The sequence below is a fragment of the Silurus aristotelis genome (assembly GCF_946808225.1).
Source record: "Silurus aristotelis genome assembly, chromosome: 2".
NCBI lineage: Eukaryota > Metazoa > Chordata > Actinopteri > Siluriformes > Siluridae > Silurus > Silurus aristotelis.
Genome location: NC_139575.1, coordinates 12,583,785 through 12,644,732, shown reverse-complemented (window position 1 = coordinate 12,644,732; position 60,948 = coordinate 12,583,785). Strand labels below are relative to the sequence as shown.

General features: G+C 37.3%; 5 protein-coding genes across 6 annotated transcripts in view; 1 reads left to right on the top strand and 4 right to left on the bottom strand.

Moving 5' to 3' along the window:
* Positions 1–1,145: 1,145 nt before the first annotated feature.
* tomm70a (translocase of outer mitochondrial membrane 70 homolog A) lies at positions 1,146–18,952 on the bottom strand. Its single transcript, XM_083569433.1, has 12 exons — positions 18,607–18,952; positions 11,998–12,171; positions 11,765–11,891; positions 11,489–11,598; positions 11,013–11,161; positions 8,935–9,142; positions 8,730–8,864; positions 6,078–6,185; positions 5,629–5,745; positions 5,433–5,530; positions 2,677–2,799; positions 1,146–2,471 (listed from the first exon to the last, which is right to left on the bottom strand). Exons 1-12 carry the CDS (start codon positions 18,835–18,837, stop codon positions 2,318–2,320), a joined length of 1,734 nt encoding a protein of 577 aa, XP_083425559.1. The 5' UTR covers positions 18,838–18,952; the 3' UTR covers positions 1,146–2,317.
* Positions 18,953–19,662: 710 nt separating this feature from the next.
* cUnh1orf146 (chromosome Un C1orf146 homolog) lies at positions 19,663–24,951 on the top strand. Its single transcript, XM_083570153.1, has 5 exons — positions 19,663–19,806; positions 19,963–20,056; positions 23,496–23,664; positions 23,826–23,904; positions 24,447–24,951. The coding sequence occupies exons 1-5, from the start codon at positions 19,744–19,746 to the stop codon at positions 24,546–24,548; spliced, it is 507 nt and encodes a 168-aa protein (XP_083426279.1). The 5' UTR covers positions 19,663–19,743; the 3' UTR covers positions 24,549–24,951.
* Positions 24,951–35,762, bottom strand: glmnb (glomulin, FKBP associated protein b). 2 transcript variants are annotated; one of them, XM_083569419.1, is made up of 18 exons: positions 35,548–35,762; positions 33,970–34,095; positions 32,554–32,664; positions 30,723–30,831; positions 30,111–30,363; positions 29,855–29,957; positions 29,608–29,786; positions 29,209–29,262; positions 29,065–29,095; positions 28,835–28,924; positions 28,124–28,165; positions 27,930–28,003; positions 27,745–27,829; positions 27,145–27,254; positions 25,628–25,685; positions 25,394–25,529; positions 25,156–25,229; positions 24,951–25,046 (listed from the first exon to the last, which is right to left on the bottom strand). In XM_083569419.1, exons 1-18 carry the CDS (start codon positions 35,584–35,586, stop codon positions 24,963–24,965), a joined length of 1,758 nt encoding a protein of 585 aa, XP_083425545.1. In that variant the 5' UTR covers positions 35,587–35,762; the 3' UTR covers positions 24,951–24,962. The 2 variants fall into 2 exon arrangements, with proteins under 2 accessions (XP_083425545.1, XP_083425546.1); XM_083569420.1 differs by having other exon boundaries at positions 27,930–27,976.
* A 12,432-nt stretch (positions 35,763–48,194) lies between these two features.
* On the bottom strand, positions 48,195–54,545 carry gfi1ab (growth factor independent 1A transcription repressor b). Its single transcript, XM_083569841.1, has 7 exons — positions 54,413–54,545; positions 51,659–51,796; positions 51,083–51,256; positions 49,901–50,271; positions 49,594–49,731; positions 49,328–49,493; positions 48,195–48,948 (listed from the first exon to the last, which is right to left on the bottom strand). Exons 2-7 carry the CDS (start codon positions 51,768–51,770, stop codon positions 48,770–48,772), a joined length of 1,140 nt encoding a protein of 379 aa, XP_083425967.1. The 5' UTR covers positions 51,771–51,796; positions 54,413–54,545; the 3' UTR covers positions 48,195–48,769.
* A 3,462-nt stretch (positions 54,546–58,007) lies between these two features.
* Positions 58,008–60,948, bottom strand: part of evi5b (ecotropic viral integration site 5b) — a 54,914-nt gene continuing 51,973 nt past the window's right edge. Inside the window, exon 18 of the mRNA XM_083561846.1 lies at positions 58,008–60,186. Coding sequence (XP_083417972.1) covers positions 59,914–60,186 — 273 coding nt within the window. The 3' untranslated portion in view covers positions 58,008–59,913. The remainder of the gene's footprint in view (positions 60,187–60,948) is intronic.

The window sequence follows — 60,948 nt, the reverse complement described above, 5'->3', positions numbered from 1 at the left end:
CACAGATAATCCTCCTACATTTGTAAGATTTCAAGAAACCAAAGAACAACAGGAGCAAAGCCACATGAAACATTTCATTGAACAGAATGCAAATCAGATAGAAAAAAAGTTTCATATTAAAACAACAAATACTAAAGATGCTTCCGTTAAAATCATTCCAACATCTTGCATTAGAAACACAACCCAAGATTTCAATATTTCTTTATTTTTTTATTACATTTGAATTACACAGATCACCAACATTTCCATTCCTTTTAACATCTGTTTCCAGGTGATAAATGTGACCTCAAAGGGACACAGCTTGTGTATAGCAAAACGTTTGTTTTTTTTATCATGTGATGGGAGCAGCACCCTATTGCAATGTATTCATTTAAAGCAGATAAAACCGGAGTCACTCAAATAAATTGCAAACATGCAGCAGTTTGGAATGATTTCTTTTTTTAACCCCCAACTTTTGACTTCTTTTCAATTAGGCTCATAACAGAGCAAGCAAACTTAACAGCGTTGGCAGAGCAGAAAAAGAACTACATGCAGCGGTATCTTTCATCTTACCTCTTAAATGCAGATATGAACTTACAAACTAGACATCCATATTAATTTCCCATTCCATGAAAATGCCATTCAAAGAACAGAAATTTGGCTACCACCATGCAGCATTTAAACCCTCTCCCCACACCTCAGTAATTCCAGCAACATTTTGCTATGTACAGCAGAGATGATGATTATGAGGGTTATTTTTGTTTTTGGCAAAATATGGAATATCAGGCCCTTGATATTTAACGATCTAATATTACAAATCGATTAACAGCAACGACTTCTGACCAATTGAACAGCTTCAAAGGTAAACTAGTTTAGAGAATAAAACATAGTTGCTTGTTTCTCTGTACCTCAACAATGCAACACATCACTGTAACTGTAAAATGTAATAAGATGGTAAATGAGATGCAATAAAATGCAAATCTCAAAGTGTGTATAATTCTTAAATGCAAATTTTACAGGTCTAAGGAAATTCTACCAAAGCCCTTCATTTGCTGCTACATGTAATTTAAACACATCGTATCTCACCCAGAGTTCGGAAATCGGCACATCAAAAAGGGTTTGGGGTTTTTTACGAAGAAATCACCACACAAGTCACCAGACACTGATTATTTGCTGTCAACAGTGAAAAAACTATTCAAGTTGACCAGAGGGCAGGAATTTATTTTGAAGTAAAAAATTAACTGGATGTACTGTTGAAAAAAAAAAAACAAGTGGGGAATGTACATTGTTTTCTTTGACACTGTTACATCTCGATAAATTGACAATTTTTTCAATTCAGAATTTTAGTGCACAGGCTAGGCTAGATACTATTCATTTGAATGTAAATATAATTTTTTTTTTTCTTTTCCCCTTCCTTCTAAAATGAAACTATGTATGCATCATATTTACTCAAACAAGCTGATCTTTCCTAACACTCATTCCAAAAACCTAACTGGCTGGACGGCATTATTACTGCAAGAGAGCCTTTATGTTATTTATTTATAAAGAAATTACAATCATGCTGTACAGAATATAAAAGAAAAAGGTCAATCCCCTACTTTAAAAGAAAGAAAGAAAAGAAATCAGGATGGATATGGGAAATAAAAGAAACTGCATATGGCCAAATTCTTTCCCAAAATAGATCAACGAGTCAATAACAGACTTGTTACACGTGGATTAGAGAACTTTACTGAAACACTGCATCCTGTACTTCTCATAAAACAATGATGTGTATTTAATGACTAAACTGTCAAGAACATCTGAACAAATGTATCACAACATCAAGCAAAAAGAAAACAATTTTTTCAACAGTGTGCACACAGATGACCATTGAAAATGTGTGATTCAATTAAAAAAAAAAAGAAGATGAAAAGCATTAAGCCTTTAGGGGAATTTGTCTGAAATTACTAACAATATATAGATTTTTTTTAGCATAGATTGATATCACAATACTTCAAATTATTTAGGGATTTCAAAAGGGCACATAAGGAGTGGCACTAAGTGAAGTGTGTGCATGCCTTATGAATGGTGGAATTCGTTTTCACCACAAGTGCCAGGCAGTTGAGAACTGATTTCTCTTTCTCACCGTTTCATTTCTCCCTTCACTCGGCTCACTCCTCGCTTGGATTTTCTTTCTACCCTAATCCGAATGAGGTAAACGTAATCTCATATTTCCAGAGCAGACTTCGCATTCTCTCTCGTGATGATAGATTAACACCTTACACAAAAAAATGAAATAAATGTTCATGGATATAAGATACTCAGGCTCAGCAGTAGATGTGGGATTGGTGGTGGAGGGTTACAATGTCGGGGGCTTGAGCCCGTACTTCTTGGCCACCTCGGTCTGTGCATAGGCAGCGTCACAAAGTGAGTACAGATGGGCCATCTCCATCTCAGACTTGGCGAGGTTAATGGCCTTGTTGAACATATCTATGGCCTTATCCAGGTTTCCTCTGTGAAGAAACAATGACAATTTTAATATATTTCTTAATTTATGTCTAAATATTTCAAGATTGTAGGATATTACAGTCTCTTGGCAACAATATGAAACCATATACATTTGCAAATGTGACATTTACTCTCAGACAAAACTTAAGAGTTTTTAGCACTGAAACTAACAAAAGGTTTTATAAGTTACTTCAATCTTTAAAGACAAACCTCTGAACTTCTATGGTTCCCATCGTTTCATAGGCAAAGTCGCATTTGTTGTCAATCTCGATGGCTTTGCTAATCAGTTCCAACCCCGTGTCCAAGTCCTGTTTCCACTGGAGTTGCAGCAGCCTGATCACACACACACACACACACAATTCAATGTTTAATACCTACCCCAATTTCCAACCTAACAACCATTAATACCACAGACACAAAGACATGTTTTCCTTTATCAAGAACTGAGAACCTGCTCACTCAAAACTCCTAATGTCAATTATTTAATGAAAGGTCTTTACATCTGTTCATTTATTCAAAACAACCAGATACTTTTTCATGCATAGAAACAGTCGTTTAGAAATTGAAGTGCCATATTTTTTCCTGACCATGCATTTGGTTAAATCATATACAGTAAAACCATGATGTACGAGCAACTAATTGTACGAGCAAACGAAGATACGAGCAACCTTGCTCGCAAAATTTTACCCTGTTTCACAAGCAAATTTCGAAGGCACGAGCAAACCCACGCTGCCGGTTCCTCGTTTTCGTCCGAGGGTAGCATCAGTCGCTTAGTTGATGACGTGTCGCTCGGTTTGTTTAGTGCAGGAAAAACTTAACTTTTTTAAGTGTTCTATTTTTATTTCACTAGAAATCTTAAAAAATTTCTAAAAACGAAAGTAAATAGAATTACAATGGAAACCAAGAAGGTTACGAACGTGGTGCACGTCTTACACTCGCAATCAACCACTACCACATGAGTAAGTGTTAAATTATGTTTACCGTACGGTAGTTTGCGGTGTATTTGTTTGTTAAAATAGGCTACAAATACTTTTTAGTGCAGAAATAAGCGAATCGAATGAGGATTAAAATCGCTTTTACATTCATTCTTATGGGGAAAATCAGTTCAAACCTACGAGCAATTTTCAAGAACAAATTATGCTCGTCCAACGGGGTTTTACTGTACAGTATATCATAAAAGTGAGTACACCCCTCACATTTCAGCAACCATTTTATTTAACTTGCCCAAGGGACAATACTATAGAAATAAAACTTGGATATATATTAGAGTAGTAAATGTGCAGTTTGTATAGCAGTACAGATTTACTGTCCTCTGAAAATAACTTAATATACAGCCATTTTTGTCTAAATAATTAGCAACAAAAGTGGGTACACCGTAAGTGAACATATCAAAAACTGTCCAAAGTGTCAATATTTTGTGAGCACCATTGTTATCCTGCACTGCCTTAATCCTTCTGGGCATGGAATTCAGAGCTGCACAGGTTGTTGCTGGGATTCTCTTCCACTCCTTTATAATGACATCACAGAGCTGATGGATGTTAAACACATGGCGCTTGACCTTCTGCTTGAGAATTTCCCACAGGTGCTCAATAGGGTTCAGGTCTGGAGACCACTCCATCACCTTCACCTCCAGCTTCCTCAGCAAGGCAGTTGTCATTTTAGCTTGTGTTCCATTATCAGGTTGGAAAAATGCCATTCGGCCCAGTTTCTGAACAGAGGGCATCATGTTCTGCTTCAGAATGTCACGGTACATGTTGTAATTCATGTTTCCCCTCAATGAACCGCTGTTCCCCAGTACCAGCAGCACTCATGCAGCCCCAGACCATGATGCTACCACCACCATTCTTGACTGTAGGCAAGACATACTCTTTACCAGGGCATCACCACACATGTGGACATCATCTAAGCCGAACATCTTAATCTCATCAGACCACAGTACATGGTTCCAGTAATTCATGCCCTTGGACAGGTTGTCTTTAGTAAACTGTTTGCGAGCCAGCTTCAGAACAGTCTTCCTTTTGAGACGTGATTGTGAGGGGTGTACTCACTTTTGTGAGATACTGTATAACAAATTTTTTTTCTAGCTTCTTTAACACTAAAGCTGTCATTGTAAGGCCCTCACTATAACTGTCAGGTAAAAAATCTGTACAGTCGATTGTGGGAGAGCACGAGAGAGAGAGAGAGAGAGAGAGAGAGAGAGAGAGAGAGAGAGAGAGAGAGAGAGAGAGAGAGAGAGAGAGAGAGAGAGAGAGAGAGAGAGAGAGAGAGAGAGAAGAGAGAGAGAGAGAGAGAGAGAGAGAGAAAGAGAGAGAGAGAGAGAGAGAACAGAATTAAACAGAACTAAATTGATGAACATCAGGCTTTTCAACAGTCTTTTCTTTTCAAAAAAGTAAAAACTGATAACTTTGCTCCTAGAATAAAAAAAAATATGGCCATGCCAATAAGCAGTTATACCTCAAACGGTCAGTGTCCGGTAACGTTAAATTTATTATAATAAGCAAATCCTGAGAATTAGTGGTGTGGAAAATAAGCTGTTAGAAATTACATCAATGTTTGTAGAAACTACATAAAAAAAAGTAAAAAAAATAACTAAGTAATTAATCAGTTGATTATTAAAGCTCAATACTAATGTGCATAATCACTTCAGAATGGAGCACAGGTCAGAGTTGTAAATGAGATGTAAATATTGTCAGTATGTGGCCAGTCAGATTGTTTTATGTGGCCTTGGTCTTGAAACAAAACCCCCCAAAGGGGCCAACTGCTGTTTTTTTCCTCCCTATAATATTAATATACTATATAGCTTCTAGAAATTAATTAATACAAATTAAAAAAAGTATATCTATGATAATCATACATCATTCATATGTAGTGCAGTAATATGAGGTGGAAAACACAGTTGTATTCAAGAGGAAAATGAATGAAATGCTCCTGCATGCAGTAATTACGTCATGTGGCTGGACACTAACCCTTTATGGACATAAGTTGTGGCATTATCAGGCTCCAGTTCAATACATTTGTCGTACATCTCGTCTGCCTTCCCAAACTGCTGCTGGTCAGTCAGTGCCTACCCAGACAGAGAGAAAGAAAATATAAAAATTAAGTACGACTGTGGTTTGTCAAAGCAGAACAGTAAAACAGTGTGTAGAACAGTAAAGTTCATACCTGTGCATAAAGGGCATAACCTTCTGCACATTTTGGGAACCTTCTGATGACATCCTCGAAGCCGCTCATGGCTGACTGCACTTGAGACGCGTTGTTTCCAGTGTAAGCCTGTCTGTACTATAGCACAGAAATACAAGGGATCAGGTCGTGTACCATCAAATTCAAAGCTCTTTTTTTTTTTTTTTTTTTTTTTTTAAGTTCTTTGCACTTCTTTGTACTACCCTTCTAAAATTCATACACTTGACATCATACATTGTTTAGCTACATAATTTATAATAGATAATTTAGCAGGGACATTTAGACTATATTACCATACACCTTACATTTTGAAACCAGTGATTGTATAATTGAGTCATAATGGTTTGTCTTTCAGAGCAAATACAATACACAAGCTGTACAGATCTGGTCACAGAGTTGATTGCTCATGAGCGCCCCCTGCTGCTACTCACCAGAGCAAAGCACTTCTGTGCCTGTGCCAATGCAGAGTCAGGCCTGAGCAGAATACACTCATCAAAATCTTCCACTGCTTCCCTAACCTTGTCCAGCAGGATCTTCAGCTGAGAAAAGACAGGAGAATCACAAACATGAATAGGGAAAATGTAATTTTCTGAAGTATAATTAACCTAATTTAATAGGCATTATTCAGAATAAAAGGTATGCAAGTTGGGCAACTTCATGATAAACCTTGTACAACTAAAAAGTGTTAGTAAAAGACAGGGTAAGCTGCTGTTACAACGCAAACAAAGCACTGCTCCAGTACAATGCAAAAGTATTAGAGCTCAGAGTTCTTCAAAAGGTACACAACCAAGTAAGAAATGTATATACAGTGTGTGTGTGTATACATACACACATACATACATATACACACTCACCGGCCACTTTATTAGGTACACCTTACTAGTACCGGGTTGGACCCCCTTTTGCCTTCAGAACTGCCTTAATCCTTTGTGGCATAGATATAACAAGGTACTGGAAACATTCCTCAGAGATTTTGGTCCACATTGCTGCAGATTTGTCGGCTGCACATCCATGATGCGAATCTCCCGTTCCACCACATACCAAAGGTGCTCTATAAGATTGAGATCTGGTGACTGTGGAGGCCATTTGAGTACAGTGAACTCATTGTCATGTTAAAGAAACCAGTCCGAGATGATTCGCGCTTTATGACATGGCACGTTATCCTGCTGGAAGTAGCCATCAGAAGATGGGTACACTGTGGTCATAAAGGGATGGACATGGTCAGCAACAATACTCAGGTAGGCTGTGGCGTTGACACGATGCTCAATTGGTACTAATGGGCCCAAAGTGTGCCAAGAAAATATCCCCTCACACCAATTAACCACCACCACCAGCCTGAATCATTGATACAAGCCAGGATGGATCCATGCTTTCATGTTGTTGACGCCAAATTCTGACCCCACCATCCGAATGTCGCAGCAGAAACCGAGACTCATCAGACCAGGCAACGTTTTTTCAATCTTCTATTGTCAAATTTTGGTGAGCCTGTGCGAATTGTAGCCTCAGTTTCCTGTTCTTAGCTGTCAGGAGTGGCACCCGGTGTGGTCTTCTGCTGCTGTAGCCCAACCGCCTCAAGGTTCAGAGATGCTCTTCTGCATACCTCAGTTGTAACGTGTGGTTATTTGAGTTACTGTTGCCTTACAATCAGCTCGAACCAGTCTGGCCATTCTCCGCTGACCTCTGGCATCAACAAGGCATTTGCGCCCACAGAACTGCATTTGCGCCCACAGAACTGCCGTCTGTAAACCCTAAAGATGGTTGTGTGTGAAAATCCCAGTAGATCAGCAGTTTCTGAATTACTCAGACCAGCCCGTCTGGCACCAACAACCATGCCACGTTCAAAGACACTTCAATTACCTTTCTTCCCCATTCTGATGCTCGGTTTGAACTGCAGCAGATCATCTTGGCCATGTCTACATGCCTAAATGCATTGAGTTGCTGCCATGTGATTGGCTGATTAGAAATTTGCGTTAACGTGCAGTTGGACAGGTGTGATAAAGTGGCCGGTGAGAGTGTATATGTTTATATATACAGTACAGACCAAAAGTTTGGACACACCTTCTCATTCAAAGAGTTTTCTTTATTTTCATGACTATGAAAATTGTAGAGTCACACTGAAGGCATCAAGGGCTATTTGACCAAGAAGGAGAGTGATGGGGTGCTGCGCCAGATGACCTGGCCTCCACAGTCACCGGACCTGAACCCAATCGAGATGGTTTAGTGAGGGGTGAGCTGGACCGCAGAGTGAAGGCAAAAGGGCCAACAAGTGCCAAGCATCTCTCGGGGAACTCCTTCAAGATTGTTGGAAGACCATTTCAGGTGACTACCTCTTGAAGCTCATCAAGAGAATGCCAAGAGTGTGCAAAGCAGTAATCAAAGCAAAAGGTGGCTACTTTGAAGAACCTAGAATATGAAATTTTTCAGTTGTTTCACACTTTTTTGTTATGTATATAATTCCATATATAATTCCACATGTGTTAATTCATAGTTTTGATGCCTTCAGTGTGAATCTACGATTTTCATAGAAAAGTCTTTGAATGAGAAGGTGTGTCCAGATAGATGGATGGATGGATGGATGGATGGATGGATGGATGGATGGATGGATGGATGGATGGATGGATGGATGGATGGATGGATGGATGGATGGATGGATGGATGGATGGATGGATGGATGGATGGATGGTTCATGGGGTATTTATATAAAAAAAAAAATTTCTGCTCCAAACTAATGACTTTCCTCTTCTTTTTTTTTTCCACTACCAGCAGGAGACATACTTGGGTGCTTGGAAGACATGCTTTTATCACTAAAATTGCTATTTAAAACAGAAAAAAAAAAACACACTGAGACAATTTTACTCTGTCGACCAAAAGCGAACGTGGGGCATCTCACAGGGTGATAGATACGCTTATCCCAGCTGCGCATTCCATGTATCGTACAATTTTTTATATTTTAAAAAAATTGTCATATCCCTATCGTCATCGTGAAATCGAAAAATCTTAAGTCGAACCATATATACTTATATACACATACACACACTGGGCGACTACGTGTATAAAGAAATAATGGTATATTAGAAGTGTACCTGTCCCCTGTGGTGATAGACATCGGAATTCCGAGGATCTATTGTAGCTGCCATGTCGAAGTCCTCAGAGGAGAGCTTCGGCTGCTGCTGCTGCATGTACATGCTGCCCCGTTTAATCAGAGCGTTTGCTCGCAACTGCAAAAAGATCACATTTAAGGAAAAAATACATCAAATCAATGTAAACGCTCTAAAGTGCATGCAGTACCTTAACATTAGCATCCTGCATGTTGATGACTTGGTCCAGGTCGGGCTGGGCGGCTGTGGCGTTGCCAATGAGCAGGTAGAACGTAGCTCTTAGCAGCAGAGCTTCAGCGGTGTGTCTGCCATTAGATTCAATCTCCTTAGTGCACTCACTAATGATTTTGTCGTAGTTTTCCTCTTCCATGTACTGCTTAGCCTTCAGATATCCCGAGCTACAGAAACAGAAGATATTCAATACCATGTTTAGTACTAATTGGCAAATTCTTTGCAAAAAATGCATTATTAGGTGTGCTTTGACCCAATATTGATATTGATTTAAAATTTTGGCTTATTATCAAATCTGATGAGAAATTTCCAGTATCTGGAAAAACTAAAGGTGGCAAGACCCATACCTGAATGAACTTTCACCTAAATTAACCTAATTATAAATAGGTGTGGTTCTGCTTATTTGGAATGAAAACCTGCACACACACACCAGCCACCTCTAGAATTTGATTTTCCCATTTTAATCTACTTATAGTAAATGGTATAGGGTGTTGATTAACATGACAGAGATCATGATTGCATAAGAACAAAAATGTGTGCCCTAAATCCTGCTACATTATAACTGGGATGCTTTGAGTAATCTGGCAACAGATCCCCGCAAAGTCATCTGGGTTACTCTGAGGATGCAAGTATCGACCAATATTAAGCTTCAGAAAACAATCAGACATTGTACTGTGAATGAAATAACTGGACTCCTGCCTCTCTAATTAACAGAAATGCTTTTTAAAAGCTTTCAAATTAATTAGGGACGTATGGCTCGACCGGAAAAGCTGCAGCAGCAGTATGCTGAGATATGAGGGGGTATCAAAAAGTTTCGAGACTAGTTCTGTAACATGCCAACAGATGGCAGCACATGGCTACACAATAGGGCTGCTGGTATTGATTATTTAGGTAACGATTATTCTATCAATTATTCAGATAAGAAGTACTTTTTCTATATTGAGGAGCAATACTAAATAAGAGAGAAGATAAGACAGGACTCTTAATATGAACAAGTTTTTGTACATTTACATTTTTCGAACAATTTTACTTTTTATTGCTGAAATTGCATACAAGAATATCGATTAACAAAAACTATTTAGTGCATTTATTTGCCATATTACATTAAAATGCAAATACTGCCCTTTACAGCATTTTTTTAATGTTTTCATTTAAAATTATCAGAAAATTGAAACTTTCTGCCATTTTCTTTGGCCTGAATCCACCATCGCTGGTTTCTTCTCATTCCTCCATTTTTTTTCATTCTTCTGTGTAACCTGTACAGGGCGCTCCAGAGTTTAGCGGGTGGTGCGTCAGTAACAATGGTCTGTGGTAAATATAGTGCTCTGCGTTTTAGTTTAATGATTCCTTGAGTAATTCGATTATAAAAATTCCATTTAAGCCCTACTGCACGCACAGTCACAGGGAGCACCGACTTTTATAAGTCAAGTGTGCCAAAAGACATCGTCAACCACTGAAAATGTCAAAAACAATCAACAACATTGCTGCCATTGTCTGTGTGTCACAGTCCAGGCAATCCTCGAGTGCGATTTGTACAAGCGCCATTTTGCTGCCAAGTTCTTTCCCACGGCTGCTGACCCAGGAGCAGAAAGAACAGTGTTAAAGTCTGCCGAGAACTCAGTGTGCAATGGATGACCTGCTCTTCATGTCAAGGATCATTCCGATGTCTTCACAGTGGAAGACATCTTCTCCACGGCCGAAAAGACAAGGCAGGACCACAGCTCCACCAAGTGCATGCTCAACTTTTTTTCGACATTCGCGGCATCACGTAACCGACCGAGAAGGCGTCTGAGGGAGGACAATGGGTGGAAACGACCAGATCTGTGCTAGGCTAGTCTTAAAACTTTGATACCACCTCGTATGCCATTTAAACAATCAGATCAGATCATGCATTTTATATTGTGAAGGCATCTGGCTTCTGCAGCCTGGTACATCCTTACAGCTACTTATATGAATTTAATACAACAATCTCCATGTTTAGAAAATGTTAGAAAACCTTTCAATCAAATCAATGGCCAATACCAATAATGAACTGACCTCTCTGTGACCTCTGCAGCCTCGCCCTCCTTATCCTTGTCCTCGTCCTTCTTCTCCCCCTTCTGGAGCGGTTGCGAGATGATGTCATCAGTGAAGGAGCTGAAGTAGGACTTGATAAACTGAGGTGATGGCATTAAAGGCTCCCGGTTCTGGATATAAAGTTTCAGTGGAAGAGTGAGCGACTAGATATTGTCCAGAGAACTGACCACACATAACTTCAATCATCAATAAGGGCTGATAAAACAAGCTCCAGAGGTGGTGACATTGCTAACAACAACAAAAAAATCTCAGACGGCTGGGTAAAGTAATACACATTTTAATTGGTCCAACTGCTGCTTTTAACAGAAATCTCCCCAATCAAATTAATCTCCTGAAAGCTCTTCATAGTAATGGGTGGATCTTACATGCTTCAGCTACACTATAGATGACCCCTCTGCAATCTCAAAGCTGCTTAACTCTCTTGAGAATCTTCTTACCTTGTATTTCTCCTTGGCTTTCTCTTGTCCCATCTGTTTCAGCACTCGGTCCGCCAGTTGCATGCTTTGCTGGTTCTGAAAGGCCTCCAGTATGCATACGGCCGTCACATCTGGAGGAACGCAGTGCAGATCTTAAAGGTTACAGTTGCCTGAAAACTGCCCTGTTTTATGTGCACTATGATGATCACATGCAATCCAACATTGTTACACCGGTTACTACTTGTTTTACTTTTCCTCAACCGGGGGAAAAAATAGCAAAAGAATATTGACTCCCACCTTCCAGACACTCCTTTCTGTTGTCTAGTTTTTCCAGCGCTCTGGCACGCCTGAACAGCGCTTTGACGTAGCGCGGGTTCATTTCCACAGCCTTAGTACAATCCTCCACCACTTCAATCCATTTTCCCTGCAGTCACAAAGATTTACTTGGTACTGCAAAATACCTAGGATTGTTTTTTTTTTATTATTTTTAGAATAGTTGTAATATACAAGCTTGGTCGCCTAAGACAAACCAGTTGGTCGAATGCTGCAGCTCTGTTCTGGTGGAAGGTGGAGAGGTCACTCTTCTGTTCTTTCGGGCACAGGATGATGGCCTCGGTGTAGAAACGGATGGCTTGCTCAAACTTGCCAACCTTGAAAAACTTGTTGCCCCTGTTCTTAGCAACCTGTGCCTTATCCAAAAGGCTCTAAACACAAAAAAATAAATAAATAAATGAATAAACAAATTTTATGTAAAACAACAATATTAATCTCCAACATTGTACAAAAAAGGTATCATATTTACAGTGTATCTGATTCAGACAACCACAAAACATGTCTGAAATACAACTACACATTCAGTAAAGTAAGCATTAATGTTAACATCATATAATCAACAAATGTGTTCATAAAAAAATTGCACATCCATTTTCCTTTTTGATGTTCGGATTCGTCAATTCAGAAGACTATCAGCTATGATTTTCATGAGTTAAGATGCAGGGGGCACCTGACTAAAATGACACATCAGTGTTAACGGACTCTGGTGCAGTAACCGGAAAGCTCAGTCTTTAAATGCAGTGTATGTTTATGCACTTATTTGAGCAAAAAAATCTGTTAGAATAAATAACTAATAATAAACTGTTTGCTTATGTGATTACGTAAAATCTCAATAATCTCAATATTCGCATTTTAAAAATGGCAAATGACAGAAAAGTATAAAGTAATACCAATAAATGTACAGATTTTAATCTTAACACAAACTATTAAAGTAATAAAAAATGCTGATTTGCTTTATTGCCATAAAAGCCATGTTTCTTTTACTATGTGCTGCCGAGTGCATGATTAAATTTGCACCAGTGAACTGCTTCCAATTAAAATCAGTCAGAATCATTTTCGGACAATATTAAAGCAATGATATCATCTGTGCCAAAGCAATTATTAACAAGTTCTAACATGAGCACTTGAGTTGTATTTAATACTTAATAATCCATATCTCTCTCTCTCTCTCTCTCTCTCTCTCTCTCTCAACATGCTCCTGAGGCTCCAGTGACCACTGTTCCTGCCCCTCACGCCCCCGTGGATCTTCCCACTTCATCCAGGCCTGCCTGGATTGGACTGTAGTTGATGTCAACAGTCTCCTACACTGATTTAGAAATACACTTCGCTTTTGATCATCATCACTGCACCCCGCAACATTGTATACCCGCCACAAATGGACATTCGGTGTAACCCAGATGAGGATGGGTTCCCTCTTGAGTCTGGTTCCTCTCAAGGTTTCTTCCTTATGCCATCTCGGGGAGTTTTTCCTTGCCACAGTCGCCAGTCGCCACCGGCTTGCTCATCAGGGACAAACTTACTCATAAAGAACATATTCATTTTTAATCACCGCATTATCTGTGTAAAGCTGCTTTGAGACAATGTTCATTGTTAAAAGCGCTATACAAATAAAAATGAATTGAATTGAATTATTTGAGTGTGAGCGGACTGACGTTAAACCCACTCAGTCACCACTTAAGCTTTCTTCCCCTGGTAGCAGGTTGTCTCTGTAAAATCCCACTTAGTCTGAGCTCTTAGCTAATGCCCGAGACTACTGAATCATCAAGGAGCCACAAAGTGCTGTGTGAGCCTGAGACAACGTTGCAATGATCAGTTGAGCAAAACAACACGCAAAGGAATCACAACAGACTAGGGCTGTATTGCGAGAAATAAATACTCAAACACTTTATGTGGCAGAAACGGGCTTTCACATGAATCTTCTCCTCGCTGTTTTCTCCCCTTACTTCAGTTTTCTGTCAGCAGCGTGATTTTTCATCATTTAATTACTCGAGTACTCAGCAAACCATTTCCAACCTGCTCTTCCAGTACTGCTCTCATATTTAAAGGTTCAGACAGACAGCGATTAGTTCTAAATCCGGTGTGGGAGATTAGCACAGGAGCCAAATTATATGACAGGAGAGCCATCCACATGCGGCACTAAACAGCATTAATGAATCAACATTTTGTTTGTTCATAAGCTGAAATGATTGCAAACTTTTTAAAATTACATTTTTGACTTAATTTTTGGTACAATTTCGTTGCACAATATCTTATAATCGCACAAGGATGTTTTAAGCATAGATTTATGTAATTATGGCTATCAACATTAATTTGTGTGCTTGTGATTGATGAATGTGCAGGGTAGAAATTCAATTGAAATTGCATTAAATCTATTTGTTTTAACCCAGATTATCTTTCAACTACATTTCAGTTCCCTGTTATTGGCTAACCTGCAATTTTATAAATTCCCAGTTTATTTCCATTCATTCCCGTTAATTTCCATATAATCCCATTAATTCCCGTGGAAAGTTTCCAGTTTTAAAAATTCCTAAAAATTTACCACCCTAGTTTTGCCAAACCTTTAGACCACTCACTTATCATTAAGACGCAGATGAAGAAAAATAAAAGCAATCTTACTGATGTTAGCAAAACAAATATTTTGATAAGTACTCGATGCTTAAACTCAACACAAATAATTAAATTGTGCTGTGATTATAACCTGTGCACCACCTGCTGCACTACACAAATCACCAAGGTTCATTCTGCTAGTCTGTACAAACACTGACAAAAAGTAATACGTCCAATTTCATAAATATGGTTCAAAAACCATTTTTTTGTGAACAAAGATTCTGTACTGCATGATCATATATTCGTAATTCACTCTAGATAAGATTGTCTGCCAAGTACCATACATGTAAATGTATTTGTTCATCTTTTTTTGTATTTATGCACAGAAAAAGACAAGCTAAATATTTCAACACATCTGATTGTGTCACATTTGCTAGCACTTATGTTCCTGGGAAGCATTTAAGAGGTTTTACATCCCTGTTGGCTACATAACTATTTGTGTCTTGTGCATTGTGGATTTCCTGTAAGACACAAAGCAGGATTAGACACTATTAAATCCACAGGAAAGAAAGATGACACACTGTGACACTGACTTTGTTCCTCATGAGCTCTGGACTGCAGTGGCTACTAATGTCTTTCTTAAAAAAAAAAGAAGAAAACTCAAAAAGAATGCAAGCTAACATGGAGCAATGGACATTATGCAGAACAGCTCAAAACGTATTTGCTTTGTAATAAATGATTAATCGGAAACTGAAGTGTTACTAACCCTTGGACCACTGAGTAACTTGAAAATTTAACTTAAAATTTTACCTGCAGAGTACTAATCAAAAACCTGTGCTGGAGCATGTTCTCTTTAAGGTTACTGAGTTTATACACGCTAATATCTCCAAAAGTAACATGCGCATTATGGTCATGATAAAGATTCTGTGTTACTTCTTTCTCTGTAACTGTGTATGTAAAACAGCTGCCATGTTCGACACACTTCTCTCCAGCATTGTTCCATGTGTCTTGCTAATAAACAGACATGGGCAATTCTATGCAAATGTTGACCTTGTCATGGTAGAAGGACACACAATGTTAAAGCCCCCTGGTCTATTTCTGCCTTTATAAGCGGGATCATAACATACTGTATATATTAATAAGAATAAAAAGAGTCAATAATGTGAAAAACAGCTCTTGAATATCATTATAGTGGTAAATCCACTATACAACTTTACAAGCTTTTAATAAACCTACTAAATATTGCAAAAATTTATTTTTTTCTAATAAATGAAATACGTATTATAGGATTCCCAATGTTTTATTTCATGGCGTCAAGTTTATTTCTATAATGCTTTTTACAACGGACATTGTTTCAAAGCAGCTTTACAGAATTTAATAGTTAGGGTGAACGATGTGTATTTATCGCAGAAAAACTCACTTAGATGTTATGAGGAAGAAACCTTGAGAGGAACCAGACTCAAAAGGGAAACCCATCCTCATTTGAGTGACATCAAGTGTGTGATTATAGTCTTTAAAACAATCCAGAACACTGAAGAGAGAGAACTAACATGAGCACTGGAATGTAAGATTATGAGTAATGTCCTTTCTACAGTCTTTCTACGTGTCGGTCATTTGTCTGTGATGGCAAAATTTTATCTGAAACTGTTTTGCAGATAAATGTTTCTTCATTTCTATTTTAAATGTTCAATCTGACAGTGATCTGTACAGTATCACATGCAGAACACTACATGGCAAATTTTCCACTGTTCTGTTTAGAATATGCAAATTACACAAAACACTTTGATTACTTGAGCATGGAAGTGTTTTAATGCTCAGCCTGCGCAGAAAGCACAAATTCCAAATGAAATTATTTGAATATCCAATATGCTCTGCAAATGCTCTGTTTGCACTCGGTGCACTTTATGTAGCTTTGTGTTGTAGCTCTATGTTGTTGTTTAGTGTAGAACCAGGGTTCTGGAGGAACGTTGTCTCGTTTTTACTGTGTACTAATGTGTATAGTAGAAATGGCAATAAAAGCAACTTGACTTGACTTGAAATGTCATTCTTGCAGTTTACAACTTCTCTTACACAACTTCTTACATTCTCATGTAGTTTATCTCTTGTGGGTGTAGCAAAAGTTATTGTTGTGTAGCAAAAGTTACAGTTGTTGGTTGTGGGCATGCACTACCCAGTGATAATTCCTTTTATTTTATTTTTTTTACTTCACTGAAAGTCAGCAGCAACCAGAAATGTATAACCCCTACAACCAACTATACCAGTGGTCCACAACCCCCGGGTCCATTGGTACCGGGCCGCACAAAAAGATTATTTCTGTTTTATTTATTATCTGATTATGAACGGTGGTTTATTTTGGAAAATTACCCGATTCTCTCCGCCACAGCCGTCTATGACTCACTCTTGATGCATGTCATGATGCCTCGGTCACATGTCTTACCAGCATCCGCTACCTTCTTAAAGGGGCTCCGGCCGCTAACACATAATACATTACTGATAAATTGAAAACCCCCAAGCGAGCAAAATAAACAAAACACAACACAGTGTATTCACGTTTGTCATTATATTTAGAAAATACCAGTTTGTATTTATCCGCCCCACACCGTAAAGGCCGGTCCGTGAAAATATTGTCTGAAATTTAACACTGTGGCGCAAAAAAGGTTGGGGACCACTGCTCTATAATATTTACTAACTAATTTAACTTTGATTTACATGTTACATGCTAACCTTCACACTTGCCCCATGTTCAGATTAGCTACACAAGCTGCATTTGTTCACGCTGGCAGATTATGTACATAAGCTTCCTTTAAAGCTTTATACTTTATTGTATACTCTCTATAGATATTAAATGAGAGGATGAATAGGAACCACAATTATAAGCAAGTAAGTGCTTGTGGGTTCAGAACGAAGGTTAAAGGTTTGGTCCGAGAAATCATTCAGATTTGTATCTTGATCACATGATAACTTGAGCCTCTGTGTCAAACGCATTGAGAAACTGAATGATTGCTATTTTGAATATAGAGAAATAGAAATTGAATTTAAATGAAATTCAAGGATTTCTGGTGCTAAACAGAATAAAAAAGTACCTTCAGCCCAAAATTTGGCAGAACTTATTCTACATGCAAAAAACATTTTTTTTTTTAGAAAGAAAGTCAAGTTGCTCTGACATATGCTCAAGCTGCTCATGACATACAGCTCTTAACTTTTAATCCTTCTGACTGTTCAGAAAAAGCAAAACCCTCTCTAGAATCTGCTGTGGACATTTTATAGGGCCAATATGCAAGCACACGTCCCTCTGCAGCACCTGTATGATAATCGTACATTTTTGGTTGACTTTAAAAACTAAAAACAATTCCTGGTATGCTCAGGCACACTTGGCCAATCAAGCTGATTCTAAATCCAAAAATAAACACTGGACCCAAAGCCTGCTTTACATTTATTCATCTGGCAGACGCTTTTTTGTCCAAACTGACTTACAGCTGAGGAATATAACAAGCGTTTTAAAAGGCAAAAGATATAAGCTCAAAACCTACATAATGCATGTGTATGGAAAGCAGGCGTCTATTCGCTATTCAGTAGAACATGAAAGAAATCATCAAAATAAAGAAGTGACCAGAAAATCAGTCAACAAAAAGACATGTCTCTATGGAGATTTTATGAACAATCACTCTTCCCAAAAAAAAAAGATAAATAAATAAGTCTATCAATTCAATAACACACAAGAGTGAAAAACCAAAACAGTTACATAACACACACATATATAGAAAGTAGAAAGAACCTTCACCACTCCACCCACATGTGTTCAGTGGAATTTCACTTTCACTTCTTACTAGCTGCTAAAACTACCTTAAAAATATTTAATTATTAAACTGTACACATGAATGTACTGAAAAAAATATAACCCTAATAAAGCATACTAACGACTAATTAACACCAAAGTCAACCAACATGGCTCGACATAAACCAGCTAGCCAGAGCAGCACGCCGGGGGGAAGGACTGGCCTGTCATCTCAAATCACAGTGTACTCCCTATACACGTGCACTACTTTCAGTACCACACTACAGCGTAAATAGGGTACTACATATACATAAGGAGGCCATTTGAGATGCGACCCACAGCAGTCTCGTTAGCCATGACACCATTAGAGTGACTTTATCAGCCAGGACTGGATCACAAAATGAAAGGAAGAGGATTCACTGAAATATATGTGTATTATAGTTAATATATATTGAGTTGACATATTTTTGAGGCATCGTGTTACCATGTTGTCCTGCTCGCTGCCTTCGGGAGTTTTCCTCTCCTCATTGCGCTCACTGGGCTGGTCTTTCCCCCGGCTCCCGGCCTGACTCCCGTTCCGGTTCCTGCCCCACAGGTACGCGGCTCCGACCCCGAGCACGATGGGGGTCCCGATCAGCAGCGCCAGCTGCCACCGGGGCAGACCAGACCCGGCCTCAGGTTCGATGGGCTTTGAAGCGGCCATCGTTCCCACCATGCAACACACACTCACACACCGACTTTAGCGGAAATCACCGAAAGGTCACACAAGGAACGAAGGCATTGTGGGATACTGGAGGACTCTCAGCAACCGGGGAGAAACACAACTTCCGGAAACATAATAATCACAATAATTATCATAAAAATCTGTTCGTTTTCCTCTGTAATTTTTTACATTGTATTTATAGATTGTTTCTCCCCTTTATATAACATCTATTCTAATTTCAACATTATTACCCACAATGACATTTCAGTGTGGGACTTTTAAATACTATATTCATATAACGTCGGTGCAGAGGGATTTTTGTATTGCCTTATAGATTATAATATTTTAATTAAAAAATTGTCAAGAAAACGCTTATTAGGTCCGTGTTAAAGATAATAATTAAGTAATTAAAAAATTACTATCAGGGAGTGAAATAGTGTACGTTCATTGTTCACCGCCTGATGGCGCCATTGCAACGCACACAATACTAATTAAATTCCAATTCAAAACGTGTTGATTTGACATTTCATATCATTTACGAAAAACTTCCATAGATTGATTACGTTTTTTTTTAGTTCAAACCTGTGCATATTAATGTTTCATTCACATTATTACTGATTTATACATTTATCCATTTTTGACCTGATCAGGGATCTTTAACTGGGAACACCAAGAATTTCCCAAATAATTTATAATCTCTAAATAATACAAACGGACATCGTTTCCCCCAGAATAAAACAGGGGAAACGATGGCGAATGTAAACGGAGCTGTATAAATAAAAGTTTATAAATCTGAAAAGTAGAGGTTATAATGAAACCTTTAGTTACCTCGTGTGAGGTGTAACTGATTTAGCGGAAGTCATTTATTTTTTTATTCCAACATATTGCTTTATATTCTGTATAATTAAAACATTTTAAATGGCAAATAACATCACGACGACTTTGTGGAAAACAACTGTGATTATTAGTTCTTCCCTTCAGGTGGATATAAAGTGAACTTTTCCTTTTGTTGCTAGCGAACTTGTTTGCTATACTTCTAGTTTTGTCGCCTTTATGCAGCTTCTTCTGAAAGTTCATTCTTTCCCATGTTTAAGATGAATGATCTACATAACTATTTTGTTGTTGTTGTCTTAACAGAATAGTGAGATTTCAGTGCTACTTTCAGCACAGAAACACCTGCTCCGTTACTCAGACAGTATAGAAGCTGGTTCACTGGTCTTCCCTCTTTCAGGTACAATGAAATCCATGATGGAGAGCATCAACTGTTTTCACTCCACACTCAAATATATATGTTTGGTTTTAATACCCAGAGCAAAGAAATACCCTAAATACCCTAAACCAGTGGAGTCCAGGAAGGCTTGAGTTACAGTGATGGGAATCACAAAACACAGTTAAAAAGGTGTGATATGTTTATTACTGTTCCTTCATGAGTTTCACTGAGTTTCAGTTATGAACTGAAAGGGTTAAGTCCAAATATAATATAATATAATAAAATCAAGATGGCTTATTCATTTCAAAAAGCTCTAAAGACGTCAACAAATAGGCAGCTATTTACTCTGCGACACTCATCTTCAGTTTTTCTGGTCAGGGTCATGGTGGGACAGAAGCCTGTACAGATATCACTGTGTGGGGGGAGGTGTTTATAACAGGGCTACACACACAGAGAGAGACACACAAACACACACATATTCTAGGGACATTTTCAATTTTCAGGTCACCTATACTAGCATGTTTTTGGGGTGGGAGAAAGTCAGATAATCCTTGTCAGAACCCATGAGAACACAGGAAGAACATGTCAAACTTCACACAGACCTAAAGAGCTCAGATTTAAAATATGAATTTCCAGGGTGTCAAAAAAACACCCCATACATAGGTGAAATTATCGTTCAGCAAAAATGTCTATTTACAAGACATCATTTACATAATTTGCATTTCTTTTGTAAGCGTACATTTTTTGTATCCCAGTCTTAGATTCAGGCATGAGAATGATTTTATGTATTGCCGTTCAGCAAGTAATATTAATGTATAAATAAAATAAATTAATATTATAATAATACATTAAAGTATATACATGTATATATACTACATATATAATTTTATATATATATATATATATATATATATATATATATATATATATATATATATATATATATATATATAACAATTAAAACAATTCTGAAATAATGTCATCTTGACTGCTCAACAGTTTTGTCCTTTTTATACCGTGCTACCAGAACACCTTTTCCACAAAATAACTAAGGCATTTAAAAAAAAAAAAACATTATTTTGCAGAAAGCACACTGATCAAAATTAGAGAACACTTTCAGATACCCCCCAGTTATTGGTGTTAATCTGGTACCTGGTGCTAATTTCCTTGATTATCTGTCAACCCCTACTTATCTGTCAGCCTACCTTCCAGTTTCACTGACTCTGCAAGATGGTGGGCCGTTCTAAAGTGACTGAAAGCCTCCGGCAGCAGGTTGTCCAGATGAAGGCCAAAGGGATGACCCTATGGGCCATAGCAAGACAAGTTGGTTGTTCCAAATCTGTAATTTCAAGAATATTGAATCTTTACAACATCACAAACTTATTCAAGTCCGCCAAGAAAGCTGGTCGTCCACGGAAGACAAATACAAGAGAGGACAGGATATTGTGGAGGATCTCAATGGGCAAGAGATCCACACTGCAGCTGGAATTGCTCACCAGTTCAGCGCTGAACAGGGTAAGGATCTGTCTCGTCATACAGTGTCTCGATGTTTAAGAGCATTTGGACTGAAAGCCCACTCTGCAGTGACCAGACCTCTCATGAGCAGAAAGAATCAAAAGGCTAGACTAATCATTGCTGAGGAGCAGGTTGTGTGGACAGAGGAGAACTGGTCCAAAGTTCAGTTCAGTGATGAAAGCAAGTTTAATTTATTTGTGTCCGATGGGAAACATTATGTTCGGCGACAAACTGGAGAAACACTGAACCCACAGTGTGTAAAGAAGTCAGTGAAAAGTGGAGTTGGCAGTGTTATGGTTTGGGGCATGTTTTCTGCAGCAGGAGTTGGGCCTCTTATACAGCTACATGGCAGAGTGAATGCGAATGTTTATCAGAACCTTCTTCAACAACATATAATTCCTTCCCTGCATTCATCACCCAATCAGCCCGCAGTGTCCATGCAGGACAACGCTCCATGTCACACAGCAAAATGGGTAAAGCAGTTCCTTGAAACTGAAAACATCGAAAGAATGACATGGCCTGCCCAGAGTCCTGATCTCAACCCAATAGAGAACCTCTGGTAAATCCTTGGTGACAAAGTTATGGCAAGGAAACTCACTACAGTCACCGAACTGTATAGGAGACTGGAAGAAGAGTGGACCAAAATCACACCAGAGCAGTGTGAGAGACTAGTGGTGTCCTGTGGCTGCAGATGTGCTGAAGTCATTCAGAGCAGAGGCCTGTACACTTCCTACTTATTGCTGACTGTGGTAACCTTCAGAAAATATTGTTGTAATCTTTTTTCATGCTACAGTCATTGTTGTTCTCTAATTTTAATCAGTGTGTTTTCTGTAAAAGAATGTTTTTGTTTTTTTAATGCCTTATTTATTTTGTGGAAAAGGTGTTCTGATAGCATTGTATAGACAGGACATAAACTGCTTCAACTGTTGAGCAGTGAAGATGACATTATTTCAGAATTGTTCAATTGTTTATAAATTGTTCTATAATTTTGATCGCCAGTGAACTTAATATGAAAAACACATTTTGCTAAAAAGGTGTCATTTTTATACGTGTTTTGTACTAACTGACCAGGGTTGAGAAATTCTGATCTATAAGATTAACTAACGCCAGTGTTTTCTGCTAAATCACTGTGCTGAAATACTAAACCTTATTTACCCGGATGTCTGTCTTGCCCTTTTGTAATGTCTGTGCAATTACCACCTATAAGTTCCCTAAAACTTTACGCCTTTTTTCAATACAGTAAAATACCTCATTTCTTATCAGTGTTAGCCAGTGTTACAGATTTTTTGTTTGGAGATTAGGTTAAAAAAAAACTCCTCATCCTTCATCTGTACCTGACCCTTGTGGCTGAATGAGCACAAATATCCACAAACACACTCTAAAATTATCAAACATCAATCGAAACATCTTCTCAGAAGAGCGGAGGTTATTATAACAGCAAATAAAGACTAAATGTGGAATGGGATGTTTGAAAAAATTACAGACCAATTTTATGGTCAGGTTTCCACAAACTTGTCTATATAGTGTATGATGCAGTGCAGATGAAGCAGAGAGGGTTAAAGGCCTTGCTCAAGGGCCTAACAGTCGCAGTAACCCCTGACCTTCTGATCGGTAACCCTGAGGCTTAACCGTTGAGCGACAATTGCCCCAAACAGCCAGTGTGTACTTTTTTTTTTCATTATGTTCCACAAGCCATAATGTTATTGTGTCTCAATCCAATAACCCATTTTTATTGGATACTGTTCGTTCTTAAAGTTCAGAAATGTAAAAGTGCACATTTATATGGCCAATATTGGAAAACTTCCACGATTATGTATGAAAAACAATATTTATACTGAGGGGTCTGTGGAATTTTTGGTTTTGTTTTGTTAAAAAGGTTCTCGGCCATTTAAGAGTAACTATTTTACCAGATATTTCTCACAAATCAGTTTAATCTTCTGTACAGGTGCCGCGTTCTTGTTGATCACCCCAGAAGAGTTTCCTAAAAAGGCTGAGTGTGCATTTTTTCAAAGGATTGAAAAGTTTGTCCAGGTCCACAGAAACAGCTTTCTTTTGCTTCAGGCTCCAGCATATGGCACAAGAGAATTAGAGGTTGTGTCTGCAGTTCAGAACAGGTACATATAAAATGTGGCCTTAATCTCGAAACACTGAATTTCACAAATATGGAGCCCCACTGGGCTGATGCTTTGCTGTGGATTTTAAAAACATAAAGAAATACTATGTTTAACAACATCGAACACATATTTCATTGGCTGTATTTTGATTTCTGTATCAGATTCTTTGGCAGTAATCTCAAAGTATTACCTGTCCAGAGTAATGTGGATGCTGTGAAGGCAATGCTGACCATTGCTAAAGTAAGAAACAGAACCTATTCTTATATATGCTGACATTGTTTGTGACTTTTACGGATGGGATAGTATGATAATTCAGTATTATGCTCATGCAGTGCTCTTTTAAGTTCATTAAACAGAAAATAATTCTAGTTTTGAATTCGAAGTTTTTGGAAATACATCATTTAATGCATTGATTGCTCATTACATCAGAGTAGTCTTGTGTCACATGAAGTAATCAGCTATGGAAAACAATTACAAAGCAACAGAACAACAACAAGGTTGAAAAAGATTTAGAGTTTAAAAGTTAGAAGCTAAACCCAGCTGATACTGTATAGTGATTAGGACTGTTTAATAAAGAAATATAGTGATAAATTTAAACAGCTCCTTATATACTGTGTTATTAATTTAGACCGATTTTGTTTGCTCTTGAATACATTTTATTAGTAATTCATGTCAAATAGAAAAAAAAGAAGTTCACTACAACTATACACTAGGTGTTTTTTTGTCACTGCTAGTTGTATTATGAGGTTATCAGAGGTCAAAGTACAAGTTATACATTGCAGGCCACCAGTAAACCACATGTGGATAGTGTGCGGGAGCGGATGCATTCAGCTCGAGCCCACATCATCGAACACAGCCTTGAAACGTTGTTTAAAAAAGTGTAAAATGAATTTTAAAGTTATTTCGATCACCTTAATTTTAGTTTACAAAGCACAAACAACATAAATACTGGCGATGCAGCTGCACTTCTACATCAACACACACAATCACTTTTATTTTCAATCTCACGTTCAATTAATTTGTTCTAGAATAGTTGCTCCATCCAGAGAATTTATTATCACAGCATCTATAAAAACTTTATATTCACAATATTCTGTAATATGTATAATATGGGATGTGTTTTTCTTGTTGTAAGTAAATAAATTCTTCTTGGCAGCTCCTGATTAGAGTTTTCTTTCTTTTTAATTTAGTAGGTTCAGCACCTAGATCACAAACTGATACACATTTAACAGAGATCATACACATTTGGCTAAGATCTACAAAATACAAGTCCACTTGGCAAAGAAGTATGGATCATGTTACGCCCTCTCCTCTAGGATTTCCTCTATTCGGATGACGAGACTCTCCATCAGATCATATGTAACAAGTGCAGACTGAAGGACCTGTTCATTACAAATGTGGCCTTTTTTATGTTCACATTTCTAATATTAAGGCTTTACTCACTATAACTCACTTTACTACGGACATCTAAGATCGAGTAAGATCATTTACCGTCTCCTGTTCCTCACTCGGCATTCCACCTATGGTGTGCTGAATTGTTTTCTTTCCTGAGATCTCTTTCCATTCTAAAGGGTCAAATGTTAAAAAACATGGTACTGAGAAAAACTTTGTGAAAATAGTAATAACTGAAAATACTTTACATATTTAAATATTCATGTACAATATCAATGGATGGAAAAAATACCAATAGTTTAAATGATGATAATTATTTAGTTGTGAAATCTCTTACCCTTTATTTTGACCTTTTTGTCCTCATGAAGTCTCTTTAGCTCTGACCCATAGTATGAGTTTGACATGCTGAGACACACACGCAGTGTCTTTATGTAGTTTTCAGCAATAATACAAAGGTCATTCCAAATACCTGTCTGAAAAAAAGGTATACAGTATATATAAAATTAGTTATCACATGCTCATGGTTAAAATAGTTTAAATATGAGTGTGTATGTGTTTGTTATAGACTTACATGTCTGGTTCTCTCTCTGATGAGTAGATATCTCAGAAGATTTAGAGACACCATGATTCTACAATACATAAAAGCCAAAACTATATCACTGTTTATATATATATATATATATATATATATATATATATATATATATATATATATATATATATATATATATATATATATATACATATGCTCCTTTATGCACAATGCATAGAATCGTGCAGATACAAGTAGTGAGCTTCAGTTAATGTTCAGGTCAAACATCAGAAAGTGGGGGAAAGTGATATCTGTAAATGATGTCCTGTGTGCAGGCTGAAAGAACTTTATTTGATAAGAGACATCAGAGGAGAAGAACCAGTTGGATTGCGCTAGCAGGAAGTCTATAGTATCTCTACTAATCGCTCTTTACAACCGTGTTGGGCAATAAAACATCTCAAACACAAAACACATCAAACATTGAGATGGTTTGGGCACGACAGCAGAAGACAAGTCCCTGCTCAACTCAACCCTTTTAACCAAGAAGAAGCGAAGAAGTAGCATTTCAGGCAATCAATAAATGTTTTTTTATTATTATTAATTCAAATCAATAATTTTTGTGTTGTTTTGAATCACATCACACTGGTCAAAGCTTTAAGTAATTAATCAAAAACAGACTATTCAGAGCAGTGAATGTCAATCACTCACTCCGGTCTTATTTATGAATGACACAAGATCTGCCCTACTTCATCCACCTGCCTGCCATATGCCCCGTGCTGCAGGATCATGGGTATTTTTCCAGGCATCATCAATAAATAATTGTCAGGGCTGAATGATATCATGTGAATAAAACATCTCTCAAAGCAGAGGCAGGTGGCATACATGGATTATGTGTTCCAACTCAGGGCTATGGTCTTACAGATTAGCATATCAACTCTGATATTTTATATTACAGTACTGTTTAGTTTCCTTTCAAATCTAATTCTAACTGATGAAAGCAATACAGTGACTGATGAAAGCATTTTCATTCTTCTGTAATGGAAAAGTGAAAGTGATTCATCTCAAGACATATAGGACATGTCAAACATTTTAGTACTCGTACAGCATTTTCGCCGTGGCCAATATTTTCCAGCACTATATTGCCTTCAAACTGATCATGGACTCATGCTGGCAAATTCTCCGCAGAAGCGGTTTAAGTTTATTGCTGTGTTTATTCTATTTAGTTTCCATCTCAAGTCCATCTTGCTTTGTTGTAGTCTAATGAATTAATAACTTGCTAAAAATATAAGCACACAAGAAAAGATACATTTTTTTAAGTAATAAATTCTAATGCAGTACTGAAAATATAATAATAATAATGATGCTTATAATGCAGTATCATTTAATAATGAAAATGTATTTGCAGTAAATAAGTGTAACAATAACAATAAAATATTTTTGGATCGATGCGTCGATTTAATAAACAACTGAAATTTTTCGAGGCATTCAACACACTAGATCACATCCTCATAAGACAAATAAATATTAAAGGAGGATGCAGACAATAACTTGCTCACCTGTCCATCCCATGCAGTATATCTGTTTCTGGGCCTTGAGGTAGACTCAGAGTGTCCCTCAGGAGCGCTAGCAGCAATGTCCCCTTAAACCAGCTGTCCATCTGTTCTGACTACCCAGATTTTTGTATATAAAGATCAGAAACATTAAAATTTTTTGCCATTTCAAAATAATCAGTAACAGAAACCCAAAGCATGCAATGTATAGAATATTGTTTTTTGTGTAAATAAAAAGTCCCTTGTGATGTGTGTATTATATGATTAGCTAACAGTTTCAGAGAGGGCTTTAGCATGCTGGTATCTGCATTATACATAAGAATATGTTTCTCAAATAGACAACAAATCATCTGAAGAATATCTGTGAATAAACGAACAATTTCACCGAATAAATCCTTTTTGCTTTTTCTAAAGCCCATTATAAAATCTGTGTAATCTAAAAAGCTCGGAGGTCTTCTAATTGAAAATGTGGCAGCCACTATGCAAAAAGGTGTTTCCAATGTTTGTCTTCAGCACATCAATCAGAATTGCTACACGTACGTTTCACTTTTGTTGTTAGAAATGGGGCTTCTGTTTCTGAATCATCGAAAATGACCCACGTCTGACCTTGCTTGTTTGCTCCACTTGATTTTTGATGTTTGAGAGAATGAAGCTTTCCACCCCTGCATGCTGACTGGTTTTTATTATGCACCTAGGAATGTAGGAGTTGTGTCATTATACAGATTACTTCGATTTTTGCATTTCACTGTATTTATAACTGAAGAAAACATGTGGAGGAAGTACAGAGATACCTGAAGAATTTGTGTTTGGCTTCCCCTTTGAGTTTCTCTATAAAAAGCTGAAATACCACGAGAGCTTTTATTCTCTGAAGAGAAAATAAAGGAATATTACAATATTGCATAATTCCAAAACATTTGAATTGAATATTGAATATTCACATTTGAATATTAAAACATAAAAAAAGTTAGGATTATACAACACTTACCAAATGCTGGATAGGACAGTCAGTCATGATTAGAATTAGATTCTGTATCATAAATGAAAAGCAAAGATTAAATAGATAATTAAAAAGACCTTTAAATGTTATTATTATTATTATTATTATTATTATTACTTGTTTTTTAGAGTTATTTTCAGTATCACTGTCGCACCTAGAAAACTGGCAACCAACCAGACATCAGGCCTAAATTCAGATTAAAAAATGTGTTGTCATATCATTGTTTTAAAGCCTTCTGTTGGTTTATCTAACACAAAGAAGTCAGTTTTCCACCCCTGGAAAAAAAATTCAGAACTGAACTTCTTGCACCTTCTGGTCTCTCTTTAACATGTGAAACTGTATTGTAATTGTAGTAGTTTTTTTCGAATCTGTCTTTTCAAAAAGAAACAGCTTATTTATATTTCCCATAATGTAAGAGATAACAGGAACTAACTACTGTGCATACACAACATTAGCTGCATGTTATTCATTAATAAATTTAAAATAGTATGTATGGACAAGCTGCTATGGTAGAAGATTAATACACCCTTTGGCGGAACCTAGTTTTTTTTGGGTGTGAATAGGCCTCTATCTTGTGATGCTGGGTGGAAAATCTTAATTTCAATTTCAATTTATTTGCATGCACACCTAAAGGTGAAACTACAATACTTAGTGTTTGAAACCCCAGCAGCTTTTCTTCATACATTCATATTGTCTTACTCGTGAAACTGAATGAAATATCTTCAACTCAAGTAACTCTACTGGAAGGGTGTTGTCCAGAATTCTCTCCAAGCTTTTAACATACAGGTCCTTAAAAAAAAAACAGAAACAGACTAAGTGAGATTCATAATGAACTTATTATCGCTGATCAGTGATCACAGTATCAGTGATCAGCAGTTACGTTCACATGCTGGAATAATCTGCAGTGCTGAGACAAGACCTCATCTTACCAGACCTTTCAAGATCCACGTTTCATCTTTTCTGTAAGAAACAAGCACAACAAGGTTGCGTAATATAATGTAAGACAGGCCGAGTGATATCAACAACATGCCATTGTTACTCATATGTTACTCATACAGTGTTAAAACTCCTACCTGCTCAGTAAAATGTTGACGTACTTCATGTTGCACTGCAGGACAAACACTGGGCTAAAATTGTAAAATGAAGTGCGATATTTGAACTGAGTTTTAGAAACTTTTGCTTTCTAAGAAATCTGTCTAACGATAGGTTTTTGGATTTTGGAATTAAGTTAGCTGGGATTTGCTAATGGCTGTCTAATTGTGACATGGTATAAACAGCACTTGGAACATGTTTCTAAGCATAATAAGCATAATATACAGGTTTTTTTTTTTTTTATCTATTTTAATAAATATTAAATGTAAGCAATTTAAAATCTGGGCCAAAATGGTTAGTGAAGACAAGGTATAGTCTTGGTCAGGATAAGAAGTTTTATTAGGAAATCTTATTAAGAAGTCTAAGTTAATGCACCCTACCTGAAGACAGCAGGGAACAGTTCAATAGCAATAAGCTGGACAAAGAGCAAGTAGGCCAGGCAAGCTCTCGATTCAGGCAAGTCACTATCATATTGCACATCTTGCTTGCCCTCTTTCAATCTTAAGGGATAGTAGAACAGGAGTTTGGGTAGAGGCTCCTGAATAGCAGGCAGGGTAGTCTATAACGAGAAGCATAAATGAGAACGCAGAAACCTCTTTAACATCTTTTATGAGGAAAAGAGCTCACCATTAACTCTGTGGCAAAGTTCCAAAGCGGAGAGTTCTGGGACGTGTGAGCCTCCTTATCAAGTTGAGCTTCAAGGAGAGGTTCTTTCAGACTCTTCATGCAGCTACACAAAAAATGCATACAGGCTCACAATTAAAACTAGAAGCTTGTGTCATTAAAAGGGGATGGAACCAGTGAAGCAAGTTAGCAATATTCTCTTTATTAATTTTTTCAACACTACTTTGAATGTTCTAAGAATGCTATTCTGAAAACCTACTGTTTGAGAAGCACAGTCCTCAATCTTGTATGATATGTGTTTTCTACTGGATTCTTCACGTCTTGAATTTTGACTTCCTGCACAAATGGCTGCACAAAGGTCAGCAAAGCAGTGCAGCAGCGACCGAGGCCGTGCTTGTCTTCCTCTTCCTGTTTGTGTGCATATGGTACTGGCAACTTCGAGATCTGTTTGTGCAGAGCATCCAGGGCCAGGCCCAACAAGGCAGGCTTTGAATCACCAAGTCTCATCAGCACTGTGAGGGGGTAATTATTATCAGACAAATCAGTAGTGTAACTTCGTCTGAAGACTGCAGGGGGAGGCACATTCTATCATTTCCTGTGTACGTGTTTTTGAAATGTTAAAGTTCATGTTCTTTTGACAAGTCATTGTAAGGCGGTTGTCGCTAAAAAGTTTGCTGCTAAAAGTTCAAAAATCATAAGATCCTATTGTGCTTTTGAGGAACCTGCCTGCAATAGTTTTTGTGAAATATATAAAGATGGATACTGGATATAATGTTTGGTTTTTCACATCCCTTTCTTATATTTTTGTAACCAATCTTCTTCTATATGAATTGCAAGAGCTGAGAATAAGCTACAACAAGTGCTTAATTACCTGTTTGAATATGTTGCATGAGCAGAGTGATGGTGTCCGCAATCACATCAGGCTCAGTTTCCTCCACCTGCCTGAGTAAGATGTCCAAGAGGTTGTTTGCACTGCAGATCTAAGGAAAGCAAACAAAATTGTCAAGGCAGAATGACATTGCAAAGCAAACATGTTTGATTACATACAGTGGGTACGGAAAGTATTCAGACCCCCTTAAATTTTTCACTCTTTGTTATATTGCAGCCATTTGCTAAAATCATTTAAGTTCATTCTTCTTCTTAATGAATGTACACATAGCACCCCATACTGACAGAAAAACACAGAATTGTTGACATTGTTGCAGATTTATTAAAAAAGAAAAACTGAAATATCACATGGTCCTAAGTATTCAGACCCTTTGCTGTGACACTCATATATTTAACTCAGGTGCTTTTCATTTCTTCTGATCATCCTTGAGATGGTTCTACACCTTCATTTGAGTCCAGCTGTGTTTGATTATACTGATTGGACTTGATTAGGAAAGCCACACACCTGTCTATATAAGACCTTCCAGATCACAATGCATGTCAGAGCAAATGAGAATCATGAGGTCAAAGGAACTGCCTGAAGAGCTCAGAGACAGAATTGTGGCAAGGCACAGATCTGGCCAAGGTTACAAAAAGATTTCTGCTGCACTTAAGGTTCCTAAGAGCACAGTGGCCTCCATAATCCTCAAATGGAAGACGTTTGGGACGACCAGAACCCTTCCTAGAGCTGGCCGTCCGGCCAAACTGAGCTATCGGGGGAGAAGAGCCTTGGTGAGAGAGGTAAAGAAGAACCCAAAGATCACTGTGGCTGAGCTCCAGAGATGCAGTCAGGAGATGGGAGAAAGTCGTAGAAAGTCAACCATCACTGCAGCCCTCCACCAGTCGGGGCTTTATGGCAGAGTGGCCTGACGGAAGCCTCTCCTCAGTGTAAGACACATGAAAGCCCGCATGGAGTTTGCTAAAAAACACCTGAAGGACTCCAAGATGGTGAGAAATAAGACCAAATTCTCTGGTCTGATGAGACCAAAATAGAACTTTTTGGCCTTAATTCTAAGCAGTGTGTGTGGAGAAAACCAGGCACTGCTCATCACCCGTCCAATACAGTCCCAACAGTGAAGCATGGTGGTGGCAGCATCATGCTGTGGGGGTGTTTTTCAGCTGCAAGGACAGGACGACTGGTTGCAATCGAGGGAAAGATGAATGGGGCCAAGTACAGGGATATCCTGGACAAAAACCTTCTCCAGAGTGCTCTGGACCTCAGACTGGGCAGAAGGTTTACCTTCCAACAAGACAATGACCCTAAGCACACAGCTAAAATAATGAAGGAGTGGCTTCACAACAACTCCGTGACTGTTCTTGAATGGCCCAGCCAGAGCCCTGACTTAAACCCAATTGAGCATCTCTGGAGAGACCTAGAAATGGCTGTCCACCAACGTTTACCATCCAACCTGACAGAACTGGAGAGGACCTGCAAGGAGGAATGGCAGAGGATCCCCAAATCCAGGTGTGAAAGACTTGTTGCATCTTTCCCAAAAAGACTCATGGCTGTATTAGATCAAAAGGGGGCTTCTACGAAATACTGAGCAAAGGGTCTGAATACTTAGGACCATGTGATATTTCAGTTTTTATTTTTTAATAAATCTGCAACAATGTCAACAATTCTGTGTTTTTCTGTCAATATGGGGTGCTATGTGTACATTCATGAGGAAGAAGAATGAACCTAAATGATTTTAGCAAATGGCTGCAATATAACAAAGAGTGAAAAATTTAAGGGGGTCTGAATACTTTCCGTACCCACTGTATTCATTTCTTACCTGTAAAAGGTGTGTGATCACAGCCTGACACTGTACAGAATCCCTCTCTTTCTGTATCACATTTTTAATCAGTGGCCTTAGGAGACCACTGCCCATAGACTTCACTATGTCCTAAATACAATGTAAGCAAGTCTTGATGAGAAAGTACATCTTTTTCACATAACAATGAGCTGATGAATTCTTTACTCTTATTGGTTAGAGAATGACGTTTAATTAACTGCATATTAAGGTATAGTTAAAAAATGAATCAATGCATCAATAATACTATGCTTGTGCTAATACATTATGTTGTCTATAGTAAAAGCTAAACCACAGGCCCTTGTATGGCAAAGACTTAATCTCAGGCTAATCTAAATGTAATTTTCCACCACAGGAAAGACAAAGCATTTAACACCTTCTGGTTTCTAGGTAACCAGACAAATCTTTTTTTATCATTTAAAATGGCAAGAATTGCGTGGAAGATGACTAATGTCTGTTATAGTGATACGTCATTGCAGGAATTAACCTGTCCTGCTGGCATTTGAAAATATTAAATGAATGCTAAATGTAAAATATGTGACCACTGGAACATATTTAAGAGAAATGGAACACTTCAGGACACCCTGAAAATGAATCAACGTTTGGGTGGTAGCAGCAACTTCGCTTCATTTCACTACAGTGTTTTATTCTTTATTAAACTTGCACCAACTATAGACTACGTGGTTTGGTGCACCTTGTGCAGAGATTTTCTGCTTTCTGTAGCAGACTTTTAAAATTTCAGTTCCTTTTGTACATGCATGATAGAAGCCATGTTTCCTGTTCATTGTTATGCCGAAACATCTGACACTGATTTTATTTTCAAATCTACGCAGACTCTGAAATACCGAATGGACTTTTAATTGGTTTAATCCCCACATGCTCCTGAGACTCTACAGGAAATAGGGGAAGAGTGAAAGGAATGGTTGAAGCAAGGCCACTTAATGGAGCACTGCGTCTAAGGGCTACCAGTGGAGCGAGAAATCTGACTGATTTTCCACCATGCTACATTTTTACACCCAAGGGGTGAAGAGGCCAGTCATTTAGGAATTACAGCAAAGTGATGGTTTTGTAGGAACAGCTACTTCCTGGGGTTCACCATCCTCAGTGGGACAGAATTATGGCAGATTTGTGACTGTGTTACTAACTGCTTGTTCTTGAGGATCTTATTTTAGAAATCTGCTTTGTTTTTTGTGGGATTTTTTGTCAATTTCCTGGTGTTTGTTGTGCAGTTAAAATGGGACAGGGGCTCGTTTATAAAATGTGTTGATTGTATGTATAAAAGAATGCATGCTTTGCAGCCATTGTATAATGTACATATCACATAAGTACAAATCTTTTTAAGCAAGACTTGTCAGAGTATTTCAACATTGAAATGAACAAAAACACTTCCGTCTTCACCTGATTTTTCACATCGCTGATAAAATCCCGCAGTTGTGCCGTGTCACCCTGAGCAATGCACATTTGACCAACGTTCAGAAAGAGTTCATGATCTTCTGGTTTCAAATCTTTTTCTGGGATGTTTCTCTAAAACAGGGAAAATTTTGCATTTTTATCATTCAGATGATTTCATTGGCACAAAGCTCTTCTTTAAAATCTTTTTTTTTAAATAATGCACATTTGGTTGTAGTGATTGCCACATTTTGTGTACAAATATCCTGCTTCAGCATTCTCCCTAATCCTACACAAAATGACTTCTTTTGCATCTGTATTTAGGTAAAAGTATTTGGGTTTGAACATACTTAAGTATTAAAGATCAAAGATCTTATCTATGACAACTATATTAAAAAAAATGATGCTATTCATTTTCCCACACCTCATACTTTTTAAAGAGGAGAGTTTTCTATTGTAACAGACACACAGTGAGAGCACCCATATTCCATGGAAGCTCTCACTAAAACATGAAGTTGCACTTGTGGTTTTGCAATAGAGTAATGTAATAAAGTTCATCTATCACTGGAAATGATGTGAAATAATGTGTAGCTAGCATGTCATTTTGATATTTGTGGTAAGCAATATGAACGCTTTGGGTAATTTCATGAATTCTTGGGTAAATATTAAATAGTACCCACATGGTATTGAATAATCAAGAACATATTAACTTATGTGAAAACAAACAAAGGTTTCTATTCAAGAAGTCACTTACGTGCAACTTCTCCACCCAACTAATTCCCGAACATGGCCTCGGCTACAGTGTTTTTTAAACATTTTTTGGTTGAATGTTGAAAGAACTTCTATGTGATGGGGAATTAGCTTATCAGTTGTTAGATGGTATTTATAGAGCTTAATGCTACTTCGCAAATAATTACTTGGAAAAGACTAGAGAATGAGTACAGAGAATTACAATGTACAATTCAGAGATGATTTTACAAACCCACTCACTAGTAAATGTACTTGAAGGAATTGACTGGTTAACTGTTTTGTTTTTTTATCTTGAACACAGTGCTACTTTTATCTTATAACAAAGGTCTTATGTGTATATTTATGTAGTAATATTGTATATATTATGTTATACTGAAATATCACATAGGAGAGAATTTCATGTTTTCATGTATTTTCATGTTTTTATACTGGGAACGATTGTGTAAATAATAAATCGATATCTGTTTTTTATGTAGTATGTACTTACATTTATATTATGTGTAGTAAGCAATATTTTATATGATATAATATTATGTATTTTTGCCTTCATGATACCAATATATCACTATAGAACCCTGAAACCTTTCTTTACTTTAAGATACACTCAAGTATCCTGTGTTATGTACCAGAAATATATACCACATTTTACACTCTTACATTAACTTAACTTCATTACATAAACTGCTCCTCAATTTATTACCAGTTACTTGTTGTACTGTGAAATAAAGTGCACCATTGTAATTCAAAAGACATTCAAACAAATATTGAACATATTTTCCTACAGCTAATAAGTAATACATATCTATTTTTCATTCATGTGATTGGCTGTTCACTCACCCATCTTTGAATAACATCATCTAGATGATTCTCTGTCATTGTTGAGTGTCAATCCTGTCACAGCCAGCCTACCCACAAATGGCCTTAATCAGCCCTGGATTAGTTACGATCCCTCTCTGCTCTTTGATCACAGAGATTTTTTTTGGTAATGATACATACACAAAAGAGTTTAGCAAGCAATGATATTGAGAGTGACGTGTATGAAAGGATAGCGGGCGATGGTGAGATCTCTTTGTAAAGCTCTTATTAAGCACAGTGCCTGGGTGTGTGCTAATAGGATTACACCAGTGCAATCTGACATACATTTAAGCAGGACACATTTCTCGAAAGCTCTAGAGAAGAATAACTCAAACCTGTATATACTTGTTAATCATTTTACTCAGCTCATATTGGGTCCACAGGTTTATGTATTTATTAATGTCTGGAGCAATTCTGCTTTTTTTGACGTTCGGTGTTCAATGCCTGGCAGCATTAGAGATCACACAGTGCATGCTGACTCACAATAGTTCTATCAGACACTGGTTATTTAAACATGTCATGCCATGGAAATATTGAAAAGACATCCGTGATTGCTTGGGTTACGGGTCTTATTTTGCACAAAGCCTTAATCCAACATTTCTCTGATGTATGAAACTTGATACAGGCCCCGTGTTTGACTTCCTGTTGAGTGTATGGATAGAAGATCCTGATTTTAGCTCAATAGATGAGGACAAGGTTTGAGCACTAGGATTTACCCTGCAGCTGGTTCGATGGTTTGCTCTGTCTATTGCTGTGTGATGAAAGGCCAAACACAAAAGACATAATGCAAATAGAGTGTATGGAAGAGCACGCCTGTCGCGTGTCTGCCTCAGATTTGCTCGCCCTTAATTGGAGACTGCTGATTCAGTGTTTTGACAGCAGACAGTGATGTTTATTGGGAGTAAGAAAAGAAGTGTCTCTCTGCTAGACCATGCTGACGGATCTATAAAGCTGGTGATGTCAGATGTTTGACATTTCTCTTGTCGTTTGCTCATTGTTTATATGAGACACGGCGGAAGTGCTTTTGAAAAGCATATACAGACTTTACATGGCAGATTCACTAAGCTGTACTTATCAAACCTGGATTTTTTTGTAAATACACTCATTAAAAGGCAATCAGTAAAACTTTCAATAAGTTATATCAGGGTTTTTCTCTTTATTAAGTGTTCTTATGTTGTGTGTATATATATTATAAACCCTCTTTACATAATCCAACTGCTCATCGTTACAGTATGGGCTTTGCTAAAGGCATGTGTTAAGTAGCAGACCTGCATCAGGTCATTGCTATCGCATAACCATGTATTTTTTACTAGGCACTAGCAACAAGACAACACCTTCGTAACCTGATTACCTGACACACACATTGACCTTTCAGGCTCTGAAAGCACTGTGGAATCTTTATGATATTCAGTACATTTTCATTCATGTCATAGCTGTCCTGATTTCATCACTAATGATCATGAGATATTTATTAGAACTGAATCTGAGGGTTTAGTAGGCAAAACTGTATTTTCATCCAATCTCCCTGCAAGGTTTGAATTCGGTGGTCTTCAGAGAATTTGTCTGAAATTTAAGTTGTTTGCCAAAAACCATCCCTAGTGCCCAGTTGGCATGTCAGAAAAAAAGTGTTCTGTTTAAAGTGGTCTCCCTTGTGACTCTGTGTTAGCTTTACATGCCCTGCCTGATGCTGGACTGATGCATTTTAGTCTTTTTTTTTTTTAAGAACAATAGAAATGTCTAAATCCTTCTGGTTATTGTATTCATCTTAAATAAAATGGCAAACTGTTTTACATAAACAGGAATATGATGTATAGTGTCAGAAAGAGTCAGAGTGCAGCCAATTAGAAACCATACTCGATTTGACTTGTTTAATTATTTAATTTTTATTTATTTAATTATTTGATTTTGGTCTGCAAACAATTAGTATTGATTAGTTTTACCTTTTCACCATCCACACCGACTCTTTGTTAATAAGACTGAAAATGATGGTGTTATGGAAAAGTGTTCATTTATAACAGTTCTTTTCCAGCATAGGCATGGGTCCACTGTTATTATTTTATTTTACACTTCAAACTGTTACGTTTCTGCTTTATAAGATGTACTTTATAAAAAAAATACAGACTCTATTTCATGGATGAACATCCAGACATCCACACACATTATGCACTACCTATTGTACATTAATCTGTAACTGCATTGAAACTAAAAATACAGGCATGATGTTACAAGATAAGCAAGTCTGAAAGGTCAAATACATTTCATATTATTGTGTGATGAATATGCTATTATGTAAAAAAAGTGGAAAGGTTATGCACTGAATAATAACAAGTAATCTCAAGCAAGTCCATGTGGTTTCATGTGCAAGAGAATCATACTTGTGAAAACTCAAACTACAAAATGTACATTTGAAATTAAGTTGTAAAAATATGCTTTACCCCTCTTAAATGGAGTTGTTCCACTTGGCTCTGTGTACTATCTTGTGGCCTATTAACTTGTGCATCCAATTAACTTATGAATTGTTGCACAGTATAAAAATTAAGCTACCAATTGACAAGAGTGGAAGACATGTTATCAAACCAAATGTGAGCGATTATTGTGATCATTACAGCTAAGTATATTAACAATATATTAGATTCCTATTAAATTTCTACTTGCCATATACTTCACACATCATCATAGCTGTTTTATTGCAGATTTTTGCAAGTGTTTATAGGTATTGATCTGGTTGTCGGGAATTTAACATGTATCAGGTGCTCCTACTCAAGAATAATTTGTCTAGAGATATGAGCTACACACAGATGATTTGAATAATCCAAATAGCACAGCCATTTAGCTTGTGTTTAACCCATTTCCGAATGCGTATAACCTTCTCTGTAAATACTGCCATAACTTTGTCTCAATACTTTGAATGAGGCCCAATGTGCTCACATGATATCAACTGTATTTTTTTATACTTAAAACTTTAAAGAGAACTTGTATGCCAAAAGCTAGAATTCCAGCAAGTCTGTCATCCATATTACATCTTGGGGGACCAAAGGGAAGAGGAAACAACAGATCCATACTTCCACACCAGCATGAATACAGCTGAATCCTGTGTGCCCTTTAGTAAATCAGCATTTTGATAGCAGTTACTAGTGTTGCCTTGTTCCCAATCAATACATCTAGAGTGGAAAATTTTAAGCGAAGCCTGTATTTTGAGTAAAGACACTGTATGTGTATGTGTGAGTGTTAGTAATCAATATAGCAGTGCCCCATTATCCCCAAGCACTGGAGCCCAATCTCTACGAGCAACTCCCTATGGCAATAGAGGCAATAGAGGTTACATGTGAACAGTCAAAATGATTTTGTCACTCCACTCATTCAATGGTATTTGTTGATGCAGGCACACTTTATTAAGGGGTTCATGTGTCTTTTTTTTTTTTTGAGGTCATGGAGGCTTTTAACTTTTTTTCTCCCTCCCTTTAGACTGCCTTTTTCCATTTGAGTGCCTGCTCAAGAATCTAATAATATATCTCACCCACTGGCCAGTGCTTCAGGTCAGTTAGCAGGCATTTTGGTCAGTGCTCATGTGTTTCATTTTGTGTGTGTGTCATATATTTATGTGTGATATGAGCACAAAAGTCCCTGTCTGAATTGGGTGGTGTGCCGCTTAGAAGAACTTTGATACGACAAAAGCAGATCAGGTTCTTCTTGCCATCATAAATGTTTTAGGGCAAGCAGCAGTGGAGCCTCAGCCCCATCAGAGAACCCTAGCAAACCAGATCTCAGAGTCCTCAGCTCATGCTTCACTGCTCTAGACCGCAGCGTTTTATTGCGTAATGTTTTGATTAAAGTGATGTGACACTGCATTTAGATCTATGGTGCTTATTTTCTTCTACAATAAATGTACTTCACAATTACATGATTATATGCATTTTAATTTCTCCATGTGTAAATTTTTTTTACACGATTTTGTTTTTTATAGTCAGGTTCAATAAAAAAGGTGAATTTGTTTTCATTTTTCACATGATTAGGCATTTGCTTGAAGTGCATCATGCTGAAATGCAGCTTTACATCTGATCACACATCCCTCACGTAATTATATGTAAAAAAAAAAATAAATAAAACAATGAAAGATTTTTCCATAGGGGTTTTCCTTCAATAAAACTGTGTTTTCAGATACAGTGTTGTTCTGTTCATAGCTCGCTGCCCATCAGAGGCTTCAACAACAGCAACACTAAAGCAGCATCACAGCTGTTCATGTAGCTGCCTTGCTCAGTAAGACGACTCCAGTGTTTCAGGTTAGACACATGTTTGAATGACCGGGTGCAAAAATGTGGAAGTGTGTTTGTGAAATAGAAGTTTGTTTTGTTTTTTTCTCTTTTTGCTGCAGAGCAGGTGTTTGGTTACAAGACACACAAAAAAATTTTGTTTAGCAGAAGTGCTTGCAATCAGTTTGAATCTTCAGTAGAAAGACACATGACCTTCCCTAGTTCCCTGAGCAGACGTTAGTACAGGCTAAGCAAGCCTACATCCAAGCATCAAATCATTCATTGAATCAGAACATCGAAAGTAACTTTACCTGAATGTTTTAGCATGAATTTTTTATTATATAAAAAAAACGTCATTTTTTTTACCCTGGTTGTCTTTTTTATTCTTCATTTCTCTCTCTCTCTCTCTCTCTCTCTCTCTCTCTCTCTCTCTCTCTCTCTCTCTCTCTCTCTCTTTGTCTCTCCCCTTTGTGATATCACCATATGCTTGGCTTGGGTTTGCTTGGCTTGTAATGGAGCTTATTAATTTTTCAGAGAGATTCATAGCTTCCGTCATCCCCAGTTAAGTCAGCGACTGTATCAGCAACTTAGAGGATTCTTTTTTGCTGCTTTAAAATCACACTTTATTTACAGAGATAAGATTTAAGCTGACTGGAAGAAAAAAGCACTGCTTTAATGCCGAGCTGTTAAAGGTGTTTCTGTGTTAACAGTAAGGATTGTGCTGCATAATGCATGTCAAACACTTGACTACACCAGGCTTCCGAGTCCTCCTAACACTCTTGTGCAAATCGGGTTTTAGGAGGAAAGAGGATTGGTACTACAGAAATTAATGTAGTTTAATGTTTATAGCTTTTTACAACGGCTCCCGAGTTCCTTGACCCTCCTGTTATGTAGGAAATGTTTTTATTTGTAATTTTTTTAGTGCTTTCCTACAGTTAAAAATACTATATATATATATATATATATATATATATATATATATATATATATATATATATATATATATATATATATATATATTAATAGTGTATCAAGTATCAAGTGATTGCAAACCTTATTGAGTTAATGTATTTGATGTTAGACTACAATATATCATTTTATCTTTACATGACATCTTGAATAATTTGCTCCTTAGTCACGTTGTGTCATCAGTTCTTGTATTTAGTAATAGTTAAAAAAGTTATCTACAATAAATTTCAGTAAATGTCAAGTTGAATTTTACTGTTAGAGTCCAAACTAAATTTAATGTGATATAGTGTTACTAAAATACAAAATGTTTTCACCCAGTTAACTTATGATGTGTGTGCAATACAGTATTTCAATTTTTATCTATCCATAGCAGATTAATTTAGTGCAATCTGTCATGCCAGTACTTCTGAGTGACGGTTGATCAGTCAGTGATATCTAATGTTAAATGAAGCAAGTAAACATGTCTTTAGACGTTGTTGGTCCCTGTTTGAACAGCGGGTGGGACTCCTCCTGTGCTGGCTCCTTGCTGAGATGGCTAATGGAAAAGCTTTCAATGTTGAAGAACTGAGGAAAATGTCAGCTCACATTTAACCATTCTGTTTGTTCTGGTGTCCCTCTGTGGTGGTCAGTTCCACTGATCTGGACGATTCAGGATACACACACACACACTCACACACACACACACACACACACACACACACACACACACACACACACACACACACACACTCCTCAACATCACTCTGCTTCGAAAAATGTTTTTTTACTTTATAGATTGTGATGGGTGCAGAGAGACTTGCCTTGAGAACAGTCTTCAGAACAACTGGGGGTCCAGGAACAAAATGTATGTATAAAATACAATGAAACCGACTAATAGAAGAAAACCTTAAATTAATTAATTTGATTTGTCTAGCACTTTTAACAATGGACATTGTCTCAAAGCAGCTTTACAGAGATAAAGTGGTTATGAAACAATGTATACATTTCTTCCTTATAATTGTAAGTTTTCCCTAAGGAGTGAGCCAGTGGCAACTGTGGCCAGGAAAAAATCCCTGAGATGGCATGAGGAAGAAACCTTGAGAGGATCCAGACTCAGAAGGGAATCTGGGTGGCATTGAATGTCTATTCATTACAGTTCCATCATTGTTAAGGTGTACAGTGATTAAATGCAGCCTGTGGTTCTGAGCCATTGTAGTAGACTGTTGATATTAATTACAGTCCAAATCCATCCTAAAACTGCTCAGTAACTTTTCTAGATCTGTTGATGTGGACTGATCCATTCTCAGAGGCCGAGCGTGGTCTCCAATTGAAGAGAACTCCATCCAAAGTTAGGCAACCGGGATGAATCAGGCAGATCCAAAGAGAAGAAAGGGACAGGAGCACTGATCTCTGTTGCCACAGAAATAACACTGACAACCCTGTTACAGTTGAACCTGTCAAGGGGTGGGATATATTAGGCAGTACGTAAACAGTAATAATTTTAAGCGGATGTGTTGGTAGCAGGAAAATGGCCAAGCATGAGGATCTGAGCGACTTTGAAAAGAGTCAAATTGTGCTAGTTAGATGACTGGGTGAGAGCATCTTTAAAACAACAGGCCTTTTGTGGGTTTCTCAATATGTCTTGTCTTGTTGTCACAAAACTTGGTCATTGGTTCCCAAGCCTCACTGATGCTCATGAGGTATGAACACAAGCCATCTGGACCAATCCCTTTAAAGAGCTACAGTAGGACAAACTGCTGTTAACATTTAGTGCTGTCTATGATAGTAAGGTCTCAGAACACACAGCTTACTGTATATGAGGCTTTGTCACTGCAGACCTGTTAGAGTGGCCATTTTAATTCTTCACCACTGTCAAAAGCACCTACAATGAATCTGATCTGATGAATCACATTTTCTTTTACATCATGTAAATGGCTTGGTACAAGTATATCGCTTACCAGGGGAAAAGAATGCACCTGGTTGTTTTTGGATTTTTTCCAAAAATCATCTTTTATATGTCACTTTCTTTTTTGGCAAATGTATTTTTGTTTTGGGAGAAACAGTTTGATTTTGCATAATTTTTTAAATTTTATTTGTAGGGTGTCAAAGACTTTTGCATTATACTTTATATACTCTCACACTCCATGTGTTCCAAATGATGCTATGTTTCAATGCGTGTTATCCAGTGCACAGAGTCGTTCCCACATTCCTCATACTTGCTAACCACATCACCCTTTTTTTTCCTCCCACTTGTGCTTTTCTTTTTAACTATCATGAATAATTTGTGGCTGAGCTGCGCTGCATGATGACAGCTGTGCAGTAGTATGCGGGTTTTTCAGACCGGATAAATAATGGATTAAGCGCTATATCAAAAGCATGAATCTCACCTCTGGTTAACTGGTGATAAGGATAATGAACAAGGCTACCAGGATTCAAACTGGTGTACTTTAGCAATATTTTAGATTATTAGTTCATCAAGTTTCATTATTAGAGGAATAAATTCTGGATTTATCTGGAAAATGTTGCAGTGCTGGAAAAGAAAGAGGTTTGATTGTCACATATACACTATATTACTGAAAATCTTTCTTCATATATCCCAGCTTGTTAGGAAGCTGGGGTCACAGTCCAGGGTCAGCCATGATACAGCCCCAATGGAGAAGAGAGGGTTAAGGGCCTTGCTCAAGAGCCTGACAGTGGCAGCTTGGTGGGGCTTGAACCAGAGCCTTGCCCGTAGTGAGGATTCCAAGATTGTCTCATATACAATTCATTAAAATATAAAATATAAAACATAAAAATGTGATAATGATTACTGACTACACAAAACATGTGCCTGTTGTTTATGTCAATTCTTTTTTAAGCTTAAAATAGAATGTTTTTTTTGGCATTATATATACTCTACATGTGTTTATTTAGCAGTTGTTTGTATCCAAAGTAAGCAAGGAAGCATAAAATCATGTCGAAGAAACCAGTAGTAACCCGAGCAATGATATTCCACCAATTGCCAAGAAACGAGCACTAATAGTTGTAGGAAGTTCAGTCATGAAAAAACATGAGCCAGTATTATAAACACATCTGTCACAGATACTGTACATATCTATCAATCACGAACTATTAAGTATTTATTTGTGCACCAGTATATTCAACCTGTAACCCTCCACCCCATTACATATAACCCCTGTTATCTTTATACCCTCTCACAGATTTGACAATCGCGCTCAGCATCAACCAAATGTCGATTCCTCCAGGCATTAAGCTGGTAAAGCACACTGCTCTATTGTTCAGATTCACAGGTAATATATCATTTCAATGTTCAATTGTTGTCTGTTGATTGATTACTGCATTGTCTGCACTGTACAAAGAGTTTACAGCTTTCTTAAAGGTAATAAAAATGTAGAGTCTCTGAAAAGCAGTGTAAAAAGGCCTTTCAATATTTCATGCGCTGGTAATATCAATTATAGATAATGTAAACTGTAGAAAACAGGAAGTTCTGGTTCATGCCGCATAAAGGTGATAGAACTGCAAACCATTATTTAGGGTGTTAACACTTACTAGTTTCTCTTTCTTTGCTTTCTGTGTGTGTGTGTGTGTGTGTGTGTGTGTGTGTGTGTGTGTGTGTGTGTGTGTGTGTGTGTGTGTGTGTGTGTGTGAATGCAATGTTCTGATTACTTTGTCACCCTATCGATTGGGCCTTTTGTCTATTCATATTTGATATGCCTGGAGGCACTGTCTTAAAACCTTTACCAAGCGAAACAGAATTGGAGCTGTTGCTTATGAAGCACATACAACTAGAAACAGAAACACTTCTCAACACTGCCACTGTACTGGACAAGATTTGTATGCTATAACTGTAAGTTATTAATACTGACATTCAGATTTGTGTGGTGAGAATGTTGAATTGTCGTCTTTCTAGTATTGCCCAATGCAAACTGTGGTTTGTAACACACAGTATGGTAAAGAAGTGACACCTGACCATCACACATATACATGTGAGCCTTTCTTAAACCATTACCACAAATCTGAAAGCATAGTTATTGCTAATGTATTTTTATTTTATGAACATATTCAGACTATATTCAATCATTAGACTTATTATTAAAATATCAATTTCTGTTACTTGGTTTGAGCCATAGAGCTTTATGTTCTTGTAATTTTTCTTTTGTGTTCTTCTCTTTTTTTAAACACTGCTATTTGCTATCAAGGATATGAGTTGGGTTTTAATCAGTGAAGAAAAGGTGTCTATATCTCCAGAAATCATCATCAATTTGAAGCTGTTTAATTGAAAAATCTCCATGTTACTGAGGGTTATAAATAATAAATCATAGAAACTATGACATTGTTTGTCATTTCACATTTATATTTATATATATATATATATATATATACAGTATATAAATCAATATCAGTTAATACCAGTATAGTAATCAAAGCAAACTGCAAGCTAAGCAAATTTTATGTAATGAAAACAATCTCAAAACAAACAAAATGAAAATCGAATCTGATTCGGTTAAATTTACTCCGGTTCTGTTAGGCATGTGTCACTGTGATTGATTGAAGGGTGTCTGTGCTGTGTAACCTGAAGAAATGCTGCCTTTACTTTCGATGACACGGTGGGATTCTTGAGTGTTTTAGGTGTCAACAAAAAGGCCTAATTACTGTCATCCCATAACAATGCAGGAAAGAGCTTACACTCCACATCTGTTGCTTCCCTTCAGAGCATTTATTAGTCTGCTGCAGGACTGATCAGGTGCAATAGATGTGTTTTACCTGCCTAAAGAGTGGGTTTATTACACAATTAGATATATGATGAACACTAAACTACTATTTGGCTTTGTAATGTTTTTTTTGTTTGTTTGGTTTTTTTTTTTTATTAATCAAGAGACACATATAGACACCAAATCTGTATGTTCTGACACCTGATATATATATATATATATATATATATATATATATATATATATATATATATATATATATATATATATATATATATATATATATGTGTGTGTGTGTGTGTGTGTGTGTGTGTGTGTGTGTGTGTGTGTGTGTGTGTGTGTGTGTGTGTGTGCGCGTCCAAAAGCCTTTTTCCTTCAATAAAAGGACGTTTTACTGCTTAAATATATGATTGAACAAATACGTGTATTGGTATAGATGAGATCCCACACCCGCACCTCTAAACTCAACACGTTGGCGTTCATTTCAGCGCGCGCCAGTTAGGAAGCGTCCTCACAGTTTTACAGCGAGACTCGAGCGCGTGCTTTTTTACTTTAACCGGTTTTTTTCTCTTTCACGTGGAGAAATACGGTTTATTTATGGATAAACCAGACGAGGCTTAAATCAAACATGACTGGTTTTTAAATACAATTTATTTAGTTGGAAAATGTTTTCCACATATGCATATTTTGTATTTTGCTGAATGTTCACTACAACTACATTTAATGCTAACTTGAGGCAAAACAAATTACTACTACTACTACTACTACTACTACTACTACTACTACTACTACTAATAATAATAATAATAATAATAAGCATAATAATAATAATAGTAATAATAATAATAATAATAATAATAATAATAATAATAATAACAATGCATAGTGTTCCTTGAATAGATTCAGACACACTCTGATAAAATGGTTTCTGAAGACAATATGAGAGCAGTGCAGTGGAGGTGAAAAGGGATTTTACACATATTCGAACCCCAAGGAGATGGAAATGATCCCATTCGGAACTACTTGCTTTGATAAGACAGTGTTATTGGAGTGTTATCGAATCACAGAGCCTCATCATTGCGGCATGAGGAAATGAGTCTAATACATATCTGTATAAAAGCCTAAATACAGATATGTGAAATAAGTTGCCTAAACTATAAAAAGCGATGAGAGTGTGCAAAGAATATATTGGTGAAATTCACACCAATGGTCCCAGGTCGCGTTTTTTCCCCACTAATGTCAGTGTGAATCCGAAGTGAGGTATAGAGCTCTTGGCTTCGAAATGGCATTCATAACACAGATCAGAGAAATTGGTTTGTTTAAAACATTATCTTTTTACTTTGCATTACATTTCTTTATATTGGAAGGTCACAGGTGAGGCATTGGCTCATCACTGCCTCACCTGCCTCTGGTAGAGATGTGATCTCAGCTCCACAGTGTGCAATATGACGCTCGCGCTTCAGTCCAGTCATTCATTTTGCACAGCATTAAACAGATACCTGGTTCATTTACACAGAAAAAGTAAAGCCATATTAGCAGCTGTTACGGGTCCGAGTCAGGATTCCAACACGGAAAACAACGCAAACACTTTTAATAATGTTGCTACATTTGATGTGATGATTTTATCAGAAAGCTGTGAAGCTGAAACTTGATGTGAAATTTGTAGTGTGTATTTCCAAGAAATAAATGATTAAACTTTAGATTTCGATGAATCTTTCGAATAATCGATTTCGAGGAAGACGCGTAGGAAAAAAAAAAACACACAGCACTATTCATTGTATTGATTTCATCATTTTTATTCAACCAATGAATGTAAATATAAATAAATAATGTTTATTGTTGAAAGCAAATCATTATGTACATTTTATATTGCAATTGATACTGCATGAGCGTTTAACTCGTGTAAAAACAACCCATAATAACAACAACAATAATTATAATAATAATAATTATTATTATTATTATTATTATTATCATTATGATTATGATTATGATTATGATTATGATTATGATTATTATTATTATTATTATTATTATAGAGATCACAAACCGTCTAGGAGGGCGAGTGGAAAAATATTTTTGAAGTCAACAAATCAGTCATGGTTTATATAATACACAAACAATCTTGGTTTGGATTAAATCTCGTGGTTATTGTAGTGCCTGTTTTGCCAGCAGAGGAACAGCAGCATGGCGTCAGTGTGAGTGGCGCTGATTTCCTGCAGTTCAGCTGATGTTACCTGTGATAGCTATGTCCTTTCCCGCGGCCGTTACTGACTAGAAAGCCTCCCGGATTGTTTTGGTGATAATATTTTGGGTCTGGGGAAACACCGCCCTTATAGCCTTGGTTTGGGTAAAGCACTCAGGTCTACACGATCTCATCCCACAGCAAACGAAAACTCCCTGCTGAACAAGTCCACTGGCATGCTAAACGTGAAGCGGGTAATAAATTAACACTGTAGGGGTAAATTCAGTGTGTGTGGACCTTCAGCTATAGCAACTATTTCAGTCTACATTTTATGATTTTGCTGTGCATTTGCTTGATCTTGCCAGACCTGCTGGGTGACCTCTTGACTAACAATTTAGGCTACACAAAGCACAAAACAGCAGTTTTGGAAACATGAAAATCATGGAAATTCGCTTTAACCTACATTATAAACATTTGCTTGGGAATCCCCTGTTAGCTTACATGACCATGGCCTACAACAAAAAATTCCCAGTGTAGAATTCACACCTACTTTACATTCTCAGAAATACAGGTACCATATACGAAACTTTTCTTTGCCAACAGCACAGTCAGCCTTTGTACATTTGATCTTTCACTGGAAACATGAATATGGTAAAGAAAAAAAAAATAGTAATAATTTAAGACATATAAATGTTCCACTGATGTAACGTTCCTCTAGAAGATAATTAAAGCTTCACCACATTCATCATTCCAGGTTAAAAAAAAAATAAATAAAAATAAAAAAAAGCTCAGAAAATATGTGTTCTTAATGTGTCCATCCCTGCCATGTGAAAAAATTCATTTTGGTATATTTCTGAGAGCGTATCCAAGATGGACACAGAATCTGTAGAGGCACAGGTCAAAATTGTCCTAGATCAAATCTAAATTGTTTGAGAACCTCATGTTCATGTGATTGTGTTAATTGCAGGTTCCTGGTTTTGAATAGTTACAGAAGGCCTACTTTAAATCCATCCTGGAGTTTTTTCGCCGTGATGTGGGCCAGCACTGAGAAAGGCAAACGACTGTCCAGAGATACTGACTGAAATTGTTTCTTGAAGTTGAATCATTCCTCATTTCAGTCCGTGTTGAGTCTCCTTGTGTCTCCTCAAGTCCACTTTGCGTTGGAAGCCTTTTCCGCACAAGTCGCAGCCGAAAGGTTTAAAACCAGTGTGCTTTCGGCTGTGTGTTATCAAATTCGAACTCTGACTGAAAGCTTTGCCGCATACTTGACACTTGTGGGGCTTCTCTCCTGTAAAATAAAAAAATATATGTAAAGTCTTGAGACATATCATTATTATAATATAATCATTATTTACTATTATATTATAGTCTAAACATAGGAACTTTGACAGGTCTCAGGTTTGGCTCAGGTGATTCACACAATGTTTACTTTTTTACAATGTTTAATCTGCTTGCAGGGATTAGGGGAAGTGTTATTCTTACATTTGTAAGAAATTAATTCACAAGAATTAAAAAAAATATCTTTGAGATTTATGGGATCAGGTGTAAAACGTGAATGCATGGCAACCATGAATTAAATCCCTTTAGTATATTGCAATACTGTTTATAGACCAAATTGAAAACTAAATTGATATGATGAATAAACATCCTAAAATAATAAAACCCACCAGTGTGAATAAACGTGTGTTTCTTCATGTCTGATTTCTGATGAAACCTCTTGCCGCAGTACTGGCACGGATAAGGCCTCGTATCAGAGTGGATGAGAAGATGTGTGGACAGAGTAGAGGATCTTTTGAAAGTTTTGCCGCAGATTTTACAATCAAAACTCCTTTCCTGTTAAAAGATAACAGGTAATGTTAAACACACGCTGAAAGTTAAATAGTGGAAATTCATGCTATAAATGGCACATCTGGCTAAATTCAACTACAGTTACCTGAGAATGAACAGATCTGTGCTGTTCCAGGCTGACTGCATGTCCAAAAGTTTTTCCACAAATGTCACAAGCAAAGGGTCGCGTTCCACTGTGGGACCTCCGAACGTGAACTTCTAGACCATGTGGAGTGGAGAACACCTGTGATGCAGAGAAAGATAGCCGGCTCAAGACACAGTACATCACCTGAGGTTTAGTGTTTCCTAAAGAGCTCAGAGATCTTCAGACAGGCTACAAGTTCAGAAGTTACTCATGCTGTAATTTACACGATTCCGAAAAGTAGTAAACAGGAAAAGTGGGGTGCTGTTACCTTGCTGCATTTGATGCATTTGAAGGCTCCATTCAACATAAGGCGACTACAAAGCCTGGCTGTGTCCGTTTTCATCTCGGGTCTATTTATTTCTCTGTCTACATACAGTCCAGGGCTAGAAGACGGCCGCTCAAATAGGTTTGTAGTAGACTCATAATTGTTGAAAATACTTGTGTTGGATCCCCTCTCCCCAAAAAGAGAAGGACCAATCACTCTTTCTCCATAATAACTCAAGGAAGAATGATGGTTGTTAAAGTTTTGCCGGACCAGTTGTCTCATTTCAGAGCCTGAATAACTGCTGCTCCATGGCTCAAAGGGCACAGCAAAAGGCTGTGTTTCATCAACACTAGGTGAAAATGACGTTTCAGAATCTGTCAAGGAAAAAAGAAGTCAGTATTTCCTGAAGTCTGTTGTATAGTCACAAAGGTCAAAGTCTTTTAGTCATGCATATTAGAAATAGACTTTCGATGCTGTCTACGTGACAATGCAGTAAAAGAATAACAAAATGATGCCTGAGCTACCTGATATAAATGAGACCCAATAACAACAACAACAACAACAACCACAACAACAACAATAATAATAATATATATTTTTTTATTTACATTTCCTACACCTGTCATATGTGTAAAAGAGTTCCAAGGCACTTATAAAAGCCATCATCAATAGTACATCTTTGTATATTTAGTATGGATATTTTACTTAGAATAGTGTTCAGTGTTTCTTCACAGATTTAGACTAAAAGGTAATTCCAGTCTAAATTTTAATCTATTTTTTAAGGTACAAAAGCTTGTGAAAGGAACTCATCCAAAGAAAAGAAAAAAAATAGATAGTGACAATGACATATAAAATGTTGTTCCTTTATCTGAAACTGCAGGCATGTGGTTTAAATAGATTTACTTCTCAATGATAATACTACTACTACTACTACTACTACTAATAATAATAATAATAATAATAATAACAATAACAATAACAATACCTCGGTAGTATTCCCTAGCTGATGTGCCGACAAATCCCGGAATGTTCAAGAGTAAAAAAGTAATTTCAAAACACTGAATAGTAAAAAAACCAATTCCTTGCAGCTACACGTCTCTACAGCCCAGAGGGGTGTATAAAAATCGGTGTGTACACAACCCGCTTCAAGTGTTAGTGTAAGTATTAAAATCCCTAGGCTGGTACCTGGTGATGCAGAGGGTGACGGAGGCCTCCAGCTGTCTTCATAGTCTGAAGAGCGATCACACACACTGCTGCTGCAGCTGTGCGGAGAGCGCGAGGACACAGCGGCGGAGTCCGTGAGCGCTAATACTTCCTCTGTCTCCACACACAGCTCCCCTGCTTCTGCACTCTTACTGTCTGCAATATCACACAGACACCGGCAAATAGCAGTATATTAGATATGAGCATTGTATATAAACTATTTGTCCTCTAAACAAACCCTGGCTGTTCGATTTTAATGCGAAAATTAGAATTCGGATTGAGGTGTGAACAACAGCAGCCCTGAAACTCCATAACCAGTTCACAAGGGTCATTCATCTGTACATATGATTTATAATTAAACATTAAGAAAAGTAAAAACTAACACACGAACGAATAAATAAGGGTAATTGTCATGCTAATGTCATTTAACAATTTATTTATATCTGAACAAAGTACTTCGAAAATTCACTTAATTCAACGATAAAAATAGACATTTCTCGGTATATTTTGTTTAAAATAAAACTCAATCATATGTAAAAAAAAAGAATATTAAAATACCTGCGCAGATATGAGCTAAAATCGTCTCGAGTCTGTTGCAGTTGTCCTCTAAACCCCGTGGCTGATGGTAACTGTGGGCCTTTTTACTCTTCACCAAGAAAGACCGAGGCATCTTTACTCTTCACTCTCTTCTTTATCCTACAAGTTATTAAGCAAACAGCAAGTGGTGGTCAGTCCGTCTGACAGTCCGACTGAAAGGTCATAGAGGGAATCTGCTCCCCTGTAAGACTATAAGGCATCCTGTGGGAGAACTGCGCATGCGCAACTCGTCTCGCCCGTCTGCCAGGTGTTGCAGGGAGACAGGTGCTTTAAATGAAAGCCAGCCAGGAGGGTTCCTGCGGGTTTTTTCTTTCTTTTTTTTCGAGGAGAAGGTGGTGAAGGAGGAGGGGAGGAAGGGGCTGTATAAAATGAACACGACCACTCAAACCCAGAGGGAATTAGAAACAGTGCAATCAGGATTAAATGATACACTTCGCTTTATCAATGTGATACTCGAGCTGAAGCAGCCGCCTGAGAGAATAGAGAGAGAAATGCTGAGACACGTTTTTGCTGGTTGCCAGTTATAAAATTAATCACAAACAAACAAACAAAATCCCTCTATACGGGGTGGATTATTCGATTTGATTAATTATAGAACAAACATTAAGACATTTGATATTAGTTGTATACATTCTAAAGAAAGAAATATAAAACTGCACTTTTTCTTTTTAGATCGATGGAAGCGAACATCTTTTATACCATTAAATATTATCTTGTATATAAAGAAGTGTACCTTGAAATGTTACTCTAAAATGATATTATTTAGATTTTAGAGACGTATAAATAAACTTGACATGCGTTTGGAGATTTTGCGACTCAAATTTTTCTCTTTTTAAAAAAAAAAATAGTTCAACAAGCGAGCAAACACGTCAATGCATACACCGCCCTCTCCAGTTTCACGCCTGCTGCCTCTAATTTTTTTATTTTTTTTTTCAGCGAGCACGTGCAGGTGGAACAGAGAGGCGCCTTGTTCTGGTCGAGCGCAGAATCGGGACGCCGGTGATCTGCTGTCGCGCATCCGCACCCCCTTCATCCCCCTCCGTCCTCCTGGCTGGAGAAAACAGAACCCCGCATTGAGCTCGCGGGAGCAGACGGAGCGCAGGTACCCAGCTGACGCACGCACGCGCGCGCGCGCAGGGGGCTCTCGCGCTCTCTCTCTCTCACCTGCGGCGCGGCGTCAGCTCGCGCGCTCTGCGCGTTCACTCCCGAGAGCTTCATTGCAGCTTCGTGGTCAAATGCAGTGTATCTTCGTGGTGTTGAAGATGTTTCAGAAAAGCAACTACTGATTTATTAACCGTTGATTTTTTTTTAATAAAGGAGAAAAGCACATTATGGGGTGTGTAACTGTTCAGTGCATTTTTTTATAATGCATGTGCACGAGGTACACACCGACTTTACATATGCACAAAGTGGCGACGCTCTTTCACAAATCTCTTGCAAAACCATTTTTTAGAAATAGCTTGCAATAGGCACATTTTTTGCGCCCTTCAAATACCCCCCCACAAAGGAACACACCTGACGAGACAGAGAATATTCAGGCTAAAACCTGCAGGATGGTTAAAGGCCTCGTTTGCTTGTCGCAAAACACTGCGCCGATAATATTCAGTAACGACACGCACTGACCCCGACTTTATCAGCGCCGCACGAACAGCAGTCAACTGAAGTCCAAATCTATGACATTTAATCTCCAACTACAATCTAGGACCATGCAGAGACTGTTTTAGATTGTGGATTTGGAAATGTCTGGTTCTTTTTTTTTTTTTTTTTTGGAAAGCATCACGGTGCAGGAAATCAAAGCGCAATGTGCTTTTCGTTGATTAGACAGGAGCGCGCGTGCAACCGCAGGGCATCCGGGCACGATAACGCGTACAGTTCACTAAATCACACACTTTATTTCAGCAACAAGAACAAAACACGTGTTAAATCTTACAGGAAAAAAAACTGTCATCAAATCTCACAAGCTTGGAGATTTATCTATTGTTTTTATGTTTTGTTTTTTTGTTATTACCTGTTAGGTTATGTTTCATATTTCTCATTTAGGGCATCATTTACAAAGCAATATTCTTTGCCATAGAATTTTTTTCTTGGAAACCTCTATAACCGCTTCGAGCTGCTATAAACAAGATATAATAAATATTAGAAATATAGGTAGAATATAGATAATTTTCTGTGCAAAATGTGGGATAATAGATACTCGCTTCATCCCGCATATAATAATAATAAGAAGAAGAAAAAAATTATTGACTTATGAATATGATGGTAATTATTATGATCACCATGCTTATAATTATAATCGTAATAATAATAATAATAATAATAATTATTATTATTATAAATATTGTCTTTCATATAGACATTTAAACTGTACATACTATTTACGTTTAATATTATATGATAATATAAAAGTATATATAGTATATATATATATATATATATATATATATATATATATATATATATATATATATATATATATACGCACATTTTTAAAGCGCATATTTGAAGTCTGGATCGAGTCGTGATTTGCTGATCGTACTGCAGATTTCAGACATTTCAGATGCCTGCTCCATCCTAAATACTCTGGCTGGCACACACACACACATTCGCGCGCGCGCGCGCACGCACGCACACAAACACACACACACACACACACACACACACACACACACACACACACACACACACACACACACACATAGGGCGCTCCCCGCTTACCTGTGGTCCCGAAGTTCTGTGCTCTTGGATCCTCTGTTGAGTCTTTATCATCAGTGTGTCTGCAGTCTACAGCTCCGCCATGCTGTACTCTGTTTCACTGTTTCACTCTGAGCTGTCAGAAAACATACTTCCTGAAAACCTTATTTGCAACACGTTTCATTTCGCGGCGCACAGTCGTCATGACAATAGTGCACTTTTTTATAACACGTTATCATCATCATCATCATCCTCATATAGCAGAAATGTGAACCCGACCCAGACTACTACATCTCACATTCATGCAAAGTCAGAGCACAACAATTCAACCTGAGCACACTGGATATCACTATTAACAGGTCTGTGAATAATCAAAGCTCTCAGAGAAACTATAATGAAGCTCCTGAGTCTGGCATCCGTTTATCCTTTGGTCACATCAAGCTGATACAGAAGTCACTGATCTGTATTATGTTACTGTGACCATGAAAAGGTTGATATCCACATACTGGTGTTAATACTTGCCTATTCTCCAAGAGCAGCTCATTCTCCCGGACGGCTGATTTATTGAGTTAAACAGAACAAATCACTCTTTCTTGCTGCCATAACACTAGTAACAAGAGGAAATAGTTATTAGTGCATCCAGTATCTTCAAATGCAATCACAAACTTGTTAAAAATCATAGCAGGAACTCCATAGCAGGAACTCACACCACCCCTTCAACACCCTTGAGCATGATTTTCCTACAGGGTGCAAATCATTTCCATTCATTCATTTCATAGTTTCACATTAAATCACATAAATCTTATGTTTCATGTTATTGTCTCTGAAGCAACAAATAAAGGCTTGCATTGCAGACATTTAATCTGAACCTGCGAATAAACGGATTTAATATTTATTTTATAAGGAGAAATGTAAATAAAAAATGCATCAGTGTCAGTGTTTCTCAAAGCCTGGTACGTTTGAAGAGAGTCTTCAGGACACGATTGTTCATACCTGCCTTATTACAAAGTAATGATAGGAAATACTATTTCTGTAAGACGTGTAATTTTACAGTATAATGTAACAGTGTTGGTAACAGTGTTGGTAATGCCATCACACCACCCTGTCATTACTTTATTTCTATAACAGCATATCTGATGTGCTTTACATAATTAATTTACATAATACATGGCATCCCCCAAATGATACACATATAGACCACAGAAAAGTGAAATCCCTTCTTCACATATTTCAGCTTGCTAGGAAGTTGGAATCAGAGAACAGGGACAGCCATTATACAGTTATTTTTTTTTTTCTGATAAATCTACATTCACGTAGCCACATAATGGCAAGGTGAAAACAGAATTATAGCCCTGAAATATCACATGTACATAAGTATTCAGACCCTTTACTCAGCACTTAGTTGATGCACTTTCAGCAGCAATTACAGCCTCAAGTCTTTTTTAGGTTTGCTGCAAAAAGCTTTGCACACCTGGACTGGGCGATTTTCGGCTATTCTTCATAGCAAATCCTCTCAAGCTGGATCAGATTGGATGGGGACAGTCAGTGGACAGCCATTTTCAAGTCTCTCTAGAGGTGTTCAATAGAGTTCAAGTCAGGGCACTGCCTGGGCCTCTCCTGGACATTCATAGAGTTGTCCTTAAACCGCTCCTGTGTTGGTGAACCTTTGGCCCAAAATGAGGTCGTGAATGCTGTGGGTTTATTGAGGATTCCTCTGTACTTTGCCCTCAACTTCCTTCCAACCCTGACCAGTTGCCCAGTCCGTGCTGTAGTAAAACACCACCACAGCATGATGCTGCCACCTTTATGTTTCACTGTTAAAATGGTTTTGGGCAGGTGAAGAGCTGTGCCTGGATTCTTTCAGAGAAAGTTTAGAATTGAGAGTCCTTCAGTGTTCTTCCATGGGTCTTGCACTGAGAATAGACCTCCATCTAGCCACTCTGCCATTAAGACCATTTAACTTTTCTTTGTATGTCTGCTGTTTTGAGATTTTGTAACATACATTTAAAATGCTGGAGGGAAAAGGAGACAAAAATACCTCAGGAATAAGTGTTCATTCCTTTTGTTATCACCAGATGGGTAAAAAAATAATATGAAATTTGAGAAATTCTTTACTCAAAATTTGAATGATAGTTTTCTTTTTCTTCTGTTTTTTTTAATGATATAATTTACTTGACTGGTTTTATTAAACAGCAATTTTGAATATTCTTCAGATTTAATAATTTATTTCAAAGCGTATAGTCTCTATTTTTTTTAATATGAGGACGGGGATATGTGTGCATGATTGCATTTGGTTGTGTGCTCAAGTGTGTATGAATAGCATGCAAGAAAAAAAAAAAAGAAGTAACATTTGCCAAGCATGTCGAGTGGCATTGTGTCCTGGGTGCTTCAAAATGTTTTATTTTCATTAAACAATTAATAGCCTGCTTTTAGAGGCGTTCTCTCTGTTCCCATTGGGAAATCAAACGGCTTTGAAAAATGTATGAAATACAGTAGGCTATAAATTTTTAAATGAATAATACATTTCAAAATACAAATTCAAATGATACAAAGTATAATACTTGTTTTGATTGTTTTTAATGCAAGTTTTCAATTTGTAAAATGCGTTTTGTGGCATAGAATATGATTTTTAATGTTCTCTCTATTTTTGTTGATATTTATTGTTCTTCTGGGTTATTTATACCATTTGATTTTAAGTAAATGTTTCTAAAAACGTGCTTTTTTTCCAAACCAAACAATAAGTTCTACTTATTCACCTTTTATACTGTTAATGCATGGTGTCCACTACAGTACAGATATGCATATCCTTCATCATAATAATAATAATAATAATAATAAATATAATAATTATATATATATATATATATATATATATATATATATATATATATATATATATATATATATATATATATATAGAGAGAGAGATACTGAAATACACGTCTTTGCAATTTAGTAATTCATGCATGGAAGGGTAAAGTATACACTGTATTTAACCATATTTAAATGCAAGCATCTGAGGTTCACAGTTCTGACTATTTTAGGTCACATTCAGCACAGGTTTCATTTTTAGACAGATGTGTTCCTTGAAGGTTTGAATGCCTGTACTGTAACAATTATTTGAATAGCAAATTGCCCAGCCAAAACATGACTCATTTCATTATCTTAATATTAGCATCTGGCTTATCTTCCTTAAAAGTTGTTCTCAATTTTATGGGTCATTGGTTTATCCTGCGGTCATTGAAAAAAAAAATCAAGATGCAACAGGAATAGAACGATGCAAACAAATTCATAATTCCTATAGAATTGTCCAGCAAAAAAATTTTATTCATTTGATTTGTTTTGTTTTTATTATTAGTTTATTATTATAATACCTTTACATTGTGTACTCACCTATTTTTTGATTAGTGACCTGGAGACCGTAGAGCATTTTTACATACTGAAAGAAATTGCCAGAGAAACCACTTCTACAAATGCATTTCTGAACTTATTCCCAGTTTCACACAGGTGTACTGTAACATGTCTGTGCGTACCTTTCGTGTTTAACACCCTCAAACGAAAACTTTTCAATAAATAATTGGTATCAGTAAAACTTGTCATAAAACAGAGATAAAAAGGCTCGCCAGCATTATCTGTTTATTGCATGACTAAAAAGAAACAATAGTGTAAGTAGTGATGTGACAATTCATCACATGCAGGAAAATAACAAAAAGAACACTTGCAGAAACTTAATTTGTACAACTATATCAAAGCACAAAAAAAAAAAAAAACGTTTGAGAACCAAAATGCCAGGGTTGTTAATTTGCTAAACGCAAAGTGCTATAAGAAGAACATGGTGTGGATGGAAAAACCTGTGGTCAAGTTGAACGAAAAACCCATGGTGGACATTAGTGTTATGGCAAGAGCATGGAAAGTGAGTTCACTCCTTCACCAAGAGTAGCAGCAGAACAATTTCTAAGATGAACAGAAAACATTGTACAGCAAAGTAGCTATACAGCAACTGGTGGCACTTCATTATACAGGACGCTGATGGTTTTTGTAACCTGGCTGAGAAACAGTTTTGTAAAAACTAAAAAGTGACACTTTCATATACACACTTTGCATTTCTTTGTACATAATCAATATTAAAAGGGGCCGTGGCCTGAAATGCAGGGCGTAACACGCAAATTACACTGTACACTTCTTTGATTGATGCTCAATCCACCAGTAATTGCTGCCTCTAATCCCATGTGTAAAAGCATGGATCAAAAACAACCAGTGTCCCGTGACCAATACTTTTGGAGCACTCTGTAGGTTCTGTGCAAAAGTGCAACAAAATGTGTTGAACGTGAATGAGGTGTCGAACAGAAATACTCCTAGGAGGAGTTCAGTCTCTCCTGCTGGGTTGCTATTTGCCTTATTTAGTGAAACTGCTCTAAAAATGTGGTACATGCTCCTTTTCTAACATGCTTAAGAAACTCGGTGATACAGAAACCGATAATGTCTTCACAGGCAACAGAAGGATAAACTTGTGATATTCTGAGAGTAAAATCAAGAATTGGATACAGTACAGTAACAACATAGAAGTGAGCACAGTGTTGCATTCGAACGTCTCCCAAAAGCAGTGATTATGTCCCTTTTCGTCCAAATTTTACACTGTACATCAAGGATATGAAATTCATTACACACTTTCAAGTCAAAATGGAGATTCGAAACATGTACATATACATATATATATTTATACACACACACACACACACACACACACACACACACACACACACACACACACACACACACACACACACACACACACACACACACACACACACACACACACACACACAAACACACACACACAGATGTGAGCTCTTTGACAAGCTGCTTTTTCATAAAGTCAAAGGTCATTAGATGTACTGCATGTTATGGTTAAAAAAAAAAAATTGTTAATGTTGGTTGATATGACACTAATCTATTTTAATTCGCAGGTTTATGTTCATTTGAACAATAGTGTTCCTAAAACCTTTAAGGTTTCCCTCAATGTTATGGACACCCACGAATGTACACCGTGGGATTTTGATTATTCTTAAAAAGAAAAAAGAAAAAGAAAAAAAAAAAAGAAAAAAAAAAAGAAAAACAATAATAATAAAAATGAGAAGAATGAAGCTTTATCATAATGCATAAAATACTATATCACACAAGTATCTCTGGTAATGTGACGCGTAGCGACGAAGAGTCTGGTGTAGTCTTAGGGACTGTCATTATTTGCTCCTGTCCAGTGTGGCTTTACAAAGCACAACAAGCCACTGGATTTCTTGCCAAAATGCATTGACAAGTTCCAATATAAACATCTGGCTCATTTTGGCAAAAACAAAATGAATAAGGCAGATGTGAATTTAAGAAAAGGGAAAAAAAAAAATTCTGATTCTTAGTTTGTAAAGAAGATTTCAGAATTTTTGAGTACAGAAGCGGATGGCAGTTTCGGATCCGGATGCGACTATGAACTCTTCCCCACAGGCTGCAGTCAGGGGTGGTAGTGTCGGTGGTCACACAGTGGTGCTCTTATGGCTGCTGTTGGAAGGCACTGTGAGCCTGAGACTCTCCCCGTCCTCGTCGGGCTCGCTGTCCGTGTCTTCCAGCTGGGGGTGAAGTGTGATGCGGCAGTCACCCTGACGGGGGGTCACGCAAAGCGGTAGCTTCACGCCGTCTTCATCCGAGGATTGATATGACTCGTTGTCCCCTCCGTAGTGATTGACGATGTGGATCCGATCAAAATTGGTATGGCCGGGTAAGCCTCTCTGCCCTTTTAAACAGCGGATCTGGGAACACAGCGTTCACACGTCAGAACTCTCAAGAGAATAAAAAACATCGAGTACGGAGTCTATGTAATAATCATTGCTTAGGAGTGTGGTGAAATGGGGGATGTCCTGAGCATGCATGCCTCGTTCGGCAAACAAAAAAATCCCTATGTCTCATTTGGAACTGTATAACGGCAAATTTTCTCATTTGGCTGCCAAGTTTATCCAAAGCAACTTTTAAAACAAGGAAAAACACATCAATCGAGAGATCAAAGGGCCCAACAATGACAACTTGGTGTTACTTGGTTTTAAACTGGCAGCCTTGCAAACAGCAGCCCAATGACCTTACCTCTGAGAACCTTCACCAGATCCTCTGAAAGTACGCACATCTGGAAATCGAAACCTGATCTTCCACATGACCACTAACACTACTTGACAATTATTCATATAAGTAAGTCAGCTCATGCAGAGGAAGGGGTGGTTCTGACACTTCTTTATCTAATGTGATGCACAGTACTGCTTTTCGCACTACCATGCACTTTAACACTTTTTGTACTGTTTATTATGATCTGTCATATTCTCTGTACATTGTGGTCTTATTTAATCTGAATTGTCTTGTCTATAAGCTAAATGTAGAGTAAGCTGTAAGTTGTTATTTATGTCTGTTCTTTTCAGAGTCACAAACAGCTGAGACCAAATTTCTTGTGTGTGTCGACACAGTTTCAGCATGTGCGTGTTTCAAATCTATCCAAGAACATGCATGACTAACCGTATGTACCCTTT

Excerpts from the sequence above, each read along its gene's own strand:
- glmnb (XM_083569419.1), bottom strand. The coding sequence starts at position 35,586 with ATGACAGAGAATCATCTAGATGATGTTATTCAAAGATGG. Across the intron at positions 29,787-29,854 it reads ACTTTGCCACAGAGTTAATG|ACTACCCTGCCTGCTATTCA; the intron begins GTGAGCTCTTTT and ends TTCTCGTTATAG. Across the intron at positions 28,166-28,834 it reads TATTTCATTCAGTTTCACGA|AATCTAATTCTAATCATGAC; the intron begins GTAAGACAATAT and ends TTTATGATACAG.
- gfi1ab (XM_083569841.1), bottom strand. The coding sequence starts at position 51,770 with ATGCCTCGGTCTTTCTTGGTGAAGAGTAAAAAGGCCCACAGTTACCAT. Across the intron at positions 49,732-49,900 it reads AATGCATCAAATGCAGCAAG|GTGTTCTCCACTCCACATGG; the intron begins GTAACAGCACCC and ends TCTGCATCACAG. Across the intron at positions 48,949-49,327 it reads ACACACGTTTATTCACACTG|GAGAGAAGCCCCACAAGTGT; the intron begins GTGGGTTTTATT and ends TTTATTTTACAG.
- cUnh1orf146 (XM_083570153.1), top strand. The coding sequence starts at position 19,744 with ATGGCAAATAACATCACGACGACTTTGTGGAAAACAACTGTGATTATT. Across the intron at positions 23,665-23,825 it reads GTGTCTGCAGTTCAGAACAG|ATTCTTTGGCAGTAATCTCA; the intron begins GTACATATAAAA and ends TTTCTGTATCAG. Across the intron at positions 23,905-24,446 it reads CAATGCTGACCATTGCTAAA|GCCACCAGTAAACCACATGT; the intron begins GTAAGAAACAGA and ends TATACATTGCAG.
- tomm70a (XM_083569433.1), bottom strand. The coding sequence starts at position 18,837 with ATGGTGGGAACGATGGCCGCTTCAAAGCCCATCGAACCTGAGGCCGGG. Across the intron at positions 11,892-11,997 it reads CTGCAGCATTCGACCAACTG|GGAAAATGGATTGAAGTGGT; the intron begins GTTTGTCTTAGG and ends TTGTGACTGCAG. Across the intron at positions 5,531-5,628 it reads GTTATGCCCTTTATGCACAG|GCACTGACTGACCAGCAGCA; the intron begins GTATGAACTTTA and ends CTGTCTGGGTAG.